This window comes from Papio anubis, chromosome 20 (genome assembly GCF_008728515.1).
Source record: "Papio anubis isolate 15944 chromosome 20, Panubis1.0, whole genome shotgun sequence".
In the NCBI taxonomy this organism is placed as follows: domain Eukaryota; kingdom Metazoa; phylum Chordata; class Mammalia; order Primates; family Cercopithecidae; genus Papio; species Papio anubis.
Window position 1 is genome coordinate 7,856,083 of NC_044995.1, and position 60,948 is coordinate 7,917,030.

The following is a 60,948-nucleotide window of genomic DNA, read 5'->3' on the forward strand; positions in this document are numbered from 1 at the left end:
CATGCCACCTGAAGTCCCAATAGCCTGTTTTATCACCAAACACTCCATCTAACCATTGAATTATTTGTCTCTCCTATTTTCACCACTTTCCTTTTGCTTTCACAAAGCTTAAGGGAGAATCAGCTATGACAGAGAAATTCCTTTTCCTTTATCTTTCCCTCCTTCCCATGCCCCTACTCTCACAGGCACAATGGAGTGAAAATTCCCTTGTCAATTTTTCCAAAATTATTGCTTCGGGAAACCATCTAAGCAACTGTTGGATCTGTCACAACTTCATCACCAGGTCCTCATCCTACCAATATATTTTGCTAAGAAATTTTTCTTTAAACCTAACATTTGGTTCGGGAATCCCTGAAGGCCAACACAAATCTGTTCCACTCCAGGTTTCCCTTGTTAACTCAGCGTACCAAGTCCCCTGCCTGGATCTCACTCCACCTTTCAATCAAAGCTCTAAAACTTCTTTCTATTTGTACAACTGCTCTTCTCTAAACCAAACCTGTTGTCCATGCCCTGAAGGACACTGTGGCCGGAAGAGCACCTCTAAGGAGGGATTCCCCAGTCCCACCATCCATCCCATGAGCTTTTCCCCAGCAGGCTGCCACCCTAACTTGACTCACTGGTGTCCAGCGAGCCATAAACAAATGAATGATTATCGAGACAAGTCACCCCAAAACCGCTGTGCAGCTTGGGAAGGAAAAGAGCTAATCACATGGAGGGTTCTATATTCGCTTCCCAAGGCACACACTGTCCCCACATGGCCAAAAACTACTGTTCCCCTGGGAGGGCCTCTATCCCCTACATGCAATCAAACTATTCCAGCAGTGTGGAAATCGCAGTTACACAAGTGGTTCGACAGCCGCATGCCCCGGTGGGCCTGTACCCCTCCTGGCTATGTGTTTTTATGTGGACCACAAAAAAATAAACTGCCCTTTGACGGAAGTCCTAAGAGAACCTATTCAACTCCCCCCGTGGCAAACCTCTTTACTTGCATTAATAACATCCAACATACGGGGGAATGTGCTGTGGGACTTTTGGGACCACGGGGGATAGGTGTGACCATTTATAACACCACCCAACCCAGACAGAAAAGAGCTCTGGGTCTGATACTGGCAGGGATAGGAGCGGCCGTAGGAATGATCGCCCCGTGGGGAGGGTTTGCTTATCATGATGTCACCCTCAGAAATCTCTCCAGACAAATAGAAAACATAGCTAAGAGTACCGGAGATAGCATCTCTAAACTCAAGGCCTCCATAGATTCTCTAGCAAACGTAGTCATGGACAACAGATTGGCCTTAGATTACCTCTTAGCAGAGCAGGGTGGAGTCTGTGCAGTGATCAATAAAACCTGTTGCGTTTATGTCAATAACAGCGGGGCGATAGAGGAGGATATAAAAAAGATCTATGACCAGGCTACATGGCTCCATGACTTTGGGAAAGGAGGTGCTTCAACAAGGGCCATTTGGGAGACTCTGAAATCTGCCCTCCCCTCCCTCAAATGGTTTGTCCCTTTACTGGGACCAGCAACAGTTATACTCTTACTTTTCCTCTTTGGTCCTTGTTTCTTTAATTTACTGATCAAGTGTGTCTCTTCTAGGATAAAGCAATTTCACATGGAGTCCCCCAAAATGGAAAGATATCAGCTATCTGTCCCTGGAGGCCCCAGCACCTACGAGCACATCTCTCCCTTGGATGCCAGTGGGCGAAGATTCCGGGAAACTATGGAGGGATTTCCTCTCTGAGACAGAGCAAGAGACGGAGACCCTGATGACTTCTTCGCCCCATGTCAGCAGGAAGTAGTTACAGAAGACCCACGACGTCCTTACACCCAAAGCTTTTCAGGGTCTCCATCTCTTGATGAGGGAAATATTAGGGTAGACAGGTAGGCAGGCATGAGCAGGCAAGAGAGCCCTTGGGAAAGGAATCTTTAGAAACGCAGCCCACTGATAGCTTCCTTGGTGATGCTGCCCACAGTCAGTCAGCACTTCTCTAAAAACCCACCCTAGAACAGCCATTTGCTTTTTTTTTTTTTTTTTTTTTTTTGAGACAAGTTCTTGCTCTGTCTCCCAGGCTAGAGTGCAATGGTGCAACCTCGGCTCACTGCAACCTCCACCTCCCAGGTTCAATCGATTCTCCTGCTTCAGCCTCCCGAGTAGCTGGGACTACAGGCATGTGCCGCCATGCCCGGCTAATTTTGTACTTTTAGTAGAGATAGGGTTTCACCACGTTGGTCAGGCTAGTCTCAAACTCCCGACCTCAGGTGACCCACCTGCCTCAGCCTCCCAAAGTGCTGGGATTATAGACATGAGCCACTGCACCTGGCTACTCAGAACACTTCTGAATGGCACGTTCATGAATAATCATGAATTTCATGATTAATCATGAAAGATTCTCATAAAAAGCATCTGCCCAGCCATTAGTAGGAGAAGACACATCCTTTTGATCAGCCCACCCTGTTCTGTCTTTCTGAGTGTACTGTTTTGATGACTAAAAGCTCCCATAAAAACTAAGGCACTAGCAGCCAGCTCATTCTTCTGAGCAGCCAGTTGAGTCTCTTCTTGATGACCTCTCGTTTTAAGTAAAGGTTACTTAACCATTTAACTGTTTCTGTGTGTCTCCTGACTGAATTCCTTCCTTGAGGAAGACCAAGAACTGAAGGATTCCCTACCCCTCGTGGTAACCAAAGGTCTATGAAGGATTCAGTGCATCTAAACTAGTAAATAGAGGCTGGGTGCAGTGGCTCACACCTGTAACTCTAGCACCTTGGGAGGCTGAGACAGGCGGATCGGGAGGTCAGGAGTTAGAGACCAGCCTGGCCAAAATGGTGAAACCCCGTCTCTATTAAAAATACACGTATTAGCCAAACATGGTGGCAGCCACCTGTAATCTCAGCTACTCGAGGGGATGAGGCAGAAGAATCACTTGAACCCAGGAGGCAGAGGTTGCAGTGAACTGAGATTGCACACTGTACTCCAGCCTGGGCAACAGAGCAAGGCTCCATCTCAAATAAATAAATAAATAAACAAACAAACTAGGTTTTTTATTTATTTATTGTTTAAATAAATAAACAAGCAAACTGCACTCAACTGACCAAGAAATACTCTTTATTTATTAAATGTTGGGAAAATATAATTAAAGGCAAAATAATTTTCTTCTCACCCAGAAATCCTCTCCACAAAGGAAAACAATAAATTGATAATCCCAGCCCAGTTAGTGGCTGATAAATGCCTCTACCTTTATCAATACATGTTTTGAAGCAGTCAGTATCTATTTTCTCATGAAAGATGACTCTAGAGAACCTAGTCTTTGCTTTGCCTGGTAGGCGAGGAATACCTTAATCTTATCAGAAATATATAAATTGGCTGGGTGCAGTGGCACACACCTGTAATCCAAGCACTTTGGGAGGCCGAGGTGGGCAGATCACGAGGTCAGGAGATCAAGACCATCCTGGCTAACACGGTGAAACCCTGTTTCTACTTAAAATGTAAAACTCAGCTGGCACATGGTGGTGGGCACCTGTAGTTCCAGTTACTCGGGAGACTGAGGCAGGAGAATGGTGTGAACCCAGGAGGCGGAGCTTGCAGTGAGCTGAGACTGCACCACTGCACTCCAGCCTGGGTGACAGAGCAAGACTGTGTCTCAAAAAAAAAAAAAAAAAAAAAGAAATATATAAATTATCTGGTTTTGCACAATATTTACTAAATTTCTCTACTCACCCACTGGGAAGACAGCACAATTTGAAATGGACACCACTCTCTTGTAATGGAACACAGACTCAGCTTCTGCTCCATAACAATAAATAGTAATAGTAATACTAAATGAAATATTAAGTGTTATGGGAAGTCAGGGATCCCAAACGGAGGGACCGGCTGAAGGCATGGCAGAAGAATGTAAATTATGAAGATTTCATGGACATTTATCCCTTCCCCAATCAATACTCTTGTGATTTCCTATGCCCATCTTTAATCTCTTAATCCCGTCATTTTGTAAGCTGAGAATATACGTCACCTCAGGACACTGTGATGATTGCGTTAACTGCATAAATTGTTCGTAAAGCATGTGTGTTTGAACAATATGAAATCTGGACACCTTAAGAACAGGATAACAGTGATGTTCAGGGAACAAGGCAGATAATCTTAAATTCTGGCTGCCTGTGGGCCGGGCAGGACAGAGCCATATTTCTCTTATTACCGAAAACAGGTAAGAGAAATATCGCTGAATTCTTTCCCCAGTAAGGAATATTAATAATTAACAGCCCTAGGAAAAGAATGTATTCCCGGGGGGGCCTCTAAAACGGCCACCCTAGGAATGTCTGCCTTTATGCAGATGTAGAAAAGGATGAAACATGCCCTAGTCTCCTGAAGCACCCCCAGGCTTGCTAGGATTAGGAAATTCCAGCCTGGCACATTCTAGTCAGATAGGTTCTCTGCCCTTGAACTTTGTTTATCAATGATAAGTGTACACAGTGGGACATGGAAGTTCATTGGTGATTCTAGTTTCGCCCTGACCTTGTGATCTCGCCCTGATCTTCTTCCGCCTTGTGATCTTCTGTTGCTCTTGAAGCATGTGATCTCTGTGACCTACACCCTATTTGTACACACCCTCCCCTTTGAAAATTGCTAATAAAAACTTGCTGGTTTTGCGGCTCAGGGGGCATCACGGAACCTGCTGACATGTGATGTCTCCCCCGGACACCCAGCTTTAAAATTTCTCTCTTTTGTACTCTTTCCCTTTATTTCTCAGACCGGCCAACACGTAGGGAAATAGAAAAGAACCCACATGAACTACTGGGGGCAGGATCCCCCGATAATTAAGTAGTTTCATGTAAGTATGTAAACAATTGATGGTTTGATATTATTTTCAGTTTTGCAATTGGTACAAATTACATAGAATAATTTTTTTCTTTCTTTTCTTTTTTTTTTTTTTTGAGATGAAGTTTCACTCTTGTTGCCCAGGCTGGAGTGCAATGGCGTAATCTCGGCTCACCACAACCTCTGCCTCCCGGGTTCAAGTGATTCTCCTGCTTCAGCCTCCCGAGTATGCACCACTACGCCCACTAAATTTTTTTGTATTTTTAGTAGAGACAGCGTTTCTCCATGTTGGTCAGGCTGGTCTTGAACTCCTGACCTCAGGTGATCTGCCTGCCTCGGCCTCCCAAAGTGCTGGGATTACAGGTGTGAGTCACTGCACCCGGTCTTTTTTTTCTTTCTGAGATGGAGTCTGGCTGTGTTACCCAAGTTAGAGTGCAATAGCACAATCTAGGCTTGCTGCAATCTTCACCTCCCAGGTGGTAACTGTCATGCATCAGCCTCCCAAATAGCTGAGATTACAGGTGCCTGTTACCATACCAAGCTATTTTTGTAAGTTTTGTGGAGATGAGGTTTCACCATGTTAGCTAGGCTGGTCTCAAACGCCTGACCTCGTGATCTGCCCGCCTCAGACCACCAAAATCCTGGGATTACAGGTGTGAGCCACTGTGCCCGGCCTCTATCTTAATTTCTTCTGTGTTCATAAGCTTGTGGCATACATGTGGCTCTGAAACAGAAAAGTGAAAGGGCATTTTATGAGCTGGGTATTGGGGATGAGAACCTCCCGATAACAAATGCTTTGGCCTCAGTGATGAGTGAGATGACAATGAGTCTCCACTGTCCTACCTGGGAATCGTGCCTTAGGAATTAGAGTTTGAATTGAAAGAAGCCACCTTAATGGTGTTTGGTTGTTGTTCATTCTCCTCTAGCTGGCAGGAGATAAGGACAGAGTCCCCAAAGCTGCTAGAGAGCTTAAGGTGAATATAAAACATTAAAACTTCATTTACTTGAAAAGCCAGCAGCCAAGAAGCTGCTCAAAATTAATGCCAACGATGTCTTGCTTCCTGGCATTCAGGGACGTTCTTTTCCCCTAACCCTGACTCTTTCCTCCCTCTCTATCCCAACCTCAGTCACCTTAAGGAAATGTTGAGTATTCTCAACATTTTGCGGGGGGAAAGAGAGATTCAAACTTTTGTAGCTCTGTTGGTAAGAGGTCTGGCAACCACCATCAGAGGAGAAATGTCAGGTGCAGGAGTGTCTCAAGCCACCAAGACCTGTGGGACCAAGCGTATATGGGGCCCGTAGGAAGAAGCCACTGAGCCTCCGGACCCTCCAGATGCTGGGAGGTACATGGAACAGTAAGCACTATTATGCTTGTATCAAGCACTCAAGGACAAAATAAGGCCACCTAGCTGTCCCAGCCTTCCCTGACATGATTTTCACCTATGGCTCTGGGTTTCTTTGGGGACCTTCAACATAAATGTAATTCCTCCTTCTCCTTCATAAGCTCAAAATAAGAATAGGTTTGCTAGCCGTCTTTTTTTTTTTTTGAGACGGAGTGTTGCTCTTAACGCCCAGGCTGGAGTGCAGTGGTGCGATCTCAGCTCGCTGCAATCTTCATCTCCTGGGTTCAAGCAATTCTCCTGCCTCAGCACCCAAGTAGGTGTACTGCAGGCGCCCGCCACCACACACAGCTAATTTTTTGTATTTTTAGTAGAGATAGGATTTCACCATGTTGGCCAGGCTGGTCTCAAATTCCTGACCTCAGGTGATCTGCCCACCTCGGCCTCCCAACGCGTTGGGATTACAGGCTTGAGCCACCACCCCCAGCCGGTTAGCAGTCTTTTTAAAAAGACTGGTGCCACTTCTGTTTACAAGACAATAAGAAGGCACCAAGACCCGCACCCACCAGCACCCCACCCCAGAACCGACCTCCAGGGCAACCATGCACACAGTCTCCAGAAGGTGCCCCCACCCCCGACACAGCGGCATTGTCTCTGCCACGGTGGTGAAAGCCTGCACGGACGCAGGGAATGCAGCACTCACTGGCACTTTGCTGCAGCTGCTGCCCTTCAGCTCCTGCAGCACAGTAGATTACGAGCCTTGAGAAGCCAGAGAACAAAGTCAGTGTGCAATACAAGCTTCTGAGATTTACAGCATGCACTCCAGGAGTTGGGAGCTGAGCACTGGTGCCCCTAAAATCTTCCAGAAATAAAGCCGGTTGGCTAAATCCACCTTATACCACAATCAAATGCTCAAGGTCATCAAATGGGATAAAAGAAAAGGCCGGACGCAGTGGGAGGCAGAGGAGGGCAGATCATTTGAGGTCAGGAGTTCAAAACCAGCTTGGCCAACATTGTGAAACCCTGTCTCTACTAAAAATACAAAAATTAGTTAGGCATGTGGGTGGCACACACCTGTAGTCCCAGCTACTAGGGAGGCTAAGGCAGGAGAACAGCTTGAAACTGGGAGGCGGAGGTTGCAGTGAGCTGAAATCGCACCACTGCACTCCAGCCTGCACCACTGCACTCCATCTCAAAAAAAGGAAGAAAAAAAAGAAAAACAAACTCATCCAAAGGTCAGTTTCCTCAAAGACTGAAGGTAGATAAGCCCACAAAGATGAGAAAAAAATGAAGGCCAGGCGCAGTGGCTCATGCCTGTAATCCCAGCACTTTGGGAGGCCGAGACAGGCGGATCACGAGGTCAGGAGATCGAGACCATCCTGCCTAACATGGTGAAACCCCGTCTCTACTAAAAATACCAAAAAAAAAAAATCAGCTGGTCGTGGTGGCGGGCACCGGTAGCCCCAGCTGCTCGGGAGGCTGAGGCAGGAGAATGGCCTGAACCCAGGAAGCAGGGCTTGCAGTGAGCCAAGATCGCGCCAATGCACTCCAGCCTGGGCAACAGAGCGAGACTCCGTCTCAAAAAAAAAAAAAGATGAGAAAAAAATCAACGCAAAACCCCTGAAGACTCAAAACGCCCCAGAGCTTCCTTTCCTAGAAACAAGCAAATCATCTTTCCAGCAAGGATTCTCAACTAGGCTGTGATGACCAAAATGACAGAAATAGAATTCAGCATATGGATAGGAATGAAGATCACTGAACTACAGTACATTGGGACCCGATGCAAGGAATCGCATTGGGTTTCAATGCAATTTTACAATCATGATAAAACAATGCAAGAGCTGACAGACAAAATAGCCATTAGAGAAAAGAATGTAAGCAATCTGATAGAGCTGAAAAACACATACCAAGAATTTCATAATGCACTCACAGGTACTAGTAGCAGAACAGACCAAGCACAGGAAAGAACCTCAGAGCTTGAAGCCTGGCTTTCTGAAATGAGACAGTCACACAAGAATAGAGAGTGAATGATGACAAAGAACAAACAAAACCTCCAAGAAATGTGGGATCATCTAAAGAGGCTGAATCTGTGACTCTCTGGCATCTCTGAAAGAGATGGGGAGAATGGACCCAATTTGCAAAACATATTTTAGGATATCACCCATGAGAAACTCCCCAACCTAGCTATAGAGGACAACATTCAAATTTCGGAAATGCAGAGAACCCCGGTAAGATATGGCACAAGAAGATCATTCTCAAGACACATAATCAGCAGATTTTCCAAGGTTGAAATGAAGGAAAAAATATTAAAGGAAGCTAGAGACAAAAGTCTAGTCACCTGTAAGCCCATTAGACTAACAGTAGAGCTCTCAGCAGAAACTCTACAAGGCAGAAGAGATTGGGGGCCAATATTCAACGATCTTATTTATTTATTTAGAGATGTAGTCTCAATCTGTCACTCAGGCTGGAGTGCAGTGGCATGATCTCGGCTCACTGCAACCTCTGTCTCCCAGGTTCAAGCGATTCTCCTGCCTCAACCTCCCAAGGTCTGGGATTACAGGCGCCCGCCACCATGCCTGGCTAATGTTTGTATTTTTAGTAGAGATGGGGTTTCACCATGTTAGCCAGGCTCGTCTTGAACTCCTGACATAAAGTGATCCATCCCCCTCGGCCTCCCAAAGCACTGGGATTACAAGCAGGAGTCCCTGTGCCCAGCCTAATATTCAATATTCTTAAAGAAAAGAAATTCCAAACCAGAATCTCATATCCAGCCAAACTAAGCTTCATAAGCAAAGGAGAAATAAAATCCTTTTCAGACAAGCAAATGCTGAGGGATTTTGATACCACCAGACCTGCCTTACAACAGCTCCTGAAGGAAGCACTAAAAATGAAAAGACCATTACCAGCCACTACAAAAACACACTGATGTTCACAGATGAGTGATATTATACCAGCTAACATCATGATGACAGGATCAAATCCATACATATCAATACTAATCCTAAATGTAAATGGGTTAAATGCCCCATTTACGAGACACAGAATGGCAAGCTGGATAAAGAGTCAAGACCCAGGGCCAGGCACAGTGGCTCACGCCTGTAATCCCAGGACTTTAGGAGGCCGAGGCGGGTGGATCAGGTCAGGAGTTTGAGACCAGCCTGACCAACATGGTGAAACCCCATCTCTACTAAAAATACAAAAGTTAGCCAGGCATGGTGGCACATACCTGTAATCCCAGCTACTCAGGAGGCTGAGGCAGGAGAATCAGTAGAACCCGGGAAGCGGAGGTCGCAGTGTGCCGAGATCGCACCACTGCACTCTGGCTTGGGCAACAGAGGGGGACTCTGTCTCAAGAAAAAAAAAAAAAAGAGTCAAGACCCATGGGCATCCTCTCTTCAACAGACCCACCTGCAATGACACACATAGGGACAAAATAAAGGCATGGAGAAAAATCGACCAAGCAAATGTGAAACAGCAGAGGTTGCAATCCTAGTTTCTGACAAAACAGACTTTAAACCAACAGAGATCAAAACAGACAAACAGGGGCATTATGTAATTGTAAAGAGGTCAATTCTTCGAGAAGACTCAACTATCCTAAATATATATGCACTCAACAGAGCAGCATCCAGATTTTTTTTTTTTTTTTGAGATGGAGTCTCGCTCTGCCGCCCAGGCTGGAGTGCAGTGGCCGGATCTCAGCTCAGTGCAAGCTCTGCCTCCCGGGTTCACGCCATTCTCCTGCCTCAGCCTCCCCAGTAACTGGGACTACAGGCGCCCGCCACCTTGCCCAGCTAGTTTTTTGTATTTTTTGGTAGAGACGGGGTTTCACTGTGTTAGCCAGGATGGTCTTGATCTCCTGACCTCGTGATCCGCCCGTCTCGGCCTCCCAAAGTGCTGGGATTACAGGCTTGAGCCACCGTGCCCGGCCACATCCAGATTCTTGAAGCAAGTTCCCAGAGACTTTCAAGGAGGCTTAGATTCCCATATAATAATATTGAGAGACTTTGACACTGCACTGACAATATCAGACAGATTATCAAGACAGAAAATTACCAAAGATATTCAGGGCCTGAACTCAGCACTGGATCAAATGGACCTGACAGAGATCTACAGAACTCTCCACTCAAAGGCAAATATGTCCAAGAATTTATCCATTTCTTCTAGATTTTCTAGTGTATGTGCATAGACGTGTTCATAATTTTTTTTTTTCTTTTTTCTTTTTTTTGAGACAGAGTTTCGCTAGTTTCACCATGTTGGCCAGGCTGGTCTCGAACTCCTGACCTTTTGTGAGCTGCCTACCTCAGCCTCCCAAAGTGCTGGGATTACAGGCGTGAGCCACCATGCCTGGCCACGTGTTTGTAATATTATCTGACGGTTGTTTTCATGTGGAGACAGTGGTAATATCTCCCTTGTTGTTTCTGATTGTGTTTATTTGAGTCATTTCTTTTCTTCTTTATTAGTTTACCTTCACAAGACTGAACCAGGAAGAAACTGAATTCCTGAACAGACTAATAACAAACTCTGAAATTGAATCAGTAATAACCCAGCCAGAGGTGGTGGCTCACAAGGTATAAACAAAATGAGATTGTTAACAATGAGAAACCATGAAAAAGAAACACCAAGAGATTCTCGCATCTGTGCGCAGTGGCTCACATCTGTAATCCCAGCACTTTGGGAGGCCAAGGCAGAAGGATCCTTTGAGGCCAGGAGTTCAAGACTTGTCTGGGAAACATGGTGAAACTCTGTCTCTACTAAAAAAATCAAAAAGTTAGCTGGGCGTGGTGGCACATGCCTGTGGTCCCAGCTAGTAGGGAGGCTGACTTGGGAGGATCACTTGAGCCTGGGAGGTGGAGGTTGCTGTGAGCCAAGATCATACTACTGCACTCCAACCTGGGTGAGAGTAAGATCCTGTCTCAAAAAAAAAAAAAAAAAAAAATTATAGAGCTGAAAAACATAATAACCGAATTGAAAAACATACCAGAGAAACTAAAAAACGGACTTGATCAGGTAGAAGAAACAAACAGTTTAAAAAAAAAAAAAGAAGAAAAAATAAAGCCATCCTAAGGGAATTAAAGTAATCTATCATGTATATTCCCTACATGTCACAGTACAAAAGAGGATAACAGACTACTAGGATAAAATATATGCCAATACAGGGCAACTGCAATCCCAGCTACTCAGGAGGCTGAGCCAGGAGAATCACTTGAACTCAGGAGGCAGAGGTTGCAGTGAGCCGAGATCACGCCATTGGACTCCAGCTGGGGCAACAAGAGTGACACTTCGTCTAAAAAAAATATATATATATATGTACGTGTGTGTGTGTGTATATATATACACATATACATATATGTGTGTGTATGCATATATATATATATGCCAATAAAGTAAGATAATGCAGAATGAATAAATCTCTAGAAATACATAACTTACTGCCAGGCACAGTGGCTCACACCTGTAATCCCAGCACTTTGGGAGGCTCAGGCGGATGGATCACGAGATCAGGAGTTCAATACCAGCCTGACAAACATGGTGAAACCCCGCCTCTACCAAAAATACAAAGATTAGACAGGCATGGTGGTGCGTGCCTGTAATCCCAGCGACTCAGGAGGTTGAGGCAAGAGAATTGCTTGAACCTGGAAGGCAGAGGTTGTAGTGAGCTGAGACCACGCCATTGCAATCCAGCCTGGTACTTTCTCTCAAAAAAAAGAAAAGAAAAAGAAAAAAAAAGAAAAGAAAAATATAACTTACCATGATTGAATCAAAAATAAATTTAAAAAATCTGTACATGCCTGTAAATAATAACACTAAATAAAAATGTCCCAAAAAAAGAGACCAAGTATAGACACATAATTTGTAATCACTGCATAATTCTACTGAACATTTAATAAAAAATTAACACTCAGAACAGTGGTTCTCCAATGAGATGTGCAGGAGGGACGAAAGCTGAATAGAAACGTCTTAGTGCCTAAGCTGTATGTTTGCAGTTACACTATCAAACAAATATATTAATCATGTGATGTTTTAAATAAGGAGAATATTTAATAATTATTGGGTTCAAAAATGGTTCCATTATCTCCAATGGCAAAGTTCTGATCCTCTGTCTGAGTACAACGATAACCATTTTCACCTAAAACACATTTCACAGGGGTTCCTCCAGGAATACACAGACGGTGGTCTGTGTTCTGGACTATCTGCAAATAGTTTAACATTTGCTGTTTGACATTTACATTGACTTCACGTCTTAAAATGGGTACTGAGATGCAAGTGTCTTATCACTGATGCCTGTGTCTCAGCTTTCCACTCCATTCTCCGTCATTAAGAATCTGGCGTCAAAAACACAGTGACTCACTCACTCAGAGAGTTTCAAATGAGATATAAATGAGGCAGGAAAGCTTTCCCCTTAGTGTTCTAATTTTAAAGCATTTAGCAGGAACTTGTGCACAGTAATATTTGACTTCATGGGCAGTTTCTTGAATCCTGTTCTACAAAGAAGTAGGATGCATCCAGATGTGACCCCTAAACAATCCCTGCTGCCCGGCATACAACCCACACAAATATATGACAAGAAAACAAAACTATAGACCCATATCCCTGAAAAGATTGGTGAAAAAGTCCTCAACATAATATTAGGGGGCCCACACCCCATCTCCAATCCAGGCCCCTTCCCAAGTTCCCATGTTGGGAAGAGAGGAGCCTCTTCCCAAGTTCTTGTCACTAGGTCATGGGCAATGGAATGTAAGTGACATGAGAAGGACTGAGGGACGGCATGGGTAAGTAAGCAAACATGTCAGGCAGGAAGCTTCAGACTCAAAGACTTGCAACTCCAAAGAATGGCATGTTGTTATTGCAGGTAACTCCTCCGGTATGAGCAGGACAGGGCAGGGCAGGAGAGGGCTCCCCTTCCCCCCACACACACATCAGGAATGTTCAGGCAACCATCAGGTGATGGTCAGGTGGTTGTTAAACATCTAAAATAATAGTCACAGCTGGTAGCAGGGAAAGGCAGGCTCCTCATAGATAGAAAACACCTGAAACTGGTGATCTGCCGCTTCCCATGAGATCTCAGGAGTTGGGCGAGTGGACTCAAGCACGCGCATGCGGACAGGTCTGCCCCAAGAGAAGAATCAGGGAAGCAAGACCCCGGAAGTATGGCAATGTATAAAACCCCAAGTCAAAAGGTCAAACTGCGCACTTGCCCTTCAAGTGGCCTGCTTAGCCCTCTTCCAAGTGTACTTTCCTTCATTTCTGCCCTAAGCTTTGTTCTTTTTGTTTGTTTGTTTGTTTGTTTTGAGACAGGGCCTTGCTCTGTCGCCCAGGCTGCAGTGCAATGGCATCATCTTGGCTCACTGCCAACCTCCACATCCTGAGCTCAAAGGATTCTCCTGCCTCAGCCTCCCAAGTCGCTGGGACTACAGTCATGCACCATCACACTGGCTGATTTTTATCTTTTTTGTAGAGATGGGGTTTTGCCATGTTGCTCAGGCTGGTTTTGAACTGCTGGACTCAAGCGATGCACCCACCTCGGCCTGCCAAAACATTGAGATTACCGGTGTGAGCCACTGCGCCTGGCCATTTCTGCTCTGAAACTTTTTATTTATTCATTCATGTATTAATTTTTGAGACGGAGTTTCACTCTTATTGACCAGGCTGGAGTGAAATTGCACCATCTCGGCTCACCGCAACCTCCGCCTCCCGCGTTCAAGCAATTCTCCGGCCTCAGCCTCAGGTCAGGCTGATCTTGAACTCGAGACCTCAAGTGATCTGCCGCCTCAGGTCAGGCTGGTCTCGAACTGGAGACCTCACATGATCTGCTGCCTTGGCCTCCCAAAGTGCTAGGATTATAGGCGTGAGCCACCCCGCCCAGCCCTGCTCTAAAACTTTCTAATAAACTTTTGCTTTCACTCCTGCTCTAAAACTTGCCTCAGTCTCTCCTAGTGCCCTATGCCCCTCAGTTGAATTTTTTCTTCTGAGGAGGCAAAAACTGAGGTTGGTGCAGACCTGTATGGACACGGATTCACCACCTATAACAATGTCAGAAACAAGAGAAATAAAAATCAACCGATACTATTACTTTACCCGAGTAAGAGCCATCCCTGTTTCCTCTTCTTTCTCTTCTTCCTCTTCTAGGCATCTTCCTTGGGTAATATGAAAAAGCCTTTAGAAGTCAAGCCTGAATGTCTAAAATATGCTGGTTAATGACTGGAATCAACACCCTCATTTTCGTGCCTCGAACACCTATTCAGGGAAGCCCTCACAGTGGAAAGCCAGTTCTCTGCGAGTCATTGCACCAGATGGGACACAGGGACGACAAGCTCCTACAGGAAGGCCAACAGGTGAGTTTTGGGCCCATTTCTTCAGATCCCGCTCCCCTCCCAGAGAGGCCCCCCCCACACACTGCAGCAGTGGGGAGCTGGGCTGGACTGAGCTTCTCTTCAGGGCACAGACCCAGCCCTGAGCAAACCCCATGCAGAGCACAGCCCCCGTCACCCATCTGTGGATCACAGGCTGATTTCAACCCTCAGAAACAAAGGGCGGAGCCGGGATGCTCCATGCTGAACACACATGGAATCACCTTTAAATATGATTAAGGACAGGTCCCAATGTATTCAAATGAAAACTTCCGGTAAGGGGGCACCAGAGGTGTACCTGCAAAATGCCCCAGCACTGCAATGTGAAGCCAGGGTTGGGTTCTGCCCAGAGAGGGAAGCCCAATACAGCCCCCACCTTCTGGCTCTGCCCCCACTTCGGGCCTTATTGTCATCAGGATCGAAACAGTAGACAGCAAAGGGGCAGAAAGTAACATCCACAGCAGCCAATATGGACCAGAGGTGGGGGTGAGGGTGTGGCTGGAGTGTTAAATTGGGGTTGGGGGAGTCCACAGAAGTTCCCATTAAAAAGGTGATACCATGCTGGGCACGGAGGCTCAGGCTTGTAATCCCAGCACTTTGCAGATCACAAGGTCAAGAGTTCGAGAACAGCCGGGCCAACATAGTGAAACCCCATCTCTATTAAAAATACCAAAAATGGCCGGGCGCGGTGGCTCAAGCCTGTAATCCCAGCACTTTGGGAGGCCGAGACGGGCGGATCACGAGGTCAGGAGATCGAGACCATCCTGATTAATATGGTGAAACCCCGTCTCTACTAAAAAGTACAAAAAAACTAGCCAGGCAAGGTGGCGGGCGCCTGTGGTCCCAGCTACTTGGGAGGCTGAGGCAGGAGAATGGCGTGAACCCGGGAGGCGGAGCTTGTAGTGAGCTGAGATCTGGCCACTGCACTCCAGCCTGGGCGACAGAGCGAAACTCCATCTCAAAAAAAAAAAAAACAAAAAAAACAAAAATTAGCTGGGCATGGTGGCAGGCGCCTGTAATCTCAGCTACTCTGGAGGCTGAGGCAGGAGAATTGCTTGAACCCAGGAGGCGGAGGCAGAAGTGAGCCGAGATCGTGCCACTGCACTCCAGCCCAGGTGACAGAGCAAGAATCTGTCTCACAAAAAAAAAAAAAAAAAGACCAGGCGCGTTGCTCACACCTGTAATCCCAGCACTTCGGGAGGCCGAGCCAGGTGAATTACAAGGTCAAGAGATTGAGACCATCCTGGCTAACACAGTGAAACCCCATTTCTACTAAAAATACAAAAAATTAGCCGGGCGAGGTGGCGGGCACCTGTAGTCCCAGCTACTCGGGATGCTGAAGCAGGAAAATGGTGTGAACCTGGGAGGTGGAGCTTGCAGTGAGTGGAGATCACGCCACACTGCACTCCAGCCTGGGCGACAGAGTGAGACTCCATCTCAAAAAAAAAAAAAAAAAAAAGGAAGGTGATATCAGAAAAAAGCCAGGTGTTTGCACCTGCAGCTGAGGGGCCACAGAGTCCTAGGCAGAGGGACAGCCCACATCGAGGCCCTAAGGCAGGAGCAACCTCGGCCCCCAGAACAGGAAAGAGGCCTGTGTGGCTGCAGAAGGAGCAGGGAACAGAGGCAGGGCATGAGGTCAGACAGGTCCTGGGGGCACACATCAGGTAGAGATGAGGTCTCCAAACATTTCTCTCCCGTACCTCAAAAGAATCTAGAAATGACTTATTTCCTCACCTGTTTTAAGTAAACATGTAATTTTTTCTTTCTCTTATAAATTAACATACTAATGATGTCACTTTTTATAATTGTAATACATATTGACATGTTCAGCCAAGTACCAGGAAATCCAGGGTTGCCCTCATCTGAGATGTGCAGGACTGCAGAGGAATGCATTTGGGGAGTTCAGGAAGTCACTTTTGGACACATGAAGGTGGAGATGCCTGCTGGACTCCCAGAGGAGAGTTGAAGAGACAATTGTACACAGGATCCCAGTGTTCAGGGGAGAGGTCTGCAGGGAACATGGAGCCGTGTGGGTGGGTTTAAAGACATGAGATGAGATGAGATGAGATGATAAGGGCGGTGGGTGTGGGCAGAGATCAGAAGTCCAAGGGGGTAAGCTGAGGGTCACTCCATATTCAGAAAACAGAGCTCAAGACATACCAGAAGATAAAAGTGTAAAGTGATCAGGGAGGCAAGAAGAAAATTAAGAGAAATATATTTTTATTTTTTTAATTAAAAATGTTTTTGAGATTGAGTCTTGTTCTGCAGCCCAGGCTGCAGTGCAGTGGTGCGATCTGGGATGACTGCAACCTCCGTCTCTTGGGATCAAGCGATTTGCCTGCCTCACCCTCCGAGTAGCTGAGATTACAGGTGTGCAGCACCACACCCGGCTAATTTTTAGTAGAGACGGGGTTTCACCATGTTGGGCAGGCTGGTCTCGAACTCCTAACCTCAACTGATCCACCCGCCTCGGCCTCTCAAAGTGCTGGGATTACAGGCGTGAGCCACCGCGCCCGGCTCCTTCTTTCACTCTTCCCGTCTCTTTGCAAATTCCGACCCGTCCTCTACTTTGCCATGTGTTTATGGGTTTCCTTCATTCTTTCCTCTGTCTCAGTTTTTCTACTTCTCTCTCAGCCGCTCTCTCTGTCTCCTGATCCTTTTGGCCCACACATTCACAGGAGGGTTTGGAGTAAGACGCCTGCATCCCGGAGGAGCACATTTTCCAGACGGTGGAGCTGGGCAGGCAAGAACACCGGGTGTCACAGGACAGGCCCCGGGCACCTCCCCAAAGCGGGCGCAGGGTAAGCGGTGACTGCGAAGGGGAGACCTGGGGAGCAGCAGGGCACGAGGAGGGGAGATGTAGGGGGCGACGCCTTGGGACGGGGTGGGGTCTGCAGGATCCCAGGATCAGGCGGAGGACGCGGTGTCCCCGGGACTGGGGCTGCGGCGCTGCGCTCCAAGGCAGATGACGGAGAGGCTGGGAGGCGCTCAGGACGGGAATCCACCTCGCGGGTGAGGACTTTAAAAAGCGCGGGGCGGGAGGAGGGGTCAGGAAAGGGTTTTATGCGGGAAAAAGACGCGAAAGGCAGGGAACAGGGACTGGTCTCAGAGCGAGTTTTACCCACATGGCGAGGTCTGTATTTACCTGGGGTGGAGGGCGCGATGCAGGGGTTTTAAGGTCAGCAGAGCGGGTGTGGAAAAGGGGGACGGCGAATCGAAGGCTTAATCTACACTCAGGCACACTCTTGCTCGGCGGCGTCACCTTCACACACCACCAGCCGCTTCCGGGACTCCAGGAAACTGCGCGTGCGCGCAGAGCCCAGGTAGCCTGGGGCGAAGCCCGGGGAGAGGCGGGGTCTGCGGAGGGACAGCGGGGGCGGGGCCTGTGCAGTTTTAAGGTAAAAAGCATGGAGTTGTGCGGCCCCCTTATGTTGGAAAGCAAAATGTTTTCTTCCTACCAAGACGAAAACGGTTTATCTCAAAACTATTTTTGCCGGGGGGTTGGGCCCGATCCTGCTAGGGAGTCTCCTGCAGCTCAGCGATCTGGGAACTGGGAATTCGGTGGGGGAAGTCCAGGAGGAGCAGTGAGTGATTGGATCCAGGAAACTTCCTGCAATTCAAATTAATTCGAGTAACTCACTTTAAAAGCCTGAAAACACAGTGCCTGAACCAACCTCCTTGGGTTTTGGACATGTAAGTTACCTGAGATACCCACCACATATATACGTCTTCGATGGTAACTGCTTGCTTGCTGTTGGACACTGGTGGGAACAGTGCATCTTACAGCCAGAGCTCTGTGTTACCCTGTAACATGAACTGCCCATTCTCACTCGGGTGCTCACAAACCTTACCAATAAAATTGGACAGGCTCAGTAGTGCTCAACTATAAAATGGAACGGCATATTCAAGACAAGGCACAGCAGAACCTCAAGGGACCAGTGTACTCCATGAACAAATGGGTAGCTTACAAGAAGGGGTCAAACGATCCTTAAGGGATCCTTTGTCTCCTCTTGTGGCTACCTGGGACCCAAGGTTCACATATATGCCCACCAAGTATATGGCATGGTTTACTGGTGTCTCTGCAAAACAATAAACACACAGGGTCTACTGGGCTTCAGCCCAATGGATGGCCATTCTTTGACCCAGTGAATGGCCATTCAGCCAGTGGAAGACCATTCTTGACTACGACTAGACACAGACATTTTGCCTAATTAGCCAAACTGCATGCATTGGTAATGGCCCCTGCAGGCCACATCCACCACCATATCTCATCATGTTTTCATGACTCATGAGCCATGCAGACTTGTGTGGAACCCTTTAATGCTGCAGGACAATAGGGGCTCCTTTGGTCCACCCAATCTTTGAAACTGTTGTATTAAGACCTTTGTTTCAACTCCATCAATTTCCATTTCCATTTCACTCATCCCATTTTTTTTTTTTTGAGACAGGGTCTCGCTCTCACCCAGGCTGGATTGCAGTGGTTCAATCACCGCTCACTGCAGCCTCGACCTCCTGGGCTCAAGTGATCCTCCCATCCTGGCCTCCCGAGTTAGCTGTGACCATAAACGTGCACCACCACACCTGACTCATTTTTGTATTTTTTGTAAAGACTCGGTTTCGCCATACTGCCCAGGCTGGTCATCCCATTTCTTAACTACCATCTAAAGATTTCCACTCTGCTGGGAGGACAGCCATGAGATGGAGTCTCGCTCTGTCACCCAGGCTGGAGGAGTTTAGTGGCACAATCTCAGCTCACTGCAACCTCCCCCTTCCACGTTCAAGCCATTCTCCTGCCTCAGCCTCCAGAGTAGCTGTGATTATAGGCGTGCACCACCACACCAGCTAATTGTTTTGTATTTTTAGTAGAGACGGGGTTTCACCGTGTAGGCCAAGCTGGTCTCGAACTCCTGACCCTAAGGGGTCCACCCGCCTCGGCCTCCCAAAGTGCTGGGATTACAGGTGTGAGTCACCATACCCAGCTCATGAATGCTTGCTTTATTCACCTTTTTTCTTAATGACCATTTAAAAATGTCCACCTTCATGAGAGAAGTCCTTTGAATCTCCATTATTTTCCCCCATCCATTTTCTTCTTAATTAACTTGATATTGTTAATTGGCACTTGAAAGTTCCAACAGGAGATGTGGAGACAGCAAATTTGATAAGGCTTCCTGAGCTGTCTTTTGGTTTTGTAGAAGTAAGGTACCGTGGGATGTATACATTAAAGGAACAACCTTAAATTATTTTTCTCTCCTTCCTTCCTTGTAGTTCTCAAGAACAACTTCAGAATGTATTGGGGAAGGTAATACCCTGAAATATGAAGAAACTGGCCCAAGCAGCCTGGGCTCCATTCCAGAGTCCCCTGCCCCTCTTTCAAAACACAGGATATCCTTCAGTGCTTTAGGGTGGCTCATCACGAGGCCATGTGCCATAAAACCTAGGATGGGTGCTCTCTGGGGTCCGTCAGCATCAGTGCCGGTGGGACACCAGTAGATAAGACTCCATCTTCCCCAAGCAGTTTTCCTGAGCCTTGGGGGACCAGCTTGCAAGGAATCAATCCTAGGCTTCTACTGCCCCTTGTTGCCTGTCAGTAGTAAACTCACTGTATTGAACTTGTGTGCATGGGTTCTGTCTCACTGGAGTCAGACATTTGGTAACCAGTGCGAAGTGAACCTACATCACAGGCAAGAGAGTTTGTAATCCTCCTATGCTTGGTGGTGAGAATGTACAATGGCACACCCACTATGGAGAACAGTATGTTGGAAAACTTCCTCAATAGGGTACCTACAAAACCTTAGAGCAAACATCATACATCATGGTCAAAAAGTGAGATTCCTTTCCCAAGGTTGGGGACAAGGCAAAGATGTACACTGTTACCACTTTTATTCCACATAGTGTTGGCAATTCTTGGCTGAGGGTAGTGGCTCAGTCTGTAATCCCAGAACTTTGGGAGGCTGAGGCAGGAGGACTGATTGAGTCCAGGAATTTGAGACCAGCCTGGGCAAGATGGGGAGACCCCATCTCTACAAAAAAAAAACCCTGAAAATTGGCTGGTGGCTGGGCGAGGTGGCTCATGCCTGTAATTTAATCACTTTGGAAGGCTGAGGCAGGAGGATCCCTTAAGCCCAAGTGTTCAAGAGTGCAGTAAGCTCTGACTGCACCACCGCACTCCAGCCTGGGTAACAAAGCCAGACCCCATCTAGAAAAGAATAATAAATGAAATAAGAAAAATAAGAGACCAAAAAGGAAAGCATAATAGTGTACATGATGTGATGGCTGTGGTAAGCTAATGACCCCCACCCCCAAAGATACACATACAAAGGATTTCCGTATCAATAGCCCTATACCCTATATTACATGGTTTCTCTTTTTTTTTTTTTTTGAGACGGAGTCTCGCTCTGTCACCCAGGCTGGAGTGCAGTGGCCGGATCTCAGCTCACTGCAAGCTCCACCTCCCGGGTTTACGCCATTCTCCTGCCTCAGCCTCCCGAGTAGCTGGGACTACAGGCGCCCGCCACCTCGCCCGGCTAAGTTTTCGTATTTTTTAGTAGAGACGGGGTTTCACCGTGTCAGCCAGGATGGTCTCGATCTCCTGACCTCGTGATCCGCGTCTCGGCCTCCCAAAGTGCTGGGATTACAGGCTTGAGCCACCGCGCCCGGCCTACATGGTTTCTCAAAGCAGAGTTTGCAGATGTCATCTGGCTGAGGACCTTGAGATGGCAGAATATCCAGGATTATCTGGTTAAAGCAACATCATCACAAGAGTCCATATAGGAAAGATACAGGTGGACTTAGAATCACAGAGAATTGGCAATGCTTGCATAGCAAAGACACAAGGAGATTTTATGACACTACCTTCTGACTGTGAAAACGGAGGGATGTAGAGCATGAGGTAAAGGATCTAAGTGGCCTCTGGAACCTAGCAGGGGTAAAGAAATAAACTCTTCCCCAGAGATTCAAGAAGGATCATAGTTTTGTAAACCCGTTTTGACTTCTGACCACCACACATTAACAGCATAAATTTGTGGGGTTTTTTGGTTTTGTTTTTGAGATGGAGTCTTGCTCTGTCGCCCAGACTAGAGTGTGGTGGCACGATCCCGGCTCACTGCAACCTCCACCTCAGGCAATTCTCCTGCCTCAGCCTCCCGAGTAGCTGGGATTACAGGCATGTGCCACCGCGTCCGGCTAATTTTTGTAGTTTTAGCAGAGATGGGGTTTCACCATCTTGGCCAGGCTGGTCTCAAACTCCTGACCTCATGATCCACCTGCCTCGGCCTCCCAAAGTGCTGGGATTACAGGTGTGAGCCACCATGCCCAGCCTAAATTTGGGTTGTTTTAAGCCACTCACTTTGTGGTAATTGTTACAGCAGCAATGGGAAATTAATAGTTTATGTAGAAAACCCTAAGAAATCTAAAAAATCTGGAGAACGAGATTTTAAGGAAATAGACTACGAAATTAACATACAAAAACTACTTTATTTCTATATACTAGCAATTAATACATGGAAATTGAAAATAAAATACAATACTCCTCTGGTTTGAATATCCCCAACAAAACTCATTTGGAAACTTGGTCCCCGGTGTGGCCATATTGAGAGGTGGAGCCTTTAAGAGGTCACTGGATCATGAGAGTTCTGCTGTCATGAATGAATCAATCCATGCACAGATTAATGGACTGTGTTATCATGGGAACAGAAATGATGGTTTTATAGGAAGAAGAGAGACCTGAGCAAACAGTATACTCAGCGCTCTCACAATGATGTGCCACATTGCTTCAGGATGCCGCAGAGTGTCCACCAAGAAACCCTTAACAGCATTGACCAAAAAGGTCAAAAAATGTCTAATTTTAGCAAGGAGACCTTTGTTTCTTACAAAGGGTCACAGCCTGCAGGCTAGCCATCTGGCAGGGTGGGAAGCATGGTCTCTACCAGAAGCAACACAGGTAGTTCAGAGGAGGAAAGCTGCCGCAGGAATTTATGCTGAATAGCAGTATGTTGAATATTAAGTAAACATACTCAACAGGTTATGGGAGAGTCATGCCTGTGTGTGATAAGCAAACATACATGTTCCTAGTTTATCTACCAGAACAAAATAAAACTCTCATTTTCTATATTCACTCTTAAGAGGAAACTCACGAACATTAATCTTTTCAAATTATATCAATATTCCAAGAACATCATGAAGGAGGTTTTATCTTTATTCTCCACTTTTTTTTTGAGACAGAGTTTTGCTCTTGTTGCCCAGGCTGGAGTGCGGTGGCGCAATCTCAGCTCACTGCAGCCCCTGCCTCCTGGGTTCAAGCCATTCTCCTGCCTCAGCCTGCCAAGTAGCTGGGATTTACAGGCGTGCGCCACCACATCTGGCTAATGTTTTTGTATTTTTAGTAGAGATGGGGTTTCACCATGTTGGCCAGTTTGGTCTCGAACTCCTGACCTGAAGTAATCTACCCGCCTCAGCCTCCTAAACTGCTGGCATTACAGGCGTGAGCCACCATGCCTGGCCAAATTTTAAAAAAAAAATTTTTTGAGACCGAGATTCGCTCTTGGTGCCCACGCTGGAGTGTAATGGCATGATCTTAGCTCACTGCAACCTCCACCTCCCAGGTTCAAGCACTTCTCCTGCCTCAGCCTCCCAAATAGCTGGGACTACAGGCATGCACCACTAAGCCCAGCTAATTTTGTATTTTTAGTAGAGAAGGGGTTTCACTATGCTGGCCAGGCTGGTTTCTCCTGACCTCGGGTGATCTGCTTGCCTTGGCCTCCCAAAGTGCTAGGATTACAGGCGTGAGCCACCGTGCCTGGCCTAACTTTTATTTCCCATATTCTTACTATGTATTTTCACTTCATGGAAAACAAGATGCATAGCATAGGTCTTACTTGGCATACAAGAAACTGATGTGGAAATATAATAATATGGTGCATATGCATCAATGGCAATGCAGATTTTGGGGTGTAAGAATGTGAAATTAACTTTCAGTAAGATTTTCATTATACCCCCAAAAGTATCCTAAGCCACAGTGTGGGGCACATAATTCAAGCGCAAAATGTGGTTATAGGTTTCCAAAACTGTGTTATTTAATTTCACCATGAAAAAAATTGTTCTTGATCCTTTAAGAGCCTAGTGGTGCATTGTTATTATGTTATGAAATATCCTACTGAGACAGGATAAACCTATGTTGGCAGAAAGAATGTGATTCATTCATAGAGAAAAACCATTCTACTTTATTAGTTAAAACATTATATCTATGATACATTCTGAATAAAACATTAGCAAAGTGTGCTTTAAGCAGATAATGTGAGTTCTACTAAAGAATATGTTACTCTACTTCTGTTGATTAAACTCTTCACTCTGACTACTCTCTCTTCAATTTCTTTCTTTTTTAGATGGAGTTTTGTTCTTGTTGCCCAGGCTGGAGTGCAATGGCATGATCTTGGCTCACCACAACCTCCGCCTCCCGGGTTCAAGCGATTCTCCTGCCTCAGCCTCCCAAGTAGCTGGGATTACAGGCACCTGCCAACATGCCCAGCTAATTTTGTATTTTTAGTAGAGATGGGGTTTCTCCATGTTGGTCAGGCTGGTCTCAAACTCCCAACCTCAGGTGATCCACCTGCCTCAGCCTCCCAAAGTGCTGGGATTACAGGTGTGAGCCACTGCGCCTGGCCTCTCTCTTCAATTTCAAAAACAAGATCAATTTTTCATCACTCTTTGCTAAACAACAGGTATTGCTCTTTAATGGATAAGGGGGCGACCTTTTCCCCTGCAGTATTTCTACCACACAATCAGTGTCTAATTACCTATTACTCTCCTCCCACAAAAATCCCAATGTCCTAGGGTCTTGGCCTGCTCCATTTCATGTTCAGTTGATAGACCATTTCTTTCTTCTAAGCCACAGTACTCTCCTGGTAGGAGAAAGGCACCCTGAACATTATCAGAATGGTGAGTGACATCATGGTTTTACATTGCTTTTTGCCACTCCCAAATGCTAATTCTGACAATACTTGATTTTAAAAGCAAAGTCCTCCTTCTTCACAAATTGGATAGAAATAATCCTTCACCTAATTAATCATCTTCACCCAATCGATGATCCTTCCATCCCAATGATCTTTCTAAGAAACCACCATGGAAGGTGTAAGGATGCACAATAACAGATTTCAAAGTTCACATTGAAACTCAACAGTAGGCTTTCCAAAAAACCTTAAATAACTCAATAAAACATTTCATAAGGTGAAGATAACTGACTGCCTACAAATATCCTGCAATCTTTTCATATATGAGTTAAAAAATATAATTTTTAGCATATTTGGACTGGTGAGTATTCTACAGTGTATAATATCAAAGGCAAACAGGGAAACCAGAGACTGTTATTCCTCATAGGAATTCTCACTTACCGTCAGTCATGGGTAATGGCCTCAGGATGCATATTACATTTGTTTGGTTTCATCAAAGATATAAATTTTGATGCCTAGTAACCTGCGAGGCCTAGATAAACCCTCTGCCACATGTTTACATGATGTCTCTTGCTTACGGCCTCTCGTATCTATTAATGCTTCAACCCATGAGGGATTAGCCACTGTCACTGCATTTGTAAGGATTCTGTGAAGAATGAATTAACTGATGTGAAAAGAGTGAATTGTACCTAATGACCTCACCACACTCATTTGTAAGGTTTCTCTCCGGTATGCATTCTGTGATGACTTGCAAGATTTGAACTCTGCCTGAAGACCTTGCCACACTCATTACATTTGTAACGTTTTTCTCCAGTGTGGATTGCCATATGGGTAGTTAGACTTGACCTTACCCTAAAGGCTTTCCCACACTCTGTACACCTGTAAGGTTTCTCTCCAGTATGAATTCTTCGGTGATTTGCCAGGTGCGCATTTTGAGTAAAGACCTTGCCACATTCGTTACATTTGTAAGGTTTTTTCCCAGTATGGATTGCCTGATGGGTGGTTAGGCTTGAACGAACACTGAAGGCTTTCCCACACTCATTGCATCGGTAAGGTTTCTCTCCGGTGTGAGTCCTTTGATGATTTGCAAGGTGTGAATTTTGAGTGAAGACCTTGCCACATTCATTACATTTGTAAGGCTTCTCTCCAGTGTGGATGACCTTATGGGTAGTTAGGTTTGAATGCATACTAAAGGCTTTGCCACACTCATTACACTTGTAAGGTTTCTCTCCCGTATGAATTCGCCGATGAGTTGCAAGGTATGAATTGTGCCTAAAAACCTTGCCACATTCATGACATTTGTAAGGTTTCTCTCCAGTATGTATTGCCTGATGAAAAGTTAGGCTTGAACGATCACTAAAGGCTCTGCCACAGTCATTACACTTGTAAGGTTTTTCTCCAGTATGAACTCTCCAGTGCCTTGCAAGTTGTGACGTTTGAGCGAAGACTTTCCCACATTCATTACACTTGTAAGGTTTCTCTCCGGAATGAATTCCCCGATGACTTCTAAGGTGTGATTTTTGAGTGAAGCTCTTGCCACATTCAATACATTTGTAAGGTTTCTCTCCAGAGTGGATTGCCTGATGGGTAGTCAGACTTGAACGAACACTGAAGGCTTTCCCACACTCATTACACTTGTAAGGTTTCTCGCCAGTATGAATTCTTCGATGATTTGCAAGTTGTGAATTTTGAGTGAAAACCTTGCTGCATTCATTGCATTTGAAAGGTTTTGTTCCAGTATGGATGACCTGATGGGTAGCTAGGTTTGAATGCATACTAAAGGCTTTGCCACATTCATTACACTTGTAAGGTTTCTCACCAGTATGAACCCTCCGATGCCTTCCAAGGTACGAATTGTACCTAAAGACTTTGCCACATTCATTACATTTGTAAGGTTTTTCTCCAGTGTGGATTGTCTGATGGATTGCTAGGCTTGAACGAACACTAAAGGCTTTGCCGCACTCATTGCACTTGTAAGGTTTCTCTCCAGTGTGAATTCTCCAATGACTAATAAGGTGTGAATTTTGAGTGAAGAGCTTGCCACATTCATTACATTTGAATGGTTTTTCTCCAGTATGAATTAACTGATGGGTAGTTAGGTTTGAATGTCCTCTAAAGGCTTTTCCACACTCATTACACTTGTAAGGTTTCTCTCCAGTATGAATTCGCCGATGAGTTGCAAGGTATGAATTGTGCCTGAAGACCTTGCCACACTCATGACATTTGTAAGGTTTCTCTCCAGTATGGATGACCTGATGAATAGTTAGATTTGAACGAACGGTAAAGGTTTTGCCACACTCACTGCATTTGTAAGGCTTCTCTCCACTATGAATTCTCCTATGACTCGTAAGGTTTGAATTCTGAGTGAACGCCTTGCCACATTCATTACACTTGTAAGGTTTTCCACAACTGTTTGCTTTTCGTCTTTGTGTGAGTAATGAAAAATGGTTAAGTTCATGGTATTTTTTAGACCTGTGGGTTTGGACACTAGAAGGAATTTGTTGAAGTGGTGACACTGAGGAACCATTGTTCGTAGACTTCTCAACTTGCTTACATTCATACATTTTCCCTTCACCTTGAAATAGCTGCAGTTCAGGCAGATGCGAATGAAAGCTTACTCCCAGCTGATTGTTAATAAGCTTGTTTTCTACGTCTCTTCTGTCGCGCTGATCTCTTTTACGTTCTTTCTGGGTCATAAGCACTCCCTTGTAATTTCCTGTGTCATCTCTCCATTGACACTCAAAGTCATGCATATTTTTCTGAAGTTCCTTGAAGGAAAAGTCTTCAATGTCAGGGCTTTCGTGTCTTTCCAACATCACTGTGTGGAATACTGCTTCTGTACTGCTCTTCTCTTTTGGTAGCAAATCCTTGGTTGTACATTTAGGAGGGATATCTATAAGACATAAAGAACCACACATTTCCAATTAATTACAGTAAATAAGTATTTTACATTAAAAACATATTCCACCAAAAGTAATACTTATATTGAACAGACTTCAGAACTTCAGAACCATGAATTTCAATTTTTAGGAACAAAAATGTAGTTTTTTTTTTTTTCAGACAGAGTCTCGCTCTGTCACCCAGGCTGGAGTGCAGTGGTGCGATCTTGGATCACTGCAAGCTCTGCTTCCCGGGTTCACGCCATTCTCCCGCCTCAGCCTCCTGAGTAGCTGGGACTACAGGCGCCCACCACCATACCCGGCTAGTTTTGTTTTTGTACTTTTAGTAGAGACAGGGTTTCACCATGTTAGCCAGGATGGTCTCGATCTCCTGACCTCATAAGCCACCTGCCTCGGCCTCCCAAAGTGATGGAATTACAGGCATGAGTCACCACCCCCAGCCAAAAGTAGTATTTTTTAACAAAGAAAATGCAGTTACATGTAATTCAAATATTTGGGAAGGGCTGGGTGTTGTGGCTCATGCCTGTAATCCCAATGCTTTCGGAGCCTAAGGTGGGAGGATCACAGGAGGCCACGAGTTTGAGACCAGCCTGGGCAACATAGCAAGACCCCATCTCTACAAAAACAAAATAATTTAAAAATTAGGCCAGGCGCGGTGACTCATGCCTGTAATCCCAGCACTTTGGGAGGCTGAGGAGGGTGGATCATGAGATCAGGAGATTGAGACCAGCTTGGCAAACATAGTGAAACCCCATCTCTACTAAAAATACAAGAATCAGTCAGGCGTGGTGGCATACACCTGTAGTCTCAGCCTCTCAGGAGGCTGAGGCAGAATCGCTTGAACCTGGGAGGTGGAGGTTGCAGTGAGCCGAGATTGTGCCACTACACTCCAACAGGGGTGACAAAGCGAGACTCCGTCAAAAAAAAAAAAAAAAACATCAGTATAGCATGCTGGTATGTGCCTGAAGTTCTGGATACTCAAGAGGCCGAGGCTGCCGGGCACAGTGGCTCATGCTTGTAATCCCAACACTTTGGGAGGCCGAGGCAAGTGGATCACCTTAGGTCAGGAGTTCGAGACCAGCCTGGTCAACATGGCAAAACTCTGTCTCTGCTAAAAATATAAACAATTGGCTGGGCATGGTAGTGGGCACCTGTAATCTCAGCAACTTGGGAAGCTGAGGAGGAGAACTGCTTGAACTCAGGAGGTGGAGGTTGCGGTGAGCTGAGATTGTACCATTGCACTCCAGCCTGGGCAATAAGACCAAAACTCCGTCTCATCAAAACAAAAAAAAAAAAAAAAAAAAAAGGCTGAGGCATAAGGATTGTCTTAGCCCAAGAGTTCAAGGTTACAGTGAGCTATGATTGTACCACTGCACTACAGCCTTAGAGCCACTGAGATGTCTTAAAAAATAAAAAAATAGCCGGGCGCGGTGGCTCACGCCTGTAATCCCAGCACTTTGGGAGGCCGAGGCGGGTGGATCACAAGGTCAGGAGATCGAGACCACAGTGAAACCCCGTCTCTACTAAAAATACAAAAAATTAGCCGGGCGCGGTGGTGGGCGCCTGTAGTCCCAGCTACTCAGGAGGCTGAGGCAGGAGAATGGCGTGAACCCGGGAGGCGGAGCTTGCAGTGAGCCGAGATCGCGCCACTGCACTCCAGCCTGGGCCACAGCGCGAGACTCCGTCTCAAAAAAAAAAAATAAATAAAAAAAAATAAATTGGGGTAGCCTAGCTTCAAACTACCTATGACCAAAATACTCACATTATGCAATCCTATGTTAGCCATCAAAGGATTATTTCTCCACCATGACCTCACAGCACAAACCAATTGGCCAAAAACATATGGCTATCTCAGTTGAAGAAAAATAAGTTATACACATTTAAAGCATACTCATTATGTACAGATACATGTTAAAGTACAACATAATATATTATAATGACTCACAGGAAACATAATTAAGAAGCAGGAATTCTGAACTGCAAAACCATAACAGCACTAGGAAAATGAACATTCAATAAAACTATGTCAGAAAAAAATGTCTTGAAATACCTATTATATAACTATATCCACACAGAGTAGGCATTTTGCAACATTAGTAAGTGGTACATGACAGTTATATTTCTTTGTGTTTTTTTTGTTTTTTTTTAAGACAAAGTCTTGCTCTGTTCCCCAGGCTGGAGTGTAGTGGCACGATCTCGGCTCACTGCAACCCCCGCCTCCGGGGTTCAAGCGACTCTCCTGCCTTAGCCTCCCGAATAGCTGGGACTGCAGGCGTGTGCCATTACACCTGGATAATTTTTGTATTTTTAGTAGAGACGGGATTTCACCATGTTGGTCAGGCTGGTCTTGAACTCCTGACCTCACTATCTGCCTGCCTCGGCCTCCCAAAGTGCTGGGATTACAGGCATGAGCCTCCGCGCCTAGCCTGACAGTTACATTTCATAATACATGCTGAAAACCATAATGTGTTAATTTTATTAAAATCAACTAATAAGATATTCTAGCAGCCCATGATAAAATGAATTGAGAGGAGTAACTGCATATATAAAATGTTCTTGTTTAAGGCCATGTGTGGAAACTTAAAAAAAAAAAAAATTATTGGCCAGGCACGGTAGCTCACGCCTGTAATCCCAGCACTTTGGGAGGCTGCAGCAGGTGGATCACCTGAGGTTGGGACTTCAAGACCAGCCTGACCAACGTGGAGAAACCCCATCTCTACTAAAAATACAAAATTAACCAGGCATGATGGCACACGCCTCTAATCCCAGCTACTTGGGAGGCTGAAGCAGGAGAATCTCTTGAATCCAGAAGGCAGAGGTTGTGGTGAGCTGACATCCCACCATTGCACTCTAGCCTGGGCAACAAGAGTGAAACTTTGTCTCCGAAAAAAAAAAAAAAAATTATTGTCTGTGGGATAATGAACAATTTTCTCTTAAGAAAAAGAAAGATTTTTATTTCAGAACCAGCACAGATAACAAGAACTGGAATATGATTTTTTTAAAAAAAATTCTATATTGACAAATTATAGTTATATACATTTACAGGAAACAAACTAATATTCTGTTATAGGTATACAATGTGGACTGATGGAAACAAGCTTATTACCATATAAGTCATCTCAAAAACCTATCATTTACTCCTAATGTTTTCACCCAGTGACCGACATCTCCCTATTCCCTCCAGTCCTCAACCTGTGGTAACCCACACTCTACTCTTTGCTGCTATTAGTTTTATTGGTTTAGATTCCAAATATAAGTGAGGACATGTAGTACATGTACTTCTGTGCTAAAGCCTGGAAAAACAGAATATGCACCCCATGTAAGACTAAGAATCAATGAGAGAATGATTTTGTTAGGTGTCTTTACAGTTATGCTGAGAACAATCTCAGAAGATAGAACCCACTCGCTTATCACACACCCCCATGAAGAATGGCAAAAGCAGAATGGAAGAAATGGCTGAGGGAACTCGACAGGCAGAGATGGCTGGAGTCTCTTCCATGAGGTTCGGGGCAGCAGATGCCAAGGAGCAGCAGCCAATGTCAGGTCTTCCACGCACAGGAAATGGGGTGGAACATAAATAAGTCTAAATGTTAGGACTAAGCACTATGGAGGCTTCACCTCTGACCCATATGGACTAAGAACTGAGCACCATATGGAATTCAATACAGAGGGAGAGACCAAGAAAGCAAGCAGTCTCTTCAAAAGGAACCACAGAGTTCAAATGACAGGGTGTTGTCCATCATGATAAAGACTTTGCCTCTGTCTCTGAGGCAACTTATTTCCCCAAAGAACTGTCTCATTGGCAGAGTTTCCCACACTTTTTTATTTATTTATTTTGAGACGGAGTTCCGTTCTGCCACCCAGGCTGTAGTGCAGTAGCATGATCTTGACTCACTGCAACCTCTGCCTCCCGGGTTCAAGCAATTCTCTTGCCTCAGCCTCCTGAGTAGCTGGGACTACAGGCATGCGCCACCACACCCAGCTAATTTTTTTGTATTTTTAGTAGAGACGGGGTTTCACAATATTGGTCAGGCTGGTCTTGAACTCCTGAACTCAAGTGATCTGCCCGCCTTGGCCTCCCAAAGTGTTGAGATTACAGGCATGAGCAACTGTGCCCAGCCTCACACTCTAAGGAGTGGCCTTCTCTCTGCCCATCTGAGCTCTTACCTGTGATCACACCTTTGACACATTCCCTCATTCTTGGTTTTCTTGCTATTTTCACACAGTTCTTCACAGTCCAGGGCTCTTTCCCTTCCTCCAACATGGAGATAATATTCATATCAAAATGACACAGTCCTGTTTATAAAAAGAAAGGATCACAATGTGCTGGGGCTTTTTCAGAATCCCAGCCCTATGTTTACATGAGAGGACATTACAGGTGGATCTAAGAAAACTTCAAAAATTCATCCACTGGGCTGGGCATGGTGGCTCACGCCTGTAATCCCAGCACTTTGGGAGGTCGAGGCGGGCGGATCACGAGGTCAGAAGATCGAGACCATCCTGGCTAACATGGTGAAACCCTGTCTCTACTAAAAATACAAAAAATTAGCCGGGCGAGGTGGCGGCGCCTGTAGTCCCAGCTACTCGGGAGGCTGAGGCAGGAGAATGGCGTGAACCCAGGAGGCGGAGCTTGCAGTGAGCCGAGATCGTACCACTGCACTCCAGCCTGGGCGACAGAGCAAGACTCTGCCACAAAAAAAAAAAAAAAAAAAGTCATCCACTGAATGCCTCCTTCTGAATATCCAGGAAACACGGTAACATGCAGATAGAAGACTCTATTCCACTAACCACTTAATCCAAAGCAGAGAGGTAGAAAACAGCAAATCTGACGTTTCAAAAGTCTAACACAATGTATCATGCATACAGAAGCTCGGAAACCTCAAATGATGAAGCACAAAGGAGGCAGAACATCTGAAAAAGGGGAAGATTAAAGTCCAGGTTTCCCATGATGAGGCTTTCCATTTCAGAGTCAACAGGACTTCAATCTCAGTCAAGCAGTGCAGGGGGTCTCCAGGGACTCATAAGGGAAAATGCAGCAATAGACAAGAACAGATCTTGACTTCTGGAAGAAAGTCATCCTCACCCAGAGAAACCAGGTTCCAGTAGTTCTCCAACATCACGTCCCTGTATAGAGTCCTCTGAGCAGGGTCCAGGCATTTCCACTCCTCCTGAGAGAATTCTATGGCCACATCCCTAAATGTCAACCGTACCTAAAATGAAAAACACATTTCACCAAGTGGCTAAGGGGAGATTTCAAAACTTCACATAAAAGGAGAAGAGGAGAAAACTGTGAGAATAGGTTAAATTGAAGTGGGTGAGCTGACAGATCCAGATTGTGACAATGTGACATACAGATTTGGTCTTCATCCCCCTCTCCTGACATAAGAGGTCTCTTAAAATCTGTGGAGTGATAAGTGTCTTTTTGTACATTAATGGGATAATTGGTGGCTGGAGCACCTAGGTAGCTTCAGGATGGAGAGCGGTCACTGGAACTAAGGCTCAGAGGGTGGTCACTGGAAAGACTGAGGCTCGGTTAGACTAAGCCTCTGTCCTCTCGGGAGGGCAGAGGGAATGAAGGTTCAGTTGATCATCAATGCTAATGATGGGAGCAATGCCTCCATAATGGCGCCTCCATGAAAACTCAAAAGACAGAATACATCCCAGCTCCTCACTCCTCTCCCAGACCTCAGCTAATAGATCACTTCCATCTAGATGTTCATCTGTGTGCTTTGTAGTATCTTCTCTTATAAATGGGTAAATATAAGTAAAGTGTGTCCCTGTGTTCTGTGAGCCACTCAAGCACACTAATCAATTCCAAGGAGGGGGTCACCGGAATTCACAATTCACAGTTGGTCATTGAGAAGCACAGGCCACAACCTGTGTTTGCGACTGGCATGAAAGTGTGTGTGCTGTTGTGGGACTGAACCCTCAGCCTATGGGAGCTGACCCTATATCCAGATAGACAGTGTCAGAATCGAATATGAGAACACCCATGTGGGGTCTGTTGCAGAACTGTTTATTTGATGTGTAGAGGAAAACCCAATACCTCCAAGATCACAGAAGTATTCATATTATGGAAGCAAAGTAGGAGAAACTGAGTCTGTTTTTCCCATATTTCCCTACACATTAAGGACTTTTGAGCAAGTTATGTCTCCCTAATTCTATTTGACTATTCTTTTACCTCAGAGGTTGTGATATCCTCTATATTAGTGTCCATTTCTCTGTTTTATGGGCAATAAGTATACAAATAAAAAACTGAAAACAAGGTTATCTCTATGGAAGTGTTAGATATTATGTTTGACATACTGAGTGATATTCAATATCTACATGAACTAAAGCACAACTGATACCTTAAGAAATGATAATGCGGCTGGGCGTGGTGGCTCACGCCTGTAATCTAGCACTTTGAAAGGCCGAGGCGGGTGGATCGCTTGAGGTCAGGAGTTCAAGACCAGCCTGGCCAACATGGTGAAACCCCGTCTCTACTACAAATACAAAACTTAGCCAGGCATGGTGGCAGGTGCCTGTAATCCAAGCTATTCAGGAGGCTAAGGCAGGAGAATCACTTAAACCCAGGAGGTGGAAGTTGCAGTGAGCCGAGATCACGCCACTGCACTCCAGCCTGGGCGAAAGAGTGAGACTCCATCTCAAAAAAAAAAAAAAGAAAGAAAGAAAACTGTACTGAAGTGATGCTGTCTATAAGACAGAGGAGTAGGAAGTCCCAACCACTACCCATGGAGACACAGATTTCATAACACTACATGGACTAAGTTGCCTTTGTGGGAAATCTGGCAACCACATCAGAGGTTAGAACTCTTTTGAAACACCTACTCACCTGAGGCCCTGCCCTGGCATGATGCAGTATCCCTGTGAGAAAACCACACTTCCATTTTCTCCTGGGGAGAGAAAGTACGGGAATATCCATCTAACATTCGGACTTCTTTTTTTCTCTTTTTTCCTGTAATACCACACAAGGCTCATAACGTTCTGACTTTTCAGGGCACTGCTAAGGGACAAGTTTCTGTCTTGCCTGAATACAAACACTGAAGTAACAGGACCCCAGGTAAGGAAGCTACTGAGAACAAAGCCATCCATCATAAACCAGAGCTTGTAGTAACGTAGGCAGACACTAGGTGGCGGTGCAGCCCCCAGCTTACTAGAACACCAGCGAAGCAAAGCTGCTGGGGAACAGCCGGCAGACAACAGAGGCTTTCCCGCATACAAACTGGCACAACTGCTTTAGTTAAGCTACAAGCAAAAAGTCCCTAGAAAAGGCGTGAGGGATCTCCAGAGCCTCTAGTCAGGATGACTGTAGCATGTCTTCCCTGAAGGAAGCCAGATTCAAAAACTAGAAGTGGCTGATTAGTGAAAAGCTCAGGTCCCAACAGGAGGTAACAAGATATCAAAAGAGGCCGGGCACGGTGGCTCACGCCTGTAATCCCAGCACTTTGGGAGGCCGAGGCGGGTGGATCACGAGGTCAGGAGTTCGAGACCAGCCTGGCCAACATGGTGAAATCCCATCTCTACTTAAAATATAAAAATTAGCAGGGCATGGTGGCAGATGCCTGCAATCCCAGCTACTCAGGAGGCCGAGGCAGAAAATCGCTTGAACCCGGGAGGCCGAGGTTGCAGTGAGCTGAGATCGCACCACTGCACTCCAGCCTAGGCGACAGAGTGAGACTCCATCTCAAAAAAAAGAAAAGATATCAAAAGAAAAAAAAGAAACATGGACCGTACACAGCAACACATTAAATCACCACAAAGTAATACTAAAGAAGCATATATATATATACACACACACACATTATCAAAGAAATAACAATAAGACTCCTAAAGTTGCTCAATGTATTAAGGCAGTACTCATAAACAACTTCAGAAAATCAGAAAAACAATAAATATGAGACTATCAACAAAGAGATAAAAACTATGAAGAAGAAACAGAAATTCTAGACTGAAAAACATAACTGAATTAAAAAACACACTAGAGCCAGGCGTGGTGGCTCACGCCTGTAATCCCAGCGCTTTGGAAGGCTGAGCCGAGAGGGCTGCTTGAGCCTGTGAGTTCAAAACCAACCTGGCAACATAGTAAGACCCTATCTCTACAAAATAAATAAATAAATAAAAATGAGCTGGGCATGGTGGCATGCATCTTTAGTCCCAGCTACTTGAGAGGCTGAGGTGGGAGGACTGCTCGAGTGCAAGAGTTCAAGGTTGCAGTGAACTATGATTGTGCCACTACACTCCAGCCTGGGTGACAACAAGACTCTGTCACTCACACACACACACACACACACACAAAGTAGACTTGACCAGGCAGAAGAAATCAATAGTGAAGTGAAAAAAGGAGAAAATGAGGCTAGGCACAGTGGTTGATGTCCCTTCTCCCAGAACCTTGGGATGCTGAGGGAGGAGGGTCGCTTGAGGCCAGGAGTTCAAGACCAGTCTGGGCAACATAGGGAGACTGTCGTTTCTATAAAAAATGGGCCAGGCGTGGTGGCTCATGCCTGTAATCCCAGCACTTTGGGAGGCCGAGGCAGGTGGATCACCTGAGGTCAGGAGTTCAAGACCAGCCTGGCCAACATGATGAAACCTCGTCTCTACAAAAATACAAAAACTTAGCTGGGCATGGTGGCGGGTGCCTGTAATCCCAGCTAATCGGGAAGCTGAGGCAGGAGAATCGCTTGGACCCAGGAGATGGAGGTTGCAATGAGCTGAGATCGCACCATTACACTCCAGCCTGGGCAACAAGAGTTGCCATATCGGGAAAAAAAAAATACACAAAATTAGCTGGGTGTAGTGGCAGGAGCCTGTAGTCCCAGCTACTCAGGAGGCTGAGGTAGGAGGATCATTTGAGCCTAGGAGGTTGAAGGTGCAGTAAGCTATGATCACACCACTGTACTCCAGCCTGGGCTACAAAGTGAGACCCTGTCTCTAAAAAAATAAAAAATAAAAGGAGAAAATGAAATAGAAGAATGATGAAGATAGTCAGGCATGGTGATGTGTGCCTGTAATCCCAGCTACTCAGGAGGCTGAGGCAGAAGAATCAGTTGAACTCGGGAGGCAGAGGTTGCAGTGAGCCAAGATCACACCACTGCACTCCAGCCTGGGCAACAAGAGCGAAACTCCGTCTCAAAAAAACAAACAAACAAAAAAAAAAGGTCTGCCTTGGCCTCCCAAAGTGCTGGGATTACAGGTGTGAGCCACCGCGCCCGGCCCAATCAGCAGCACTCTTAAACGCCAGTAACGTTCAAGCTGAGAAACACATCATCAAGAATGCAATCCTATTAAAAATAGCCACACACCCCCAAAAATGCCTAGAAATATGTCTAACCAAGGTGGTGAACTATCTCTATGAACTACAAAATACCAGTGAAAGAAATCAGAGACAACACAAACAAATGGAAAAGCATTTCATGCTCATGGGTTGAAAGAATCAATATCATTGATATGTCCAAACTGCCCAAAGCAATCTATACATTCAACAGTATTTCCTATTAAATGATCAACAGAACTTTTCACAGAATTAGAAAAACCTTCTAAAATGTATATGAAAGCAAAAAAAGAGCTCAAAGAGCCAAGACAGTCCTAAGCAAAAGGAATAAAGCTGGATGCATCACACTACCTGACTTCAAACTATATTGCAAGGCTACAGTAAACAAAATAGCATGGTACTGGTACAGAAACAGACACATATACCAATGGAATACAACAGAGACCCCTAAAATAAAGGCCCACACCTCCAACCAATTGATCTTCAGCAAAATCAACAAAAATAAACAATGAGGAAAGGATACCCTATTCAATAAGTGGTGCTGGGAAAACTGGCTAAACATCTGCAGAAGAATGAAACTGGACCCCTATCTCTCACCATATAAAAAAATTAACTTGAGATGGATTAAATAATATAAGACCTCCAACTATAAAAATTCTAGAAGACTTTGGCCTAAGCAAGGAATTCATGAAGACCTCAATAGTAAATGCAGCAAAATGAAAAACAGACAAGTGGAACTTAATTAAAGAGCTTGTTACAGAAAAACAAACTATCAACAAAATAAACAATCTACAGAATGGGAGAAAATACTTGCAAACTACGCATCTGACAAATGACTAATATCCAGAATCTATAAGAAACATAAGCAAATCAACAAGAAGAAAACAAATTACCCTACTAAAAAGTGACAAAATAACATAAACAGACACTTCTCAAAAGAAGTCGTACTATTGGCCAACAAGCATATGAAAAAATGCTCAACACCCTGATCATCAGAGAATGCAAATCAAAACCATAATGAGACACCATTTCATACCAGGCATAATAGCTATTATTAAAAAGTCAAAAAAATAACAAATATTGACAAGGCTTCAGAGAAAAGGAAACACTTATACACTCATACACTTATGGGAATGCAAATTTGTTCAGACCATGTGGAAAGCAGTTCGGAGATTTCTCAAAGACTGAAAACAGAATTACAATTCAACCCAGCAATCCCATTACTGGATATGTACCCAAAGGAAAATAGATTGTTCTCTCAAAAAGACACCTGTATTCATATGTTTATTGCAGCACCATTTACAATAGCGAAGACATGGAATCAACCTAGGTGACCATCAACAGTGGATCAGATAAAGAAAATATAGTAGACATATACCCTATGGAATATTATACAGCCATAAAAAAACAAAATCATGTCCTTTGCAACAACATGGATGCAACTGGAGGCCATTATCCCTAGCGAATTAATGCACAAATAGAAAAATACCGCACATTCTCACGATGGAAGCTAAACACTGGGTGCACAAGAACACAAAGATGAGAACAACAGACACTGAGGACTCCAAAAAGGAACAGGAAGGAAGAGGGGAAGGGCTGAAAAACTATCTATCGGGTACTATGTTCACTACTTGGGTGATGGGATCTTCGGAAGACTAAACCTCAACATCACAAAATATGCCCACGTAAGAAATCTCATGTGTACCCCCTGAATCTAAATAGTATAAAATGAATCAAATAAAGTACGTACCAATGTACACACATTCAAATTCATAAGACACATTCTGTGGAAAAATCAAATTGTTTTTCCTACTATAATCTCAGAAAATGCTTCTAAAATCAGATGTGCCAGGTACAGTGGCTCAGGCCTATAATCCCAGCACTTTAGGAGGCCAAGGCAGGAGTACTGCGTGAGCTCAGGAAACCAGCCTGGGAAATGGAATGAAACCTCATCTCTACAAAAAAATCAAGCTGGGCATGGTGGTGCATGCCTATAGTCTCAGTTACTCCAGAGGCTAAGGTGGGAGGATCCCTTGAGCCCCAGAGATCGAGGCTGCAGTGAGCTGTGATCCCACCACTGAACTCCAGCCTGGACAACAGAGTGAGACCCTGTCTCAAAACAATAAACAAACAAACAAATATATATATAAACAGATGTATAGTTTCCCCCCATACCAGCAAGCAATCAATTGTGCAGCAGGCACCGCCTGGGTGTCCTCCAACCCCAGTTCAGTTTCAACACCATCGACCTGGAGGTAGTGTCAAATCCCACAGGTTGAGGGTTCAGTCCCACTTTGGGTGCCAATAGCAAGCCCCAAGTTGTTTTCCTGTGCTTTTGACAGACTATTAATCAGGGTTCCTGTAATTCCCTCACTGGGTTCAATTAATTTGCTAGACCTCACAGACCTCAGGGAGACACTTTATGTACATTTACCCATTTATTATAAAGGATATTACAACAAATGTATATGAAGAGATGCAGACAGTGAGGTATGGGAAAAGGGGCTGGGACTTCCATGCCCTCCCTGGGCATGCTACCCTCAGGAATCTCCGCATGCTCACCTATCCTGCAGCTCTCTCTGAACCGTATACTTTTGGGTTTTCATAGAAATTTCATGAAAGAGGCATGATTAAACCATTGGCCACTGGTGATCCGCCTTCATCGCCTCTCCCTCTCCCTGGCAGCTGAGGAGTGGAGTTTAAAGCCCCAATCTTCCAATCTTGCCGTGGAGATTCTGGTGACCCGCGCCCTCTCCTGAAGCCTGTTGGAGGCTGCCAGCTATCAGTCAATACATCAGCATGCAAAAGGCAACACTTTGGAAACTCTACAGATTTCAGGAGCTGTATATGCCAGGAACTGGGTCAAAGACAAAGGCCATGTGAACAACCCACCAGTAGATAAAGATAAAGCATACCATTTCATTTCGTAAGGCCTTCCAAAACAAGATAAACCAAACAAATAATTGAGAAAGGGGTAAGCAAAGAAAGATTACTTTTACAACAGAATAATGTGTAATTGAAAGGAACACAACAGTGCGTATATAAAGAATTAAACCAAGCCAGGCACGATGGCTCATGCCCGTAATCCCAGCACTTTAGGAGGCACAGTCAGGAGGATGGCTTGGGCCCAGGAGTTCAAGACCAGCCTGGACAACATAGTGAGAACCTGTCTCTACAAAAAACAAAAACATAAAAAATTAGCTGGGTGTGGCAGCACACAACTGTAGTTCCAGCTACTTAGGAGACTGAGGTGGGACAACTGCTTGGGCCAAGGAGGTCAAGGCTACAGTGAGTCACGACTGTACTATAACCGAGTACCCTCATTTTTCCAAGAAAAAGGGGGTGAGTTACCATTTTTTTCTCTTATTTTCTCTTTTCTCCATTTTCCCCCATTCCCTACTTCCTACTTGGCCCTTTAGAAATACACTTATAACCTTTTACCTTCCCTTCCCCAGACACTGTCTACAGGGCAAGTTCATCTATGTGCTTGGAGCTCCAGACGGGAATCTCACCTGCCAGGAGGTTGCCTGGAGACAGCAATCAGTCTACAACCCACAGTGCTGCTACAACGCTCTCTCCCACCCGGAGAGTTTCAGCCACTTTTACAACCTAGTTCTGCCCACGAAGGCACCAGTGGTTGCCAGCTCAACCCCTCGGTACCTAAGGCACAGAAGCAAGTTAGGGGGACCCCCACCTGCTTGCTTCCTCTCCTGCGTGCCATTCATGCCAAGCCCCCCTTTTTAAAGCGCCTGCTTTCTGCTCCAAAAGCAACGCAGTACCTTAAGGCAGGAAGCCTGTACTTCTTCCCCAAAGCTAGCTTTGGAATTAAAAAGTCACCGTCTTTCTACTAGACCTTGCTCTTGTTAACGGAACTCTGCAAGCAGCGAGCAACTGAACCTGCATGTCAGTGACAGAGCCGCTGTGCTCCAGCCTCGCTCCAGCAACAGAGTGAGATCCCGTCTCAAAAAATGTAATAAAAGTTAAAAAGAAAATAAACTGCAGAATACAAAATAGCTCCTGAATTCCAGGAACAGAAAATGGAGCAAAATATAAAAATTCATTTCATATATACACATCTACAAAGTAATGCAACCCACTCAGACTCACAAGGAATAAGAAAATGAAAATGCAATGGGGTGCATTATCTCCAGACTTTCATAATATAAAATGAACACAGTGGCAAGTTTGCTTAATGAGGGGGAAATCTGACGTGGTATTGGTGCGAGAGGCCGCCTCTGCACCTGGGATAGGGATAGAATCTTGCCAGATCTAGCAACACGGGCAATGCACCATCCTAGAAGAGATCACTCTTCCAATCGCCAAGCCCAGAGGAACCCTCCACGATCTGTAGTGAAGTCGGCATGGTCACAGGCAGCCAGGGTGGCACCTTTTTTCTTCTCTTTGAGACAAGGTCTGGTTCTGTCACTCAGGCTGAAGTGCAGTGGTGCTATCATGGCTCACTGCAGCCTCAATCTCTGGGGTTCATGATCCTCCCACCCTGGCCTCCACAAGTGCTGGGATTACAGGTGTGAGCCACCATGCAGCACCCTGTGTGGTATTCTTCATAAAAGTGAGAAAGTTAAAAGATCCACCTGTCTTCATTCCCAGAATGCTCCGACAAGGATGTAGAAAAGTGAGCTCCTGTTTCCTAACACGAAAACATGTCAATGTTCAAAACTTGCAGGTTAACATATCACAACCAAACATTCACTGAGGAATTTGTTGAAATCTCATAATGATGTCAAAATACATTTCTACAGGACTCGCACTGACCCTTCCCACACAACTGAGAACAGTGGCTTCCCACTGAGATGTGAGGGAGGGTGGAAGGCTGGACAGGAAAAGGCATGCTTTACCTCTTGGCGCATAAATGTATTGTTTCACTATAAAACAAATATATACATGATGCCATGTTTAAAAAAAAAGAAACGAAATGTTGACTCATAACCGGTAAAACAAAAATACAGTTCCAGTCTCTGTAACGGCAAGGTTGTTCTGCTCATACACCATTCTCACCTGCAATACCCAACGGACAAAGCTTCTTGTAAGAGCATCACAGTCTCCATGGGATAGAGTTTCTGAGACTAGTTTAATGAATCTTGTTACCCATTTATGTTGATGTCATACATTAAACTGGATGATGGAATGAAAGAATCATCTATCTCCAATATCAGCGTCTAAATTTTCCATTCCGTTCCCAGTCTTTACGAGTTTGGAGTCGGAAACACAATGACTCACTTGTTCGGCTTCAAATGCACTAAAAATGAGGCAGGAAAGCTTTCCTCTCAGTGTTCTTATTCTACGCTAGTGAGCAGGTGCTTGTGCACAGTAATACCTGACTTCATGGGCAGCTTCTGTTATCATGGTTTGCACAGAGCTGACAGTGCATCCAGATGTGACCCCTGAACAATCCCTGCTGCCCAACAGCACTGACACCACGGGACCCTCACCCCGTCTCCATCCATGTCTGGTGTGAGCCCTTCCCAGGACCATGCCCAGTGCAGCCTCTTCCCAAGTTCACGTCACTGGGTCCTGATGAGACGGAATCTAAGCGAGATGAGAGGGACTGAGGGAAGGCATGGGTGAGTGTCAGCAAACGTGTCAGGCAGGACGCTTCAGACTCAGAGAAGATTCGCAACGGCAATACCAGGCATTTCAGGAAGAAATAAAAGAACAATCCACCAGGAATATCACTTTACCTGAGTAAGGGCCATTCCTGACTCCTTTCCTTTCCTCTTCTTCCAGACTTCTTCCTTGGGTAACATAAAAGAATCTTTAGAAGTCAATACTGAATATCCAACATATGCTGCTTAGGGCTGAGAATCTATACTTCCCCTTCATGTGCCACAATCACACGCACAGAAGATCTCCCCCTATGGAAAGACGGTCCTCTGCGCCCCACTGCACTGGGGGAATACGGGGACGAGAAACTCCTACAGGAAGAAGTGAGTTTCCGACCCCTTTCTTCAGAACCTGCTCTCCTCCTGGAGAGGCCCACACATGCTGCAGCAGTGGGGAGCTGGGCTGGACTGAGCTTCCCTTTAGGGCACAGACCCAGCCCTGACCAAACCCCACGCAGAACACAGCCCCCTCACCTCTCTGTGGATCCCAGGCTGAGCTCAGCCTTCAGAAACAAAAGACAGGGATTGGTACTATGCTGGCTACAGAACAGAGTCAACTTTAAATATGACTCGGCTGGGCTCTAAAACACTGAAATGAAAATATGTCAAGGGGGTACAAGAGATGTTTCTCCAAAACGCCTGGGCACTCTAACGTGAAGCCAGGGTTGGGCTGCACTGAGGGGGCGAGCCCAGCACAGCCCCACCTTCTGCCTCTGCTCTTCTGCTGGGGACTTGTTCTCACCAGGATCCAGACTGGATGTTGAAGGAGCAAAAGGAATCACACCGAACAGGCAACATGGACCAGACGTGGGGGTGAAGGTGGGGCTGCCATGTCAAATGGGAGGCTGTGGGACATCACAAAGGTTTCCACGGAGAAAGTGATGTCGGAACAAAGACCTCAGGAAGAAAGGCTGCTTGTCACTTGCAGCTGAGAGGCCAGAGAGTTCCAGGCAGAGGGCCAGCCCACATGGAAGCCTTGAGGCAGGCGCAACCTTGGCTCCAGGAAAAGGAAAGGGGCCTGTGTGGCTGGAGCAGAGGGGGCGGGGAGGACACAGGAAGGAGATGACATCCGAGAGGTCCTGAGGGGGCAGATCACACAGGGAGAGGTCTTCACACATTCTTTCTCCCATACCTCAAAAGAATTTATGAAACCATGTATTTCCTCACCTGTTTTAAGTAAATGCGTAATTTTTTCTTTATTTTACAAAGTAACACACTTAACAACATAATATCTTCCATATTTTACACGTGACAAGAAGTTCAGCTGAGCCCCAGGAAGTACAGGGTTGCCCTCAGCTGAGATGTGCAAGACTGCAGGGGGTGGACATGTTCCGAGGAGTTTGGGAAGTCACTTTTTTTTTTTTTTTTTTTTTTGAGACGGAGTCTCGCTCTGTAGCCCAGGCTGGAGTGCAGTGGCCGGATCTCAGCTCACTGCAAGCTCCGCCTCCCGGGTTCACGCCATTCTCCTGCCTCAGCCTCCAGAGTAGCTGGGACTACAGGCGCCCGCCACCTCGCCTGGCTAGTTTTTTGTATTTTTTAGTAGAGACGGGGTTTCACCGTGTTAGCCAGGATGGTCTCGATCTCCTGACCTCGTGATGCACCCGTCTCGGCCTCCCAAAGTGCTGGGACTACAGGCTTGAGCCACCGCGCCCGGCCGTCACTTTTATTTATTTAATTAATTAATTTATTTATTAATTTTTGAGACGGAGTTTCACTCTTGTTGCCCAGGCTGGAGTGCACTGGCATAATCTCGGCTCACTGCAGCCTCTGCCTCCCGGGTTCAAGCAATTTTCCTGCCTCAGCCTCCCGAGTAGCTGGGATTACAGGCGCCCTCTACTACGCCTGGCTAATTTTTTGTATTTTTAATAGAGACAGGGTTTTACCATGTTGGCCAGGCTGGTCTTAAACTCTTGGCCTCAGGTGATCTGCCTGCCTCGCCTCCCAAAGTGCTGGGATTACAGGCATGAGCCAGCGCACCCAGCCAGGAAGTCACTTTTAGACATATGAAGATGGAGATGCCTGCTGGGATATTCCTGCAGAGAGTTTTGGAAACAACTGGACACAGGATTTTAGACCTCAGAGGGGGGTCTGCAGGGGACACGGAGCCGTGTATTAATAGGTGGGACATAAAGCCATGAGATGAGACAGTAAGGAAAGACAGTGGGTGTGGAAGGAGACAAGAAGAGGTGTAAGGACTGAGCCATGAGCACTCACACATTCAGAGAACAGAAAGTTCTGGAGACACCAGAAGACAATAGGAAAGCAGAAAGTGATTAGAGTGGCAAGAAGATTGAATAGATACGTAAAAGTTAACGGGGTGTCATAAAATCCAAGACAACAGAAGAGGAAGTGATTGGCTGTGCTACATGCTACCAATAGGAAGAAAAAGATGAGGACAGGACATGAATGACGGCATTTAGGAATGGGGAGGTCACTGATGACTGAAAAAGGAAGAATCGGTGGAATGCTGGATGTGAAAGCTAGATTCAAGCAATAATTCAAAGGCTGAAGCAAGAATTGAAGACAAAGTGGCCGCACATGGCTCACGCTTGTAATCCCAGTACTATTGTAGGCTGAGGTAGAAAGACTACTTGAGCCCAGGAGTTTGAGACCAGCCTGGCCAACACAGCAAGATCTTGTCTCTATATTTTTATTAAAAAAAAAAAAAAAGAATTGAAGACAAAGTAAAACTAGTATTTAGTATATTATGCTCTTAAATAGAGCATAAATAGGTACTTATTACAGAGGGAAATGTAGTTGAGAGTATTTTTTGTCTTAAAGATGGAAAAGTAGAAGAAAAAAAGGCTTTATTACGCATTGGAGATCTGTTCAGAGAGGAAAAAAATTGTTCATACTACTCTGACACTCAACACAGAACGTTTCACCTCTAGTCACCAAAATGTGTGTCATTTTCCCCACAATGGCAGGTTCTCCAGCAGACTACCAGGTAGGGAGTCCCAGGTAGGGAGTCCTGCCGTTTTCCTCAATTCTGACACTGTCTACAAAACAGAATCAGACACCACAGCTTGAGAGCTCAGTCGCATAAGGCTGCCCTCACTTCATATGCTGTACGCTCTGACTGACCTGATCGATGTGCTTCCCTAACACTTTCCTTGGGTTTGAATAACTAGCCAGCACAGCTTTTCCATGTGGCTGTTCACCTGTGTCCTTTGCAACATACTTTATAACAAATGAGTAAACCAAGTGTTTTCCTGAGTTCAGTGAATGACTGTGGCAGATTACTACAACCTGAGGAGGGGAGTCAAGTGAATCCCCAATTTACATTTGGTTGCCCAGAAATTCAGGTCCCAACCTGTGACTTGTGACTGGCACTTGAAGTGGGGGCAGCCCTGTGGAACTGACCAACCAGTAAACAGCATCTGATCCTAATTCTAGTTGGACAGTGTCAGAATTGAGTTGAACTATAAGGTCACCCAGTTACTGTAGGATGGAAAATGCATTGCTGGTGGGAAGAAGTTCCTCCAGATTTTGGTGATGAGTTTTCCGTGTTGCGTGTTCACTATTATATTGACTGTACACTATTATATTGACTATAATCAGCATCATATAATACTAAATATTATGTAATCAGTATTACATTAACTCATGTTCTCGCCTCTACCCAATCCCATCCCAGGGAAAGGGAGGAAAAGGGTGGCCCACAAATAAGTCAAGTCACTGCCCTCTGGCTGAAAAGGTTATAAGTGGAAGCTAACCTCTGATGCCATAATTATGAAATGCATAGCCTTATAGACAAGAGTTTTGCAATTCTCATCTTCATCTGTGTATTTTAAGCATATTTAAAACCTGTTCGATTATAAAGACAGAAATCAACATGTCACAACTAAGTTACCCATATTCAATCAACTCACCACTCACCTGAGCCAAGGTCCCCGCCTTCTTCCTTCCTGTGTGTGTCCCTCTCATTCTGTATATATCTCATCCTCACTTCTCTCTCTGGCTTTTTTTCTGTTTTCTCCCAGGTTTCTGCTCCTCATTTTGAGCCCCCCTCCTCTCCTGCTCTTTCTCCCCTTCTTCTCTCCTTTCCTTCTCTTCCGTCTGTTCTGCTCCATTCCTACACCTTCTTCCACCTCTTATTCCTCTCTGCCCAATCTTTTCATTGTCCCAGTCCCAATCTCCACATATTTCTGCCTCTTTCTTCCCTCATGTGTGCTCCCCGTCTGCTCCCCCTATTAAATCCCCTCTTCCCTGTTACACCCCTTGTCCCCATTCTCTGGCACCCCCAGATCCCAAGCCTCCCCATGCTGTGGTTCTCCCTATGCTCTCCTTGTCACCAGCTGTCCCGTCTTGCTGTCCCAGCACCACACTGCTGTCTGTCCTGGCTCCAAATCCCTCCTCCTCTCCCCCACTCTGTCTGAGGAGCCTCCCCCTTTCTGCCCCTCTCCCTATCTTGCTGTCTTCATCTCTCTGGAGACGCAGCTTTTCTCTACATTTCTCCAGCTGCTCCCTGCCCCGCACGTTCTCAGCTTTGTCTTTCACTCGGTGTCTGTCTGCAAATTCCCCACCCATCCTCTGCGTTGCCATCTGTTCATGGTTCTCACCCATCGTTTTCACTCCTTCTCAGTTTTTCTATTTCCTCTCTCTTTCTCCTGATCCCGTCTCTCTCCTGATCCCCTTTGGCCACATATTTACAGGGAAGGGGATGGAATAAGATGCCCACCTACTGAAAGCACATGTTCTAGTGGAGTGGAATCTGGACAAAAGAACATTGGAGGTGAACAGACAGGCCTGAGTCACCTCCTTCAACGCTGGGTCAGAGGAAGCCATGCTTATGAGGGGGAGGCCTGCGGGGCAGAGGGCAAGGCTCAATGAGAGCAAGATGGGCAGGTGTCTCAGAGGAGGGGTGGATCTGCGGAATCCCAGGACCAGGGCGAGGACTCTTGCACTGGAGCTGCGGTGCTGCGGTGCAGACACAATGAAGGGTGAGTCTTAGGGGATCCAAAGGGTGAATGCACCTCGCGGGTGAGGACTTTACAAGGCACAGGGTGGGAAGTGAGTAAAGAGTTTTAAGCAGGAAATGGCGTGAAAGGTGTCTACATGGCCTGAAGGCAGAAATACTGCAAGCAGGACCAGCCTGTGTGGTTCAATGGGAAGTGACCCCTGACCTCTCATGGACATCTCTGAATTTACTTGGGGATAAGAGAGCCATTAGGGGATATTAAGGTCTATAGGACCCAGAGTGATGGCTCACGTCTGTAATCCCAGCACTTTGTGGGCTGTAATTCCAGTCGAAGCGGGAGGATCACTTGAGCACAGGAGTTCGAGACCAGCTCAGGCAACACAGTGAGACCTCCTCTCTACTAAATATATATATTTTAAAAATTATTTAAACGTGGTGGTACACACCGGCAGTCCCAGCTACTCAGGAGGCTGAGATGGGAGGATCACTTGAGCCCAGGAGGTCCAGGCTGCAGTGAACTACAATCACGCCACGGTACCCCAGTCTGGGCTACAGAGCCAGACCCTATCTTAATTTATATATATATATATATACACACATGTGTATGTATGTCTCTGAGGACTCCTGGAAATCAAGTCTGGATGTGCAGGAGCCTGGGGAGCCCAAGTTTAACCTAAACAGAGGGAAACTCACGTGTGAGGCCTTCACTCCAAGTACCAGCTTCTAGAGGCTGCAGGAATCTGTAAGAAGAGCTGGGTTCCCTGCAGGCGGGGCCTGGGTGGGCGCCTCATGCAGAGGGGCCAGCAGTTGGGAGGAGCCTGAGGGATGAAGAGGGGAGGGCTTGGGGAAAGGCAGCAACACCTGCGCTTCCCTTCGTCTTGCTCCCAGGAGTCTGTTTCCAGAGCTTTGGAGGAGAGCCCTACCAGCGAGGCTGAAGCCACTCAGTGGGCTGGGAGCTAGGATCTCTCTAGGTCGTGGAGGGGGCAGTGTTCGGATCCAGGAATGTTTCTGCAATACAGAACATGAAATGCAAAACTTGAGCTTAGTGGGGAGTGTACAATTTCATGCTGACCAGCAGAACCTCCTTTCCATTTCTATTCCCCACCCAGCCAGGAAGGACAGTGTCAACCTTGGCTCTGGAGCAGGGCTAAGGCCTGTGATTAGTTAGGTCAATAACTTGCTTTTTAAAAAGCAGTAACTTTTTACAAATAGCAACAAATTCCATTGTTCTTCCTTTATCTCATTCCACTCTTGAGACGACACAGCCTCAAATACCTTTGAGATAAACTTTGTCATCATAATATGCTTATGTCAATAATTTCTACATATAGTGTAATTTGAAATTCACTTTACATGCATTCTGAAAGTACTTGAAAAAACAGAAGAGAAACAAAAAAACATAGATTACAATTTTTAAATAAAAATTGTTTTCTAAGTACTTATTTTAATCTGTTGTAGAAAAAAAGCCTGTAAAATCGTCTTCAGAAAACATCTGCATTTATATTCACCTCAAGGGTAATTAATTTTGCAAGATTTTAAGCGTATTTGATAGGCTACTTTTTTTTTGAGACAAAGTCTCTCTGTCGCCCAGGCTGGAGTGCAATGGCGCAATCTTGGCTCATTGCAACCTCTGCCTCCTGGGTTCAAGCAGTTCTCCTGTCTCAGCCTCCCAAATAACCAGGATTACAGGCACATGCCACTACACCCAGCTGATTTTTTTTGTGTTTTTAGTAGAAACGGGGTTTCACATTGGCCAGGGTGGTCTCAAACTCCTGACCTCAAGTGATCTATCTGCCTTGGCCTCCCAGAGTGCTGGAATTACAGGCATGAGTTACCATGCCCCGCTGGATATTCTCCTTCATATGAACCCTATACAAAGTAAAACTAGATGATCAAATATTAAATGGCATTGTATCTACTAGCAAGAATTTTATGTCAACATCTGTGAATTTACCTCTACTTTGAAGTATGTTTGCCTCTCACCTCCCTACATGTGGAAGATTTCATCAATGGAAAAGTGGTGATTAATTGAAAATACAATTGTTTAGATAGGAAAAATAGCATATTTAACAACTGTATCTACACAGTTTCAAAAGATATGGTGCCTGGGATTTGGGGACTTTTGCAAGGTAGACTGCTCTGTGTTATGCAATATTGCTAAGTACCTGCGTTGCCAAGAAAGCAGTTTCAGCATGGACTTCCATGATTCCAAGCAAAGAAATGATTTGATTTTGGATCTTTTCATTAAACTGAGAATAGTAGGGGTGAATCTGATTATAGGTGAAAGCCATGAATCCATTTTCTATATGCAGAGTTTAAATGCTTACAAAATTTTCATTGAAGCAAAATCAACATATTCACAAGAGACTGAAAAAGGATATTTCCGGCTGGGCATGGTGGTTCACGCCTGTAATCCCAGCACTTCACTTTGGGAGGTTAAGGCAGGTGGATCACTTGAGGTCAGGGTTCAAGACAAGCCTGGCCAACATGGTGAAACATACTACAAAAATTAGCCAGGTGCAGTGGCAGCGCCTGTTATCCCAGCTACTAGGGAGGCTGAGGCAGGAGAATCACTTGAACCCAGGAGGCGGAGGTTGCAGCGAGCCGAGATCGTGCCACTGCACTCCAGCCTGGGCGATAGTGCAAGACTTCACTTCAAAAAAAAAAAAAATGAAGAAAGAATGGTGGGGGAGGCTCAACCTTTGCTATTTGCTAGGATTACAGGGTCAAAATCAGCTTCTACATTGTCAACACATAACAAGTGAAACTCAAAAATAATGAATACACATATATTTGAAGATTGGAATATAAGAAACTTTAAACTTGCCCTGGTACCTTGGCCTTTGAGAGGCACTGAATCCAGCCTGGGCAACATAGTAAGACCCCATCTATACAAAAAAATTTAGAAATTATCCAGGTGTGGTCGTGCATGTCTATAGTCCCAGCTATTCAGGAGGCTGAAGTGAGTTTGAGATTACAGTGAGCTATGATCACGCCACTCCAGCCTGGGCGACAGAGCCTGTCTCAAAAAACAAAAAACAAAAGAAAAAAGCTTTGCAGGGCACTCAATCTTCACGGTGGGTGTACTGACTATTCCTGTCACACATAAGATACATCATTAACTGCTAAAAGAAAATTTCAGCTAATTGAAAAAATGAGATGCACCAAGTTTATTTCAAAGCCATATACATCTAAAATCCCTTACAATTGTGTAACAGATCAACAACTGAAATATAAGGAAACAAGGCATTAGTGATGCACATGCTCCAATAAGACCCTGATATCATACAAGGTAACACGCCAAACTATCATTTTATCTTCCAAAATGCATCTGAAAGCTTCTTGATCTACAACACAAAATACTCCAAGATACCAAAGGTAACCCAGAAATTTATCTCTGAGATTTCCCCTATAATTCCTCTATTTTAAGTATTCTTTATGTTTAAGGGAATGGTTGGTGACCTAAATTACCAGACACCCTTCCTCCACACACCCTGGTCCAGGGCCCTGGAAACGTCCCTGCACCTAAGCCCAGAGTTTCTCTCTTCCATCCAGAAACGGAAACGATGTTCTAATTGTTGTCACCATGAAACTGAACACAGCACAAGTAGAAATTTCACCTTCGTTTCATCCTCTAAACAGACAAATCAGGTCCTGGATTAATTAAGCAGGTCTAACTGCCAGTTCCAGGGTGAAACCACGGCCCCACAGGGACCATCCGCTGATGCCCCTGCACCCCTCCTGGTACCTTGAGCTAAAATGAGTTGTGATCCTCTTAAGGGTAGGATGCCTGTCTCCACCTGCAAACAAAATGAGTTTTTCACTTAAATCGTTTTCAATGTAAGAGTAAATAAATCTTAGCCTTCAATTAAGTGGCCCAGTACAATTCTGTTCTTTTGCCTTAAATTGTTTGAAATGTTGTATTAACTGAAAATAAGCAGGAAGCATTCCTGAACTGAAAATAAGCCGGAAGCATCCCTACTTATTAACTGAAAATAAGCCGGAAGCATCCCTACTTATTAACTGAAAATAAGCCGGAAGCATCCCCGCCTAATTTCAATTAGCTGAAATTTTCTTTTAGCAGTGCAATGCTGATGATCCAGTCCTAGTGGAGAGAAAATGACCTGCGGCCCAGAGGAGTAGAGAGCCCAGACCCGCTCCTTTCCTGGCCCTGCCCGCTTCCCACAGCCTAGACCGCTTCCCACAGCCTAGACCGCACCATAGCAGCTTCTACCCGCCCATCCCACCCTCTTCCACCCCTTTCCCACTGCCCAGACCCCATCCCACGGTGGCTTCCACCCTGCCCACCCTGGTCCCTTGCCACTGTCCAGGTCCCGCCCCCACGGTGGCTTCTACCCCTCCCCCCCCCCCCCCCCCCCCAGCCCCGGCCCCGCCCCCACGGCGGCTTCCACCCTCCCACCTAGCCTCCTCCCCACTGCCCAGGCCCCGCCCCACAGCATTTCCACCATCCCACCCGACCCTCTTCCACCCCTTTCCCATTGCCCAGACCCCACCTCACCCTCCCTACCTGGCCTCTCACCACTATCCAAGACCCGCCCCTCGCTGGCCACAGCCCCCACCCAGAATCCATTTCCAGTTTTCTCACCTGCAGGAGAGCATTCAAACCTGCCTTTCAGGGCACTCCACCCCGTGCAGCCACATTTGGAATCCACCATCCCACCAGACGTTAAAATCTCCAGGCGCGCCCACGGGATTGGTAGCGAGTCCCAGGGTTCCCGTGGGAAACTCTGAGACCCGGTGGCTCTGCAACTTTTCTATGATTTGAACCCTCTGCTTGATTTGGAGACTGGACTGCTCTTTTTAATACTCCCAGTTGGTGGCTGGTGTGCTTCCCAGCTGTCTGCTGGTTTGTTCTCATGAGAGATGACTCCACAGTATCTAGTGTTTGCTTTGCATAACGGATGAGGAATACAAAATGCCTTAATCTAATGAATATATAAATTGTCTGTTTATGCACCCTGTTCAGTCGTTTATTCACTCATCTCCCGTGGAATCCTAAGCACAATTATAAAAGAATCCCATTACATGAGATCAGTGTCTAACACAGACAAAGCCTCTGTCTCAATAACAGTAAATAATAATAGCAACATTAAATGAAATATTAGTATTGCTAAAATGGGGGTGTAGTAAAAATTAAATAAGTAAATGAGTAAATAATTAAAAATAAATGACATATCGCCAGGCGCGGTGACTTATGCTTGTAATCCCAGCACTTTGGGATGCTGAGGTGGGCGGATCATATCAAGTCAGGAGTTCAAGACCAGCCTGACCAACATGGTGAAACTCCGTCTCTACTAAAAATACAAAAAAATGATGGTGGCTCATGTCTGTAGACCCAGCTACTCGGGAGGCTGAGGCAGGAGAACTGCTTGAACCCGGGAGACAGAGGTTGCAGTCAGCTGACATCGCACCACTGCACTCCAGCCTGGGAGACAGAACGAGACTCCGTCTCAAAATGAATGAATGAATGAATATTAGGCCATTTTTATGGCCTTCACATTGGGAGACGGATGTATGCAGGGGACTTGTTTGTCCTTGGGGTGGTCTTTATTGTGAGAAGAGAGCTGAGCAGGACCAGCTGAGGGGCAGAGCCAAGGACCCTTCATGGAGACACTCTGCTTGCCCAACAGGTGGAAGGGCAAGCGTAAGTTCACCCCGAAACACATCTGGCTGACTATGGGATCGTTGTCTGAGGCTGAGCAGACCCACTTGGCCAATAAAAGACCCTAAACTCTGCAAAAAGAAGAGAGACCTCTCTGTGCCCAGACCCCGACACAGAAAAAAGGTCCTGGGGTCTAAGATTTCTCACTTGCCAATGATGTTGGCTTGAATATTATTCAGACCCAAATCCTTGGGTCTTGTGTGGGACAAACTGACCGTAGACATGCAGGAAGTGAGAGTCTGAACAGAGCAGCAGAAAGGCAGGCAGAAGACTTGAGGGAGGGGAGAAAGGAGAGACACAAACAGACGAACCCCTCCTCTTCCTCAGTCACCCACATGGGGAAACATTAGTTTCCCCTCTTGGAGAGGACAGTGGGGAAAGGGAGAAGTGTGTGCATAGGGTGAAATGTGTGTTGGGCGGACAGAAAGACTCCTTTCCCTAAATGTGACCCCATTAGCTCACCCCATTCTATTGCACAAATTCCTGAGCAGAGGGGCACCCTGTGGGGATGAACACAGCTCTTCCTCCCTCCGGTTCCTGACTCTCCCTGCCATGACCAGGGCTGTAATCCTCCAACTCTCTTCCCAGGGCCCCGTGGCCCCTCTGCACTGGAGAAAGATCTGTGTTCCACAGCCGGTCTCAAGGACCTTGCCCCTCAGCTCCCCAGCTGCCCTGTGACTCTGTGATCTTGGAATAAACAGGGAGAGGCCATTGGCCCGGCAGCAAGAATGTGGCAGCTCTATCTTCCCAAGGACAGTCCCAGTGGAAGCCTGCAGGCTGCAGCTCAGTGTGCTGTTTCGCCCTGATTCTTGGAGAAATCTTTCCCCTGCTCTGGGACCCTGACAATCACTCCCTCTTGAGTCGCACCCACAGATGCCCCCACAACAAACCCTCCCTAATGAAGGCCATCTGCGCCTGATTCTTAGGCCCTGCGTTGCTCTTCTGGACCCAGACATGCTTATGAACTCCCACACTCCTCATATACTTCATAAAGATCCCACATTCCCCAGATACTTCATAAAGATCCAGAAGCCCTGTTATGAAATCTCACAAGCCCCAGACACTCATGGAATAATATACACAAACACGCCAGGGACTCGCTGACCCAGGACAACATATTTCTACTCATAGTGACTCCACCCCACATGGAAATACCACTAAAACCTACCAATAAAACAGAGATGTCTCTCATGATGCAATGCCCCAATTAGACTCCAGCACCATAAAAGGAAACACTCCAAATGATCATTTCATCCTCAGAAACGCAACTGAAAGTCTATTGACTTGCAACTGGAAATACCCCGAATGCCAAAGGCAACCCAGAAAATCATGCTGCTGAAGCTCCCTGCGGGCTCAGCTTCGGCCCTGGTTCTAAGTGGGTTTCAGGAGGGTTTCTGCAAAAATCATCTGCGATTCCTCCTATCTTTCCTCGTGATGAGTTTCCCAATTAAACTCCTGGTGCAAATCTCTGTGTCAGCATCTGTTTCCCAGGTAACCTGAGCTGAGACATCAGGGCGTTACAAAATGATCCTGCAGCCCCACAACCACCCCAAAATCCACTTAGCCAGACCTAAGACTTCTTTCCAAGTGTGCCACACACCCCGTGAGCCCGCAGCCACGCATGGGCCGGGTGCATGCAGCATTCATCCAGCTCCTCCAGAGGCTCAGCCTCGCTTCACACCTCTAAGTACTTCTTCACTTGCCCCATTTTTCTACTTCTCTTCCAGCCTGAGGAGCACACTGGATGGAAAGGCCTCTGGACACAAGCGATGTGGCAGGAATGGACACCAACGGCTATTTGCAGGACAGTGGGCCTCGAGTGTAGATTCTAGAAGTTGGCCCTGCTGGAAGGAGTTGCCAGCGATTTGGGGACACCACGGAGTCCAGTTTAAAGGCAGGTGAAGATCAGCCGGACTGAGCTGATGGAGGATGTCCAAGAAAAAGAGAGGTCCCAGATCTCATGAGGGAGGCTGCCATTGTCCCGTTGTCTCTCTACTCACAGTCACCTGCAAAATTCCCCTGCTGTTTAGGGAGTGGCTTCTTCATGGCCCATTTAGCTTCTGAACTTCTCGCTGCCCTTCCTAAAGGGAATCCAGGACCCCTGACTCTGAGGACATCACCTGCTGGAAGGCAAAGCCCCTGCCCAGGATGGCCACTGGGCCCTGGTGATGTGCAGAGTGTGGGAGACCCGGGAGCTGGAGTAAGGCAGTAGGGACGCCTCGACACTGGCTGAGGACACAGGGTCTGCGGGGGCTTTTCAGGCCTCAGTGAGGCCTTCTGCTCTTTTTCTTTTTTTTTTCTATTTTTTTTTGAGACAGAGTCTTGCTCTGTCACCCAGGCTGGAGTGCAGTAACGTGATCTCGGCTCACTGCAAGCTCTGCCTCCCGGGTTCACGCCATTCTCCTGCCTCAGCCTCCCCAGTAGCTGGGACTGCAGGCGTCCGCCACCACGCCCGGCTAAGTTTTTGTATTTTTACTAGAGACGGGGTTTCACCGTGTTAGCCAGGACGGTCTCAATCTCTTGACTTAGTGATCCGCCCGCCTCAGCCTCTCAAAGTGCTGGGATTACAGGCGTGAGCCATCGTGCCCGGCCATGCCTTCTGCTCTTATATAGACTGGAATAAATAGCCACAGGAGGTTTAGACCAATTACAGATGAAATTTCCAGAATATGGGACCATCCTCACTGCCCGCCCTATCCTTTTGGTCTTCCCTGAGGACTCCTCAGCCCGACCCCAGCCCCAGCATCTGAATCACCACCCCGGAGGTGCTAGAGTCGTCCTGTGGCCAAGATGGAGACTGCGTCCTCCAACGGAGGGCGACACAAAACACTCAAAATAGGCCGGACGCGGTGGCTCAAGCCTGTAATCCCAGCACTTTGGGAGGCCGAGATGGGCGGATCACAAGGTCAGGAGATCAAGACCATCCTGGCTAACACGGTGAAACCCCTGTCTCTACTAAAAAAAAATACAAAAAACTAGCCGGGCGAGGTGGCAGGCGCCTGTAGTCCCAGCTACTCGGGAGGCTGAGGCAGGAGAATGGCGTAAACCCGGGAGGCGGAGCTTGCAGTGAGCTGAGATCTGGCCACTGCGCTCCAGCCTGGGCGATAGAGTGAGACTCCGTCTCAAAAAAAAAAAAAAAAAAACACTCAAAATAATCCACGCAGAAAAGTGTCTGATGTGGTGACGGATGCAGAGACAGTGAAACCTGAGTAACGTGATAGACAGTGATGCAGAGAAAACTTCAGATGGGGGTGCAAGGGGGCAGGAGACAGCTCTGAGGCTAGACCCGAAGGAGAAGAAAGGGACAGAGCTGTGATGATTTGGGGACACAGGGTAAGAGGAGGGGCAAACACTGAGACAGGAAAGGTTTTGATGTTTGGGAAAAGAGAAAAGCAAATGTGACTGGGGCAGAGGGAGTCGGGAGAGGAGGGCAAGCTCCCAGGAGGAGGCTGGACACTGGCAGGGGCCCTGGACACAGGGCTGTGGAGCCACAGTGAGGAGTTGGGCTTTTGTCCTGGGGAACACGGGAAGCCGGTGGAGGGTTCCCTGCCAGGGACTGACATGACTGTTTTAGATTTAGCCATAACTCTAATGCAGAGAAAGGCCTCTGAAGATGGTCTGACTCTGAGTCTATGCCCTGGCTTCCATCCTTGTGGTTTTAGTTTTGTTTTGTTTTAAATTTTAAAGGACTGAGTCCCATTTAAATTTTTAATTGCAGTGGGCACTCCCCACTTCCTAGAAGAACTGCAAAACACAGATGGACACCCAATTTTGCCAAACATTAAGGGGGTCAGTGTTGCTCAGACTGAGGTATATTACTGAGTCTCTCACCTTCATGTTGCAGGTGGGTTTACTGAGGGCTAGAGGGGGAGACGTTTCACCAAGTCATCGAAGTTGAATTAGAAGATGTATCTGACTCTACGACAGCCTCGAAGGGCCAATGGGTAACACTAGACTTTCTCACACCTTCCTGGAAAATTCCAGGATCTTCTTTCATATACCTGGGCAAAAGAAACTTCTCCTTCACGGCTTTATCACACTGATCCCAAACATTTAATTCCTCTTTTCCAGAAACACACAACATACTTATGAAACGCAGAACTGTGAAAACATGGCTATTGGTGTTGAAAACAGTGAAAGACTGTCAGCTGTAGAAATGAACTCTCAGCAAATTTTTTCATGAACACATAAGCTCTGCTGGAATAAAGTTTTGAGGCAATCTGGCCCATCCTTCCACATTTACAGAAAATAGAACTGACAAAAGGGACTTGAAGGGGACATCCACTTAGTAGTTCACAGGTCACTATTTTAACAGATGACATAAGGGAAGAAAACGGACTAGTAACAAATTAGTTAGCCAGGCACAGTGGCTCATGCCTGTAATCCCAGCACTTGGGAGGCTGAGGCGGGTGGATCACGAGGTCAGGAGATTGAGACCATCCTGGCTAACATGGTGAAATCCTGTCTCTGCTAAAAATACAAAAAATGGCAATGGAGTGAGACTCCGTCTCAAAAAAAAAAAAAACCAAATTAGTTAATAGGTTCTCATGTTAAGGTTTAAAAAAAAAAAAAAAAAGTCATTGATATCTTTACCAAATACACGTTGACACCATCTAAAATTCCTACTGATGGCCGGCGCAGTGGCTCATGCCTGTAATCCCAGCACTTTGGGAGGGATCACTTGAGATTAGGAGTTCGAGACCAGCCTGGCCAATATAATGAAACCCTATCTCTACTAAAAATACAAAAATTAGCCAGGTGTGGTGGCAGGTGCCTGTAATTCCAGCTACTTGGGAGGCAGAGGCAGGAGAATTGCTTGAACCTGGGAGGTGGAGATGGCAGTGAGCCAAGGTCACACCAGTGCACTCCAGCCTGGGTGACAGAGTAAGACTCCATCTCAAAATAAATAAATAAATAAGGGCCGGGCACGGTGGCTCACGCCCGTAATCCCAGAACTTTGGGAGGCCAAGACAGGTGGATCACTTGAGGTCAGGAGGTTGAGAGCAGCCTGGCCAACATGGTGAAATCCTGTCTCTACTAAAAATACAAAAAATTAGCCAGGCATGGTGGCGCACACCTGTAATCCCAGCTACTCAGGAGGCTGAGGCAGGAGAATTGCTTGAACCTGGGAGACAGAGGTTGCAGTGAGCTGAGATCATGCCACTGCCCTCCAGCCCGCGTGACAGAGACTCTGTCTCAAAAATAAATAAATATGAATAAAATTACCTACTGACTACCAAAGAATATTCCCAATATGTGATAAAGAGTAGAAAGCGTGCAGACCTCAATCTGAACTCAACACAATTAACTTCCAATGGAAACCATTTTGAATATATATATATTATTTAATATGTATATATTATTTAACTATATATGGAATTCTACAAAGGGAAAAAATTGAAAATATATCACATTTAGAAAAGAATGACATGAGCCAATATAGGATTCCACAAAAGCTTACTTCAGCAATAATTACATATAGAAAAAGAGACTGAATTAGATAAGCTTTATCTCAACCTTCAACATGAACTGTGAGATGAAAGGTAAATACAAGGCACCAGGCAGTGACAGTCAGTCACGCCTTGCCCCTCTTCACTGCCCCACACCCTACCCCATCCTAGGAAACAGGAAGAGGGAGACCCACAACCAAATGAGGCAAGTCACCGCCCAGTGGCTGAACAGCATGGGCAAATGAAAGCTAGCCTCTGATGCCATAATTATAAAATGCACAAGCCTTTTACAGAGCTTTGTAATTCTCATCCCTACATGTAGAATTTAAACAGTAAGGTTACAATTTAAATGTAATACATTATAAATAGAGAAATCAAATTTTCATATCCAATCTCAACTCACCTCTCATCTGGCCCCAGGGCGCCCCTCTTTGTAACTATGTGTTCCTCTCCCCCCATTTTGTACCTCTCACTTTCACCCTGTCTCTCCAGCCCTTCTTTTCCCCCTTTTATTTTCCCCCTAGAATTCTGCTGATTTTGTGGCTCTTTTTTCTTCTGCTGTTTCTCCCTTCTTTGTTTTCCCCCCTTATATCTGTTCTACTCCATTCTTGCAATTTGTTTCAACTCTTGTGGCGCTTTCTTTCCAATCTTTTCATCGTCCCAGTCTCCAACTATTTCTGCCTCTTTCTTACCCCATCTCTGCGCCTCCTCTGCTCTCCCTGTTAAATTCCCTCTTCCCTGTTACACCCGTTTATCCTCGCTATCTGGCACTCCCAGACCGAGGCCTCCCCGTGTTGTAGTCCTCCCTCTGCTCGCCTTGTCACCGGCTGTCCCCTCTTGCTGTCCCAGCACCACGCTGCTGTCTGTCCTGGCTCCCAATCTCTTCGCCTCTCCCTCACTCTCTTGTCTGAGGAGGCTCCTTCTTTGCTGTCCGTCTCCTTATCTTGTGGTCCTTCATTTGTGGACATCGAGCTTTTCTCTACATTTCGCCAATTGCTTTTCTGCCCCTGCTACTTTCTTGACTGCTTCTTTCACTCTGTCTCTTTGCAAATCCCTCACCTATCCTCCACTTTACTATCTGTTTATAGGTCTCCCTCATTTTTCTTTTTCTCTTTCTTAGTTTTTCCATCTCCTCTCAGTCGCTCTTTGTCTCTCTCCTGATTCCCTGGGGCCACACATTCACTGGAGGGTTTGGAGTAAGATGTCTGCACGTCGGAGGAGTACATTTTCCAGGGGGTGGAGCTGGGCAGGCAAAAACACGGGGTATCACAGGACAGGCCCCGGGCACCTCCCCACAAGGACTCAAGGGAAGCGGTGACTGCGAAGGGGAGGCCTGGGGAGCAGCAGGGCCCGGCACGAGGAGGAGGGAGGTGGGGGGTGACGACGCCTTAGGACAGGAGTGGGATCTGCAGGATTCCAGGATCAAGCAGAGGCGCGGCCTCCCCGGGACTGGGGCTGCGGCGCTGCGCTCCAGGGGCCGACGAGGGCGAGGCTGCGAGGCGCCCAGGGCAGGCGGTGAGGACTTTAAGCGATGCGGGGCGGGAGGAGGCGTCAGTAAAGGATTTTAAGCAGGAAAATCCTGCTTAAACGTTTAAAAAACAGGGAAAGGCCATGTTTACTTGGCCCGAGGCAGAAAGACCGGGGGCAGGGACAAGCCTCAGGGCGACTTTAACCCAAAAGGAAGCGTCTCCGGGCCCACACCGCAAGGCCTATTTACCTGAGGTGGAGGGTGCGGTGCGGAGATGTTAAGTCCGTAGCAACCCCCGGGCATCGGGTGTGCGAACGGGGGACGGCGAGGCGCAGGTTGACTCTACACAGAGGAACACTCATACGCCATGGTGTGATGCTTGCTCCGCACGATCCACTTCCGGGTCTGGGGGCAACTGCGCGGAGGGAAGCGACCCAGTGGCCTGGGGCGGGGTCCGAGGTGGGCGGAACCGGAAAAGGGCGGGGCGTTGAGAGAGCCGGGCTGGGGCTGGGGCTGGGGCTGGGGCTGGGGCTGGGGCTGGGGCAGGGGCAGGGGTAGGGGTAGGGGTAGGGGCTGGGGCAGGGGCCCCGGGGCAGAGACCCCAGGGAAGGAACTAGGAGGAGCCACCGGGGAGCGGCGGGGAGTGGCCGAGTGGGAGGGACCCGGGGGCGGGCCGGGGAGGAGCCACCGGGGAAGGGCGGGGAGGAACCGGGGGGAGGGACCGCCTGGGAGGGTCTCGGGGGAGAGGTGGGGCGGGCCGGGCCGGGACACGCTAGGGTCAGTGATTTCGTGTGACGCCCACTGCCCAGCGCCCAGCGCCCAGCGCCCAGAGCCTTTAGTCTGTAGTGTCATGTGGAACGGCGTAGGTGTTTCAAAAGGTTTCAAGTTAAAGGCACAGTTGTGTAGGTTATTTTGGAAACCAAACTGCTTTCCTCTTAGAATGGAAACGGTTTATGTTGAAACCATTTTTTGCTAGCGCGTTTACCCAGTAATATTATTGACGCTGAAGCAGCCCAGGAGTCTGGGAATGTGGGTCGACACGGAGCGGTGATGGCATCCTGGAAAGTTTCTGCGATTAAAATTAAGTAACTTAAAAGCCCTGAAATTAGCAATAACTTTTAAAATATATATATAAATTGCATTGCCCTTTTTAAATACTCACTATTTTCTATTCTGTACGAGATGACAACCTCA

General features: G+C 46.3%; 2 protein-coding genes across 15 annotated transcripts in view; one reads left to right on the top strand and one right to left on the bottom strand.

Annotated features, from left to right (window-relative positions):
* ERVV-2 (endogenous retrovirus group V member 2, envelope) overlaps window positions 1–2,007 on the top strand; it is a 5,488-nt gene extending 3,481 nt beyond the window's left edge. Inside the window, 1 exon segment of the mRNA NM_001307973.1 lies at window positions 1–2,007. This exon segment is cut by the window's left edge and continues 258 nt beyond it. Coding sequence (NP_001294902.1) covers window positions 126–1,739 — 1,614 coding nt within the window. The 5' untranslated portion in view covers window positions 1–125 and the 3' untranslated portion in view covers window positions 1,740–2,007.
* A 19,942-nt stretch (window positions 2,008–21,949) lies between these two features.
* ZNF160 (zinc finger protein 160) lies at window positions 21,950–60,209 on the bottom strand. Of its 14 annotated transcripts, XM_031660179.1 has the most exons (9): window positions 60,004–60,208; window positions 50,902–50,953; window positions 48,077–48,161; window positions 47,847–47,971; window positions 39,174–42,364; window positions 34,176–34,236; window positions 32,424–32,550; window positions 31,508–31,636; window positions 21,950–27,333 (listed from the first exon to the last, which is right to left on the bottom strand). In XM_031660179.1, the coding sequence occupies exons 5-9, from the start codon at window positions 39,215–39,217 to the stop codon at window positions 25,148–25,150; spliced, it is 2,547 nt and encodes an 848-aa protein (XP_031516039.1). In that variant the 5' UTR covers window positions 39,218–42,364; window positions 47,847–47,971; window positions 48,077–48,161; window positions 50,902–50,953; window positions 60,004–60,208; the 3' UTR covers window positions 21,950–25,147. The 14 variants fall into 14 exon arrangements, with proteins under 14 accessions (XP_031516039.1, XP_031516040.1, XP_031516042.1 ...); XM_031660180.1 differs by lacking the exon at window positions 50,902–50,953; XM_031660182.1 differs by lacking the exons at window positions 50,902–50,953; window positions 60,004–60,208 and adding an exon at window positions 49,989–50,061.
* Window positions 60,210–60,948: the final 739 nt, after the last annotated feature.

What these genes read in the sequence shown, in the direction of transcription:
- ZNF160 (XM_009195191.3), bottom strand. Translation starts at nt 60,057, where the DNA reads ATGCCCGGGGGTTGCTACGGACTTAACATCTCCGCACCGCACCCTCCA. An exon ending in CACCGCACCCTCCACCTCAG is followed by an intron (nt 42,365 to 60,003) that starts GTAAATAGGCCT and finishes ATGTTACCCAAG; the next exon opens with GAAGAAGTCTGGAAGAAGAG. An exon ending in TGTCAAAGGTGTGATCACAG is followed by an intron (nt 27,334 to 31,507) that starts GTAAGAGCTCAG and finishes TATGTCTTATAG; the next exon opens with ATATCCCTCCTAAATGTACA.